Source organism: Ochotona princeps, chromosome 6, assembly GCF_030435755.1.
Source record: "Ochotona princeps isolate mOchPri1 chromosome 6, mOchPri1.hap1, whole genome shotgun sequence".
Lineage (NCBI taxonomy): Eukaryota > Metazoa > Chordata > Mammalia > Lagomorpha > Ochotonidae > Ochotona > Ochotona princeps.
The window spans coordinates 57384130-57456218 of record NC_080837.1 but is presented as its reverse complement, the minus strand read 5'-3'; positions in this window follow the sequence as shown (position 1 = coordinate 57456218).

The window sequence follows — 72089 nt, the reverse complement described above, 5'->3', positions numbered from 1 at the left end:
GAATGTTATTCTCTCTACTGTGGTCCATGAGATGCTGCGTGTAAGAGGATGGAGCATTGAGAGTGAAGATTGTGGATGTTAGGTGGGTGCGTGGAGAGGTATTTGACTAGGATTGAGATTTCTGAACTTCTAACGCCGCACTCCTGGGTTTAAACTAAGTAACCAGAGAAGCCTTTACAGAGTGAACTTAAGAGTCTGTAGAACTTTCTCATTACCATCATTCTCCTTGGCCACCGGTCCACAATCCACAACAATTTCATTTATTGCTGGTGAGCTTAAGAACATAGCACTAAACACAGAATGCACTGCACTTACAACTTGTACAAAACAACTCCTCATTGGTAGATTTTTCTCATGTTTATTGAGATCAAATTGCAATAACACTCATGGTTTCATGTAAGATATAAAAACTCTGAAGATTAAAGCCTTCCATATTTGTATTATCAGATAATTATCAACAAATACATTTAGAATGGTATAAGATGATATCATTTAAATGAATTATAGCTGCATTGAAATTCTTTTTATAGGAGAAAAATCTGAAGATTATGCTAGAAAATATGAAGGCATGCACTAGATGCAACAATAAATGAACACTGTGAAACTTCTGAAGGAGGATTCATAAGAATAACACAACAATGCGTATTTAAAAACATTACTGAAAACCCCTTATACAAAACTATATGCTCAAGAATTCAGTACTAGCAAAACTATTGTGGATCATGCATCCAATAAATAATGCCAGATGTTCCCCTGGTGTTCAGAGTACCACTCTGGCAGGTGCCTGTTTGACCAGTGTCCAGGCCAGACTAACTGTTAACTATTTGAACATTATTCCTTCACAATTCTCCCAAGTAACCTCCACACCGGCTAGGCTGTAATGATGTTCAAGAAGAATTGAGTCAACCGCCCCCCCCCCGATATAAGAAATAATGCTCTTTTATATCAAATCTAAATCACTCCAGTATTAAGCGACCCTTTTAATTAAAAGTACAGAAGTTATTCAGCTTCCACGAGAGGGGCTTCTACCAGCTTATGCCACAGCTATTCCACAAGCGGGCTGGCCTCTATATCCCAGCACACAGCAGACTGCCAACAAGTTCATGGAAAATATGTACCATGAAAAACTAATGCATGATTTCAAACGTTTTTGTGCCCAAATGAATTTATCTTTTGATTTCATTTTCCCACAAATCTTTTGAAACATCCTGGTACATCACTAGGAGTCTCTCTCCTATCTCTCTGTCTCTCTCTCTCTCTTCTTCTTTCCTTTTCCCTTTGTGTCTCTCACTGAATTGACTTCCTAAAACAAGATTTCTCTAACAGATATAAGTTAGAGACAACAAAAACAGATTTCAGCTCAAGAACTTTATCTGGCAAACCACGCAAGAAAGAGAAACCACTCCTGTGCAGAGGCTGGAGGGCCTGTGATATGCAAGGTGCTCCAGGTGGCCACGCCGCCTCCAGACACTTATCAGAGCATCAGCAGTTGCTTAGAAAAGCAAAATCTCCAGCCCCACCTCTTCCTACTCAATTCAGAATCTGGCTGCAACAGGATCCTCAGGGAAAGGGTGAATGTGGAAGAGCAGTAGGTTAAGCCTCTGCTGCTTAGGATGCCTGTATCTCATACCTGAGTACCAGTTTGAGTCCCGACTACCTACTTCTGCTCCAACTCCCTGCCAGTGGGCCTGGGAAGCAGCAGGTAATGAGTTAACTACATGAGTCCTACTCAGGTGAGACAGATTGACTTCTGGCTTCAATCTGGCCCAGCCCTAGCTATAGCAACCATTTAGGAAGTTAATCAGGAAATCAATCTCTTTCTCTCTCTCTCTCTCAACCTACCTTTCAAACAAATATTTGAAAGAACAAAAAGAAACCCAGGTAAAATTTGCCTACACATTACAAGTGGAGAAGTAGGAGCCAGCACACAGGAGAGCCCTGGTTCGATTCCCAGCCCTGGTTCCTGACTCCAGGTGCGAGGCAAGGGCGATGGCTCCACTCCCTGGGTCTCTGCTACCCACACGAGAAACCTGCTCTGAGCTCCCAGCGTGCTGCTCCAGCCTCCACAGTGGACCAGCCAATGGAAACTCAATCTCCCTCTCCTCTCTGTTACCCTTCCTTTTTTTAACCCTTGTTAAAAATTTAAGAGATGTTTTCTCCTAGGAAAGGTGCAACCGAAGATGACATCATGACAGAAGGAGAAAGACAACGGATATTTGCCCAGCCACTTCTGTGTCCTATCACAACTTCCTTTTGCTTAGTGTTCACATAAATGAAGAGATAATCATTCTAAATGTCATCTTTGGAATATTCATTTCAAAAACATTTGTTGTTGTCCCTGTCGTTTCCTGTTCACAGTTCCTGTTCTTCTTTGCCAAGGCTGACAGCTAACTGAGCTGTAATTACTCTCACTTTTTTACTTTCAGTTTTTTTCTTTAGCAATGATTTGTTCTGCAATGGTTTCTGTGAAGTTTGAGGACTTTGACTTTCCTTATGTTGCGTGGCTCTCCGCCGTGTGTGCATGAGCGCCTCCTGCTGATGGAGTGGTCACAGGTATGGGTCCACGCCAGACACAGGTTTCCTAGGAAACCTGCCAAATCCCAGCCGTGTCACTTCACCTTCTCCTTGGTTCTCTCTTCCATAAAACAGGGATCAGCATGGTTGTGACAGCGGCAAAGCTTGTGTTTGGCATGCAGTAACCACTCCATGCCATGAACTAAATGAACATTAGTAAACACCAACACGTCTCTAATGCTGCTTCCTGGTGGATGGACAAAGCGAGCATTTGTAAGATTTTTATTGCTCAAGTGATAATAGTGCCACCCATTACTCCATTCACATCCTCTTCGCATTTCTGGAAAAATGATTCCTTCTAAGCATGAAGTTATAGAAGCAACACTTTTAAGCCAACAACGTCATCTTAAGCTATTATAACCAGGATGGAAGTGATCAAGGTAAAGCACCCCAAAGTTTCCCATCATCAAAAAATGATAATAACGACATTAGTCCATGTTGTACTGACTGGGATCAAAAAGCAGGTAGATCCAAAAAATGTGAGAAATGCTAAGAATGGTGAATGACTCCACGTTAAGCAGTGAGAGACAGCTGTAAACACGTGGTTGAAGCAATCAAGATCACCACGACTGCAGCAGGAGACAATGCTCCTACGAGCTGAAGAAGTCAATTCCTCCTTCTACAACCCTGTTTGATACACACACACACACCCCTTCTCCTCCAGGATCAAGAGAAGCAAGCACCAGAGAAAGGAGGGGCACAAAGAACAATTTAGGGAGATCACTACGGTGCACAGTGTGAATAATCTGAATTATTATTCACACAGTGTGAATAATTCCGCTGTGATCTTAGCCAACTGACCTCTACCCCAAATTTTCCACGTTAAAAAAAAAGTAATACGCTTTTTGATGCCTAGGCAAAGGGTCTGTTAGCACAGCTAAGCATTATAGATGAACAGTCTTTCAGGCCATTTAAATATTAGCAAATATCCCAGATCTCAAAGTAGCTTAGAAAAATGTTACAACCTGTTCTTCTGTGCCTAGCTGTTGTTTCTGGGTGTTAATCAGTTCCATGTACCTTGGGAACTTGGAAAATGTGTGGACTGTGCAAGTGCGCCATCTGCTGGCGCTGGAGACTTCGACTGCAGGGCTGGGTAGGATGCAGGTCCAGAGGACAGCATGAATTCTATTCATGTGTTTCACCATCTCCTGAGGACCTCTAACACATCACAGTGAAAACAGTGCTTTCCCAAAGGAAAATGAATTGTGTGTGTATGTGTGTCCCTATGTGCTTGTGGATGGTTGTGGCCTCCCAAGAATTTTGCTATTTGAGAATACACTGTCATCTGATGAGAAAAGATCATTTATAGTATCTCAGAAACAAAGTGACCCCTGAGTGACTCAGCCAGGTATGGTGGAGCACATCCCGATGACTCCAGCCTGCACACTTAGTCCTGCTACACAAAGCAGACTTCCCAGCCAGATTCCTGGGCCACCTGTACATGAATGCATCTTACTAAGATGGGCAATGTTAGGCAGTTTGTCAAGAACTTCAACTTCTCTCATACCTGTGTAAAACTTTCACCTCTGGGTACAGCCAAAACGCAACAGCACTCTGAAAGGCAGGGACTGGGAGGAGGGGAGCCATGCGGGACCCTTCACCCCATGATTATTTTCACTTCCAGTAGGGACAAGGATTTCACACACTAATCACATTTGCCATGAGTTGAACAGCAGAGGCCAGCCTCTCACCCACCAGCGTCCAGCATGGGTAAGTTTACTGCTCAGACATCCTCCACCCTGAGTGCTCTGGGTCAGCGAGCGGTTTCCTTTCACTTACACAGAAGGGTCATTTATTTAACTGGTTTAAGTCCAATACTGACCGACCTGCCTGGCTCTCCAGGAACACTCCGTTAATTTGGGTACAGGGGGGCATGGGGAAATGCTGATGCTGTCCAATAGAGGGCAGTAGTGCACAGACCCTTAGCCACCCGACCCTTCCTCCTAGCAGGATGAAAGAAAAGGGGGTGGGGATGGGCGGGGAGGGAAAGGGACGCAGAATATATTCTTGGGTCTTTGAGACTGCGCTTTGGACCCAATCACTGTTCCAGCATGACGATTCGTCTCCAAAGTTGTTGCTCTAACAAAAGCCAACATTAATCACTAACTTGGCTTCCCACAACTCATGACTTCCCGCTGCAATTCCTGGCCCCCCAGCTTCCCAAATCCAAGTTCTTCTGCAACGCGACAAGGACAAGCTTTGGCTCCCTCTGCAAACAAGGCTGACAATTTCCTCACGCCCCAGCCAAACAAGAAAGAACCCTAAGCACAGGCCAAAGAATCCCCGAGGGAAGGAGCTTTCAGAATCTTGAAAATCACACCTATTTTTGTTTGTAACGTGTGAAATTATTACAAGTATGTTCACCAAGAGGACTATTGCTGGATGACTCACAATTTAGCTAAATTCAATGAACCACACACTGTGCCTAGCCCAGTAGGTGACTCATGCATTTTTTATTTCAAGTATCAAGTGTTTGCCAAAAACAGTATTTAAAAAAAGTAATGAAAATTGTTCTGAAAGAGCTCATGAATAGGGTAGGACTACCCACCGGCAGGCTCATTTATGTTCTGACCACTTACGCGGGATTTGGTGGGTCTGCTGCTGTAGCGCTCCACAGAGCAAGTACTCCCCACAGCAAAGCTGGTGGGCCCCGGGCAGGTGCTGGCCTCCCTGGCATGGTTCCCCCAACTCCCACACCTCAGGAAAGACTGGAGACCTTAGGGGGTGTTCTCGAAAAGTGTGCATTTGGGGTATCTAGACAGGTTTGGCTAAAAGATGCCAACCATGAATCTACAAGCTCAACTCGTGTTTGTCTTCTGTTGTGCTTAACTCTTTCCCCTTATCTTTTTAACTAAAAAATAAAAAACCTAAGTAGAAGAGAAAAATGGAGGGATGAAAGGTCACCCACAATGAAAATGATTGTTGGTGAGAAACAGTGACGCAGCATCCATTCTGTTCTGACCGTGAACTGCTTCATACGCACCTGCTACTGGGCTTTTCACAACACCCACAGCCAAGTCCGCCTTGATGAGCCTGCTTCTCTGTCTCACCGAGGAAACATGTGTAGGCCTCACTGACCAACTTGAACTTAGTTTTCTCTTGAACTCACTCACCACCTACTAACACTCTTGCAAATCGCAGAGAGAGAGCAAATATAAATTTGGATTTCATGGAAACGTACAGCTTTATGGTATTTCAAGGGGAAAGTATTTTCATGTTTGTAAATTCTTTCTCAAAAGGTGAGAGGAGAAGAAAGAGGGAGTTTTCAGTATTTACCCTTAACCATTACCCGTCCTTTCAGTGGCAGACAAGGACTGTGTTTCAGGATATCTGTAGGCTTTGTTCATTGGCTCTTGTCACCTGTAAATACTGATAAATCATGCCCCGTCCTCAAGTGCCTAGAGACTTGCCATCTGCCACTCCTTGTGGACCTTGCTTCACCCTCTAGCTAGTTTTTAAAGAGCAGTACCGCAGGAAGTGGTCGGCTGGCCAGTGCTTTGTACTCTCTGGTCACTCCTCATAGGTTCCTGACTTGTTGCTTAGCAACATCCACGCTGATAGAATTACCATCTAGCGGGGAAATCAAGTCTTTTCAGCCTCAGTTAGCATTAAGATAAACTGATCTCTACTCACTGGACACAGTACAGGGTACTTGGGTACCACTTTATCTTTCAAAGGCAGGGTGAGGATGAGGGAGGGTCCTTTTCCTTCTCATGAGCCTCTTTCTTCCTCGCTGCTTAACAAACTACTCCAAACTCAGCAACGGAAAACAGCTCCTTCTCTTCTCTTACAGTTCCGTGGTTAGACAGGGCTCAATGGGATGAAGATGCCTTTTGGTATCTCACATGACTGCAGTCAGGTGGCAGCTGGGACTGGAGTTCTTTAAACACCAGACGGAGCTGGGCACCCCCTGTGGCTCTCGTTTCTGCATCTGATGGGATGGCGGGACAGCTGGGGAGTGGCCAGGTGTCTCTTCACAGCAGGTGTGGGCTTCAGAGCACTGGCTTCGAGAAAGCTTGGCACATGGAGAAGCGGGGCAAGTCTCTACCACGAAGCCATGTTTAAAATTTCTTTGGGGCCCGGCGGCGTGGCCTAGTGGCTAAAGTCTTCACCTTGAACACACCGGGATCCCATATGGATGCCAGTTCTAATCCCGGCAGCTCCACTTCCCATCCAGCTCCCTGCTTGTGGCCTGGGAAAGCAGTCAAAGATGGCCCAATGCATTGGGACCCTGAACCCGCGTGGGAGACCTGGAAGAGGTTCCTGGTTCCCGGCTTCGGATCAGCGTGCACCGGCCCGTTGCAGCTCACTTGGGGAGTGAAACATCGGATGGAAGATCTTCCTCTCTGTCTCTCCTCCTCTCTGTATATCTGACTTTGTAGTAAAAATAAATCTTTAGAAAAAAATTTCTTTGACACCATGACACTAAAAGGGAGATTTTTCATTGTTTTTTAATTAAAGATGTATTCATCTTTATGGGAAACGAATTTCAGATTGAAGGAGAGAAGGAGAGACAAAGAGAAACATCTTCTGTTTGTTGGTTCACTCCCTAAATGGCCATAATGACGAGCTGAGCTGATCGGAAGCCAGGAGCCAAGAGCTTCTTCCAGGTCTTCCACATGAGTGTAAGTCCAAAGGCTTTGGGCCGTCCTCTACTGCTTTCCCGGGGAACTGGATGGGAAGTGCAGCACCCAGGACATGAACTGGAACCCATATGGGATCCCAGCCCTTGTGAGGTGAGGATTTAGCCATTGAGCCATCATGCCAGGCAAAAGCTCAGTTTAATATTGTTTCAAAATTCTCTATTAGACAAGGTACCCCCTTGTTTTCATTTTCTTTTTTTTTTTTTTAATGTTTGTTTAAATTCCAAGTTGTAAGGCATGTGTGCAGAGAAAAGGAGAAACAGAGAGGGAGAGAGAGGTCTTCCAACTGCTGGTTTACTCCCCACATGGCCAGATCTGAGCTGATCCCAAACACAGGAGCCAGGAGCATCTTCCAATTCTCCCACATGGGTGCAGGGACCAAGGGGTTGGGTCATCCTCCACTGTTTTCCCAGATGCATTAGCAGGAAACTAGGGCCCGGCGGCGTGGCCTAACAGCGTGGCCTAACAGCTAAAGTCCTCACCTTGAACACCCTGGGATCCCATATGGACGCCAGTTCTAATCCCGGCAGCTCCACTTCCCATCCAGCTCCCTGCTTGTGGCCTGGGAAAGCAGTCAAGGACGGCCCAATGCATTGGGACCCTGCACCCGCGTGGGAGACCTGGAAGAGGTTCCTGGTTCCCAGCTTCGGATCAGCGCGTACCAGCCCGTTGCAGCTCACTTGGGGAGTGAATCATCGGATGGAAAATCTTCCTCTCTGTCTCTCTCCTCTCTGTATATCTGACTTTGTAATAAAAATAAAATCTTAAAAAAAAAAAAAAAAAAAAAAAAACCCTGCCTGTGGCCTGGGAAAGCATTAGCAGGAAACTGGATCAAAAGTGGAGCGGGGGGCCCAGTGCAGGGGGCTAGTGGCTAAGGTCCTCGCCTTGACCGCACCAGAATCCCATATGGGTGCCAGTTCTAATCCCAGCTGCTCCACTTCCCATCCAGCTCCCTGCTTGTGGCCTGGGAAAGCAGTTGAGGACGGCCCAAAGCCTTGGGACCCTGCACCTGCGTGGGAGACCTGGAGGAAGTTCCTGGCTTTCGATCAGCATAACACTCTTGCGGCTCACTTGGGGAGTGAATCATCAGACGGAAGATCTTCCTCTCTGTCTCTCCTCCCCTCTGTATATCTAACTTTTCAATAAAAATAAATAAATCTTTTGTAAAAAGTGGAGTAGCTGGGACACAAACTGGTGTCCATGTGGTTTGCTGGCACTGCAGGCAGAGGCTTAGCCTATCATACCATAACGCCATCCCCTACCTATCCTCTTTTGTTAGATTTCCAGGTGAATAATTCATATATCCCCGGCTGCACTCTGCTTCACCACCTCTCTTGAGAGCCATGGGTTTCTGGCCTCTTGACCAGCCTGTCCTGGAGCAAGACTTCCAGAAGGGCAGGTAAAAACCTGTGCGTTTACTCCTCACCTAGTCCTAGAAGTTGTGCTGTACTATGTCAACTTCACTATGTAAGTTAAAAGTATGTCAGACTGAGCTGGGATTAATTTATGGGGGAAAAATGAAACAGCTGTGAGCACCGGAGGGCAGACTTCACTGGGGTTACCTTTGGAATTGCAGCTACATTCTGCAGTGCCATTTTTCCTTTTCCATTTGGTTCACAACCACGTGATCGTTTAACCAAATCTGAAGTGGACCACATTTCACTGTCTGATACCCAGGACTACTCCGAAGGGTTTTTCTTAGGAAGCTGTTAGAGTCAGGACATCAGCGAGTCTTGGGATCCTCTAATACACTTTCTTCAATTATGTCTTGCTGAAATAACAGAATTTCTAGAACACAGTGCTCGCCTGTTGCCATGACTTCTGATTCGATCATTTGACCCTGATTTTTAACCCTGATCCAAACTTCTTGAGAATGGCCATTTCTGTCTTTCAGCTGCACTTCTTCTGTGTCTTCTAAGAATGGGAACTTTCCAAAGCCATCTCTCTGGAATTATTAAACTTTTCTCACAGACGTCTGAGGTCAGATCTGTATAGAATCTTCATGTTTCAGCAGCAAGCCCTTCTCACATGCTAGATGCAGTTGTCCATGCTTTACAAGTAGTAATTAACCAAAAGCTTATAACAAGCTAATGAGATAGTAATGATGTATCAGTCCTAATTAGACAAGGAAACTGAGACCCAAAATGGTTAAGCAGTTGGTCTCAGAGTCCAAGGCTGGCAAGTAGTGCAGTCTAATCCCCTTCCAAGCTTGTAATCCATGCCCTGATCTTTCTGAATTCATGCAATAGATTGCTACCAAGAAAAGACCTTCACTGGCTATAAGCAGATGTTTAAGAAAAGTTGTTCTGGTCCACAATGAAACCAAGCAAATGTCTTAGTCCATCTAGGACTAGAACAGAATACAATGGACTCGTTGACTTGCAGACAACAGAAATTTCTCTGTCACCATTCTAGAGCCTAAGAAACCCAAGGTCAAGGTCCTAGCAGAGTCTGCGAGGGCCACTCCCTGGTTCACAGACAGCATCTTTCCAGTACCCTCCCACAGTGGGAGGAAGAAACAGATTCCTGTGGAGCTATTCTGGAAGGACACGGATCCTATCCATGTTCTAACCTTGTGACCCAATCACCTCCCAAAGTCCTCACTTTGTCCTGTCATCTCCTTGGAGTGTGGGGTTTCAACACTTGAATTTGAGGGGAAGCTTGAACCTTCATACCACAGCGGATGCACTGAAAGATACTAACATTATGACTGCTCCCCTACATATAAACAGCTCGCTATGTACTGAGGGAGTCAAGACTAAGATCCAAGTAGGAAGAGAATAGTACCAGATGGTAACTAAACTGGTCTAGAGCTGTGTGTACTCGGACATAAGACTCAGGGGGTAGAGGTTGTTGTGATACTAAGCAGAGGACTTGTCTTTCAGCCAAACCATGAGACTTAGGTTAGCATGTCGTATCACAATGCTCCATGTGTCTTACAGCTGCTAGAGAACTCCATGGTTAACAGGGAGTGGGCCTCTGAGAGGCAGAGCTGTGGCACTGGCCAGCAGCCTACCGTCTGTAGACCTCTCTGGCACAGAGGCCCTCATTCTCCACTGCTGAACTGTCAGGAAATGATAACAGTGTGAACACTCCTTCCTAATGTTTTAACCGGGGAGTGTGACCCTTGGCTGTTTGGGCATTTGGGGAGTGCAATCACAGGTGGCACATTGACTTGCATTCATTCTCATTTTCTCTCTCTCTCCCATTCACTCATTTTCTCTCTCTCCCCACCCCCTTCCTTTCTCCTTCCCTTTCTTCCTTCTCCCATTTTCTACAGTTCTGCCTTCCTATAAATGAAAAGAAAGAAACAAACAACATGGACAAGTTTCAAAAATCTTAGGCTGAATGAAAGAAACAAGATTCAAAAAGAGGGCCCATTCTATATGATGCCATTTTTGTAAGAGCCAAACATGGGAAAACTAATCTGTGGTGCTAGAATGAGGTCATGGTTACAGAAAGGGGTAAGGCCACCACCGAGGAAACTGCACAAGGAGATCAGAAGTGGGGGCAGAAATGGCCTATATCTGGTTTAAGGTAATGGTTACACAAGTACATGCAATTATCAAAATTCATCATTGTGGGCACTTATACTCTGTGCATGTTCTTGTGTGTTACTTATATGTCAATATAATAATCTTGCCCACATAACCCCGTGCAGGAGTTACAATTTGTGAGGACTCTCCCCCAGGCTGCAAGAATTGATTTAGAACTAATTACAGCATTTACCTCTAAGGAAAAGAAATGGGGGCCAGGATTAGAGTGACTGGTGAAAGGGGACCCTAGCTTTGTCTGTAACATTTTTCATCAGTTTAGTACCTTGTTTTTGTCACTTAGGTCAGGGGGATCAATTTATATTGATATATGGGGCTGACTCATGTTTCTTTTTCCAGCCTTATATCATTGGATGAGGCAGGACTGAATGAGAAAAGCACAATTATTGGAGTTACAGGAGAGAAGATACATTATAGGAATTCGACCTATACAAGTACACGAGCTGAGGACGTAAATTCTGAAAGAGGAGTACATGTTTCAGAGGAATCACCAGCTAGTTCATGTGAGAAGCCAAGTGCATCCAGCCACAAAGTGAGACCACAGGAGAGAGGCTGGGGCCAGCTCGACAGCAAGACAAGTGAAGCGCATGTCAGAGGAAATGTTGACAGGCCACCAAGAGTGGAGGCTCACTGGCAACCTCAGGCTCCTGCGTCTCACGCAGCTATGTTCCCTGGATGCTTTTCAGTTTCACCTTCCAAATCACCCACTGATTCCTTGTTTGGCCAATTCTAACTCAGAATCACATTGGGATGGGAGAACAGGGAACAGGGAAAGGATTCCAGGTGCAAACTCCCATGACAGTATTTCTTTACTGTAATTCCATCAGTGGCTGACCAATGACCATTAGAAATGCTGTGGAGCTTTTGCCATCATGAACATGAAACAAATATCCTTGTCAGGTTCCAAACACGCACACAAAAGTATCTCTGCAAAATAGATCCTCACGTGAGGGTTGTCCACGTGGACCCAAAGGGGCACCAAATAGGGTGGTGTCCAGAGACAAAGAGGAAGGATAGTAAATGCAGAGATAACACTAGGAGGTAGCAGGGTTCAGAAGAATGTCCTATAACCCAAGTGTCTCCAGAAAAGTCACAGAAGTACGGGGAGTAACCACACTGACCTGTCCCACAGCACTTGGGCTGCAAGTCAATTTGAAGCCATTTAAGTGGCTGCTAACAACAAGGCTGACCACAAGAGGCAGGTGAACTTAGAAACATGCAATGAATCTTTTTATTTACATGCATATAAAGAGAGCTGGCAGGTGGTGTAGAGGCCTGGTGTAATTCAGGAAACTGATTCTGGAATCGCATGTTGGGGTCCCAGCTCTACCATTCGGATGGATGTATCTTTATGCAAATTCTCAAAGTCTGAAATCCCATTTCACCCTTTGTAAATAGGAAAATGAAAAGTAAAAATGCCACATATGACTATCATGAGTATTAATTGTCACGCAATTGTAAAGAGGTTTAACAAGTAGTTAGCAGATAAACGTTTTATAAGTATGTGCTAAATAAATATACATCAAATTGTTCAGTGATTGTTTCTGAGGAAATGGATTATGTGATTCTTAATTTTTCAATTTAATATTTATCCCTGAATTTTTTTCTAAAACGAAGACATTACTTGTAAAATTAGGAAAAATAATAAGATGATTTCCATTTAGGAAAAACATAAAGTACCAGTGAGAATCTTCACAGTAAGCATGAGGAGCAGCTTATTTTCTGTAACAAACGACAACATACTCTACTGTGAAGTTTTGGTTAAAATATAACCTCCATGTTTTAAAGAAGTTCAAAGCTGGACATGTGTCCAGCTGAAGAAGCAACTTGCCTACCCTCAGAAGACAAGTAAAACTAATGAACACATTTGTTCCAAGGCTGCTTCTATTTCTAGTCTATTACCTTCGTAGGACTCATTATGTCTGCTTGTAAAAGATAATGTGCTTGAATCATGTAAACCCTGCCGTTCTTCAACAGGCACCCACATCCATTCATCATGGATGGATAATTAAAACTGTAATAGATGTTTAATGCTCTTTTTACAGATGTATTATGCGGTGACAAATAAAATTACCAGTAGGAATATGCTGCGCTATTCATTCTTGGAGACAATAGCATCCTGTGTATTAGATACAAGCTTTTCACGTTTGCAGACGTTCACTCATCAGGATCTAGCTACAGCTAGTCTGTGACATTTTTTATGCAGGCTAAACTTGGCCTAAACTAATGTCAAACCGGCAGATTTTTCTCACACTTTCACTCTGTCTGAGAACCAATGATTCCCAGGACTTGAGTGCTGCTGTTCCCGCCTCCTGGCTGGCTGGCTGGCAGTCTACTGGAGAGGACCACACGTGTTCCTGGGCACAAGGTGGGAAAGCAGGAAGGGTGCTCACATTGGGACATGCTCAGACCCTCCGCACCTGCTGCACACACTAGCCATCAGTCTGTCTTCTCCCTTTCCTTCTGTGACTCAGGCTAATCGATTACAGAAGCAGGTTAGACGCACCACATCAGCAAGTTGCAGGGACTAGGAAACACTGCTAGCTTTGTTTTCTAAGGAAAAGAGGGTACGGTAAAGCCTGACAGATTAATAAACACAACCACAGGACACCCCGCCAGAATTCTTTACCTTATTAACCCCATGTGCAGAATGAGCAGTATTAAAATTAAAATTAAAAAAAAAAAAACCTGGGTCAGATACTAACCCAAACTGGATTGTTAACCAACACAACAGGAGTCCTTGCCCAGTTATTCACTTCCATCTTGCAATATCCTCCCTTCCTTGGGAATTTGCCCTCTCCTCCTATTCTAACCATATGACCTCACCCCTTCCAATCATAGCCAGGAGGCCCAAAGATAAGCAGCCACCTGAATTCTTCTGCTTTTTTAAAAATAATTTTGAGGGTTTTTGAAATTTTTATTTATGTATTTATTTGAAAGGCAGACAGAAGATAAGGGAATCTTTCATCCACTATTTCACTTGTAAATGCCCTACAATCGCTAGGGCTGGGCCAGGTCAGAGCCAGGAGTCCAATCTGAGTCTTCTGGGAAGGTGGCAGAGACCAGGTACGTGAGCATCGCCTGCTGCCTGCCAGAGTGGCCACTAGCAGGGAGTTAGAACTGGAAGGAGAATCTGGACTGCTATGCCCAATGTTTTCAGATATAGAACAGGAAGAGAGTCAAGTGCAAATTTTAGGGGACAAACTTGTACGATGGGAAATTCCTGGGCAGGCTGTTGACAGCCCCATGGGCTGCCCAAAGGAGAAGGCCGGAGTATAGCGACTGCACTGATAGTAGAGGCAGCACCATCTGAAGTAGAACTAGAACGAGAAGCTGTGCTGCCAGCTGAAGTGCCTGTTCCAGGGCTTCAGAGGGGTCCCTGCAGTCCTCTCTGTCCATCCGCAGGTCTGGACACCTGATTCTTCCTTCACTACCTTGAAAGCTTTCTATTGAATACTCCTTTTGCCTACACTAATTAACATGGGCTTCAGACACATATCTAAAGTCTTGTCACTCAATGTTTTCCAACACAACTTCAAATAAACTGTGGAGTAATTCTTCAACATGGGCTGGATACAGCCAGCCTTTGACGCTTTACAGATCACACTCAGCATTTGACTGATACTCCGTTAGCCCAATTGTTGTAATGTATTTTTCTCATTAGCAGAAGTGTCATGTCAAATTTGTGTGTGACAAATTTTTATTACTAGGCTATTTATGGCAAGACCCTTATTACATCTGGTATTTGGTCTTCTTCCCACTGTCATGTATTCAGTGGCAAGCTGCAAATCTTTGGAATCCTTTGGTCAAGCTCATTTTCACAGTGTAAATTATCCTGTATGTACATTACTCTTGGTCAGATTTCATGGATTTATAGTATTTTAGAACTGTAAGGAGGACCTTATTGCTTTTGCAAACCTTGTATTGAGTGCCATCTTAAAATGGCTACTAAAAATCTTAAGAAATAAAAAATGTATAAATGCAATCATAACCTCTTTAAAACACTCCTTAATTACTGCTCTCCAAGAAGACAGCAATTCTATCTTCAGTTTTGATGTGCTGGCATTCAGTTTGGGAGTTGTAATGTCTTCTTTTAATCCTTTAGGACAGAGACACATCTGCCTCATTAAAGAGACAATTTTAAAGCAAACTGCTAGCATAAATAATAAAGCATACAACCTTCTTTTCTTTCTGAAATAATAAATTAGAATGCTGCTGGTCACCTGCGGAGATAAAATGCTATCAGTGGCAATTTGGGTGAATGAACTGGGGTTCATTGGCCTATTGTCAAAAATTTGGAGTGAATCATGGAGTGAGTATTAATAGAATGGAAACCTCATTCCATCACTCAAGACTTGGTAAAGAAATCTAACTATGTTCCCCTCTAGCAATACAACATTCAGATATTTAAATAGTACAGCATTTCTTACTGAAATATATAGAAGACTTGAGAAGAGAGAAGAAAGCCCTCTCAACCCCCCCAGATTTATTATATTTGCTGAACCTGTTTTAGATGTTTGAGGTGCAGGATAAACAATCAAAATAAATGCACTTCTCGTTTTAAAGAGGTATTTATTCACTTGAAAAGTAGAGAGAAAGGGAGACACAGAGAGCTCTTCTACCTGCTAGCTCACTCCCCCAAATGGCCACAATGGCCAGGGCTGGGTACAGTCGAAGCCAGAAGCCTGGAGCTTCCTCCAGATCTCCCATGTGGGTACAAGAGTCCAAACATTTATTCTACCCTCCACTGCTTTCCCAGGCACATTAGCAGGGAGCTGGAAATTGCACAGGCACCCATATGGGATGCTTGTGTCACAGGTGAGAGCTTAACGTACTATGCCACAATGTTGGCCCCAAAATGGCTGCATTTCTAAGGAAAGCACAACACTCAGGAGAAACTGAATGTTAATAAATATTTGCTGGGCACCCACTAGAAACTGAGCTCTGTGCTGCACACGTCATCTTCTCTTCTGGACAGAAAACCACTACCAGCAGAAGTATGAGAACATCAACTACATGCATGTGGATGCTCTTACTATAAAGAGTGGTCACTGTGGAGGGGTGGCTAAGTTTAAGGCAGCAGGTGTGGTCTGCTGACCGAGAGCATCAGCGTCACCTGGGAGCCAGTCAAACTGCAGAATCTCAAGCCCTGAAATCAGAGCTGCATTTTTTAACAATATCACCATTTGCACATGGAAGTTGGAAAAGCCCTGATTTAACCAACTCCCTTAGTGTATAATTGAGGAAAATAAGGCTCAGGGAGGTTAAGTGATGTGTCATGACCAAACAGCCAGTTAGAGACCCAGCTGGGACTCCCGGGTCTCTTAGCTCACAGGCCAATGGAACTCAGGATACTGTAGGGTTTCAGACAAGAGGGACTTAAGTGTGTGTCATTCCCTCAAATGACCATTGATTGTTCCCATCATCTCTGTGCAAAGCGCACACAGAGAGCCTGAGTGAGCCTAATCTTCCTGCCCCCTCCTGCCACCCCCTGCAGAACCGGTGCACAGCAGCCTTCTTGGCTGACACTCCCACATCAGCTGGCTGTTGGAGGGACTTTGTCTTTCACCTGTCCTCATTCTCAACTTTTCCCAAGGCCCTTTAAAGAACCAGCTGCTCCAGGAAACTTCCCCTAATGACTCCTCTTCAATTGCTGCTTTCTTAATTCAGGAGCTCCTGCACGTTTTGTAGTATACTGTAAATAACTGCTTACCACAGCCTAATGCATTTTCTGTTATTCTATGCTAAACACAGTGATGTACAATTATGTAATGACAGCATAACTATAATCTTTTTCTCTATTGCCCTTTCTGATATTTGTCTCTGTGTCTCCTTTCCTTAATAGATGGTCTGCCTTTTATGTTAAACTCACTTAACACAATACCAAAAAAGATACTTCACACCAAATAGCCGTGAGCTCTTTCCCCACATGAGAGCTCTCTAAAGTGCCTGTGGGCATAATTATTCCATGTTTATTTGCATGCTCTCAGTTAAGAAGCTCACTGCTTTTTAAAGTTATGAGCAACTGTAGTTACTTGAACATTCTAAGCAGAAGTCACCTGGCCTCTAACTTCTATTGTATGCACTCCATTTTGCTCTGGGATGGGGCATGGGATTGTGTTTATTCAGAGCAGGCTGATTCCAGGCATTTCTGCCTGCACTCTGCAAGAATTTGAAATAATTTGACAAAAGCTGCTTGACAACACAGGGCAGACCTGGCAGTTAGAAGCAATGAAAATCTAAGCCAGTAAATGACCTGTGTCTGCTGCCCCATCCTTCGACAAGAATTTCTGTTATCAAACAGATGTGTGCTGCACACGTACAGTGTGCCAACTTCTACAGAGGAAGGGTCTTTCTATCCCACCTTGCATTTCATCCAGCTCCTGTTAAGCTCTGTAAAGTAGCACCGGCCTTTCCCATACTCTCAGTCCTACATTTCTTCCAGGGATGGTCATCTTCCCACATCTGTTCTCCCAGTCAAGCCTCCCGCAATGCCGTCTACAATTCCAGTTCCAAAGCCACTAAATTCTCCTAAACTGTCTACCTTTTATCAGGAAGCCCCCTCCATCTGCATGCCAGCACTCCCATGAAGGAAACGGCTTTCTCTTCCTGCCACAGTGAAGCATGCTCATCTTCCGATGCTAACAGAGAAGATGGGGTTCCCATTCTTTAAGACTCCTAATGGCTTTCCAGATGTCTCCCCCATGCATCCATTCACTCATGCACACATGAGAAATTGAGTGTCCCCCATGTTTCAGGCACATTCAGGCCCTTCTTACGGTACACAAACACCTCTTCTAAGGCTAACACCGTCACTAGAGGAACTACTGAAAAGTTCTTGGGACAGTCCCTCTGAGCTCTCTCCTTTCTGGATGACTGGAACACTGAGCCAGGAACCACCAACCTAAGGACAGCATGTAAGTTGTTTCTGAGTTTCACTTGCCTTCCAAGGGGAGTAAATGAGACGCTTTCTACAACATCATTTTACAATTGGCCGGAGAGGGCAGGGCTTCTAACAAGAACAGAATGAGAAATGAAGGCGCTTTGGACCATCTAAGGCTTCTAGAACTCTATTGTGATTTTTACAGAGATATCTAAGAGCAAACACCATTTTAAAATCTATACATCTCTGCTTTTCCCTTAATGATATAATTCCAAAAGAAGTTGCTGCTGGCATATTTCCCCCACTGCTTTGGACTACATGAACAAAACCAAGGCACAGTGTGAAGAAAGAGAATTATTATAAATGACTTTTTTGTGGATTTATTATATTGCAATAGCCAATTAACTACAGAAAACCCAATTGGCTGGCACCCAGGCCATACAAACCAGCTTTACCACTTCAAAGGGCTGCTGCCCTGACCTCTGGTCATCCTGGATTGAGAATCTTCAGTCCAGCAATGCAATGCATTTAGTGCACTCTGTTTCCTGTTCTATCTTTATTCCCAAGTAAAGCTACTTGGGGGCAAGGAGCTTCCCATTTCTTTTGTCTCTGAAAAAAGGCATAACATCAGTATTATTGAATCGATTTCCTCGTGTGCTTTTCTGGTCAGGATACGTAGTGTTTTGGTTTTTTTTTTAGAATAGACTGCAAAGTTTACTATCGGAGTGCTAGATATCAAGGAGGTCCTTTTGGCTCCCAGAAGAGCTAGGGAAAAGCAGCAACTTGATAAATGTCCTTTAATGACAGTATACTACAAATAAGGTTAATATTTAATATGTTTAACAAATATGTAGCTTTAAAATAGGAAGTACTAAATAAAATGGTTCTGATATTTTACTGGGTTTATAGGTAGCACTTTAATACTGTGGCATGCTGGTTGGCATCACATAAATGCATCGACTTCTGAATAAACATGTTTCACATTTCTGCATATGGGAATAAATGAATTGGTCTCAGGTATTCACCACATGCATGTGCACACATACACGTACATACTTTGATCATTGGTGACTTTTTCCTGGATTAGCCAGGCATAACTATGTTCACCCATATTGTCTCTCACAGTGCCGTCTCTTTGTCTATCTGTAACTATCTGGCACAGGAGGCAATCATGGTGAAGCAAACGGGCAAGTAGGAGGCAAAAGAGAGTGCGACCTTCCCTGATTGCTATTTAAAGGAGACAATGAAAAGAATAAAACAAATTAAATCAGCCAAGAAGCAAGAGCATCCCAATGAACTGGCCAAGATAATCAACTTGAAAAATTAGCTATTACATCGCCACACATGCTCATTTTCATAATTTTGTGTGTATGCTTATAAAACTCAACCCCCGAGTGCAACTGCTGAGCTAAAGGTGCTCTTCATTTCCCCGAGGTAAGTCATTTGCAATCGACCTTGATGACGTTAGAAGTGAGGGTTATTTTCTTCTTCTTCCTTTCTTTCTTTTTTTAATGTTATAGTCCATCCTTCCCCTACCAGGGTTAGAGTGTTCTGCTTGGATGTGGGGGAATCCTTAAAAGAGGGGAGAGACTGGACCAGGCTAGCTGCCTTCTGAATTCTACCATTGCATTTATTCTCAATTGTCATGGCATATGGATTCAGTTTTTTTATATCATTTTTATATCATCATTATCATCATCATCCTAAATGCCTGACTTTTACTGATCTGCAGATTATGTTCCAACAATTTTTATAAAATTTCAGAATTTCTCATCTTTTCATCATCTCATTCTTTCATTAATGCCTCTTGCACAAAGGCCTTCATCTGTGTAAACAGATAATTCTTTGCAGCCTTGAAAAAAACCACAAACATTAGCAAAATCTGCAGAAAGAAATAGCTACACTTGCTTTTACCCAGTAATTGTAATTTTAGTCTCCATGAGCTGCTACTAATATGTAAAATAAGTGATTAAAAGAATTTATCTGAGATTCCCCTTTCACACCCACTGTCTACTCATTGCTTTGCTGGAACATAATTGCTATCCAGGGCAAGACGGGGATCAAAGAACATATTTAAACAAGATAAAATTTAATAGGGAGAGAAGCAATTAAGTTGGAGGGTTCACAATCAAGAAAAGTGAAAGCCAGTATCCTAAAGATTAGCTATTCAGGCAAGAATGTTTTAACTGAGAATTAAGCATATATATATTCATAGTAGCTTATTAGTAGGGACCACTCTTTAATTTGAATTAGCTTCATGGTATTTTTTAAAATTAGTTAAATCTACCCTTAAATAACCCATTTCTTCCATAAATAAGCAGCATTTCTGAACTTAAGAGTAATATTGAAATACTAGTCCTCGCAGACCAGAAGGCCCGAATGGGTAGGGGCAGTTGGATAGCAGGGTTTCACGGGCCTTGGATCAAAGCTAGAAGCCAAAACTGATGCCTGGTATCTACAAAGCCAATGATCAAGCTAAGCGGTATTCTGCGTGCTCTGTTGCATTTGTTCATTATTGTTTCTGAGAATGAAAGATAAAAACAAATGAAGAGAGAAATCCTAAGCCAAAACAAGGAGATGGTACTTTAAGCAAAGAGTCTTGTATTACTGTCAATTCCAGCTAAGTAGAAAATGCTTAATGATCTGCTATTATATTATAATACATTTTCACTTAACAGGCAAGGACTTACATGTTGAGGTAAACAGCCCATGATAGCCAGATGCACTTGTTCTTAATTGTGTAACAATAGCAACTTCTTTATCAGAACAGAACAGTATGTATCCCTATTTGACAGCCATACAAACACTTCAATGACATGACACATACTCAGCTATCCCATCACCAGATGCTGTTCTGCTTTTGCAGACAGCAACACGAGATTCTATGACAAGCATCTAGCAGTAAATGAGTGCTGTCACTATATCATTTTAAATACATTCAAGTTGCCTGCATACCTGCTAGATTCCATTTCTAAAATACTGACTGAGCACCCACTGCTTCCCAGGGTACTGTATCTGTTTGTTTTTAAGATTTATTTATTTTTATTGGAAAGGCAGATTTACACAGAGGAGAGACATAAAGATCTTCCATCTGCTGGTTCATTCCCCAAGTGGCTGTAATAGCACCACCTTAGCCAACCTGACACCAGAAGCCCCCATGCGTGTGCAGGGACCCAAGGCTTTGGGCCATCCTCCACTGCTTTCTTAGGCCACAAGCAGGGAGCTGGATGGGAAGTGGAGCAGCTGGGACATGAACTGGCACCCATATGGAATCCCAGCAAATGCAAGGTGAGCATTTAGCCACTGAGTCATCGCACCAGGCCCAGGGTACTGTGTTTATTAAGGGGATGTTGTCTAAAGGATTATTAGACACGGTTCCTTCTTCAAACAGCCCACAGCTATGTTTACGGACAGATAAGAAAACACTACTATACTATTTGGAAAATAAAGTGTTTATGTTCTAAAATTTAAAATAGAATAATTATACTTACAAATAACTTAATCCGTTTTGTTCCTCTGGATTATAATTAGTTCTTTATTGTTAGTTAAATGTTGTGGTTGTGTCAGAGCAAAAGTAGAAATTATGGATGATAAGTGCATATAATGAAATATGTTTTATCTGTACTTTTTTCTCCACAGACAAGTGCATTTAGAATACCAGCCCTATTCCAGTGGTTGGATATTTTGAAATAATGCACTCTTCTCCCAAAGAATAAAGGGCCTTAAGATTTGAACAAACATTTTGGGGATGATGCTGTGGCACACCAAGTTAAACCACTGCCTATGATGCTGGCATCCCATATGGGCACCAGTTCGAGTCCCAGCTGCTCCATTTCCAATTGGCCTCGCTGCTAATGCAGTTAGAAAAGCAGCAGAAAGTGACCCTGAGTACTTGGTCCCCTTCACCTACCTGGTAGATCTGGAAGAAGCTCTGGGGTCCTGGCTTTAGCTTGGTGCAGCCTGAGCCATTGTAGTCCATTTGGGAAATGAAGTGGCAGGTAGATCTGTGTGTGTGTGTGTGCGCGCACGCATAAGCGCGAGCGTGTGCATGTGTGTCCCTCGTTCTGTAACTCTGCCTTAATAAATCTTTTTTTTTAAAAAAAAATATATATATATAGTTTTGAAAGTGTTAAATGAAAATCACTATATACGGGCCCGGCGGCGCGGCCTAGCGGCTGAAATCCTCACCTTGAGCGCACCAGGATCCCATGTGGGCGCCGGTTCTGGTCCCGGCAGCTCCACTTCCCATCCAGCTCCCTGCTCCTTGGCCTGGGTGAGGGGGTGCAGTCGAGGACGGCCCATAGCTTTGGGACCCTGCACACACATGGGGACCCGGAGGGGGTTCCCGGTTCCCGGTTCCCGGCTTCAGATCGGCGCAGCACCGGCCGTTGCGCTCACTTGGGGAGTGAATCATTGGAGGGAAGATCTTCCTCTCTGTCTCTCCTCCTCTCTATATATCTGACTTTGTAATGAAGGTGAGTGAATCTTTAAAAAAAAAAGAAAGAAAGAAAAGAAAATCACTATGTAAGGATGAAAAACTACATACAAGGATGGCTAAAGATAATTTGGAGAAAAATTATCTCAGTCACATGGCAAATAGGGGTTCATAGCTTGTTTTAGGGGCTTGTTGTGGATTAAAGACAATGGCAAACTTTTTCCATCAAGCACCAGACAATGCTCTTGCTGTCCTTGAATCTGGGTAGCCTCTACTATAAGCTGGATAAGTGGGGTGCTGTAGAGAAGTGGGGGACTAGTTCTCAAGGTCCAGTTCTAAAGACATTGGCAGCTTCCATTCCTATTGCTTCAAAACTAGCCACAAATCAGCAAGGGAGCCCAGATAACCCCATGAAAATGCCCTTGTAGAGAAGACCCTAGAACCATGGCCCATAGCTCCAGCTGACAGCCAACACCACAGTGTGAGCTGTGTGGTCCCGCTGAGAGAGAATCCTCCAACCCCCAGGTTGTGGGCAGAATGTTATGCAGTGATGGGCTGTCGGAACAGAATCTAACTGTAATTACTGCCATCACCTCTCTCTGTCCAATGGCTAAGAGTACAGGGTCTACTCAAACTGCTGAGCTCCTGCTGTGTAAACATAGACGATTTAACTTCTCTGTGCCTCAGTCTTCTATAAAATTAGGTTAATTATAATGCAAGTTGTAGGATTTTTAAAAGAATTAAATGAGACAATGCACATAAGCGCTTGGAAAGTGCCTGGCATACAGCTATCATGACTGAGAATTTACTTTAGCATTGTAGAAAAAATGTGCTTGAAAATCACAAACTACTGATATTACCTGGACTTTGACAGCACATCTGTTCATAGCTTGAGAGCTTGTCTGTCTCTGTAACAGATTATTCAGCAGTTCCCGGCTCAGCTTCCCATAGAAAAATCATGATCATTTCGGTGACTGTCTTCCTCAGGGTTAACTTGGTGTTATCCCAAGCTCTTCTATTCCATGTGCTGTGAAAATCATCTCAAGAAATGGTCTGCTTATCAAAATTGCGTGTCTCAATTATGTTAAGCATAAAATGGCTTGCCATGTCACCAAGATAAACCAGGGTTAGTTTATTGTATTTAAGGTTTTTTTTTTCTGATTCTACATACTGAAACATTTCTTCCACTTGATTTTTCTTCTTCTGTTAATCAGAAGTACCATTCCCACAAGTAGCTTCACGGGCAAAATTTGCAAATACCAGCTTCTAAACTTTTCAATCATTCAAAAGGAGCAAAAGTTTCTGATACTGAGCAAGTCACCTGCTTCTGCTATGATATGTCAAGCAGATAATTTGGTGGTTTGTGTTAGGATATAACTAATTCTGAGCAGTTTTAGTAAGCCATATACTGTGAGAGAAACTGTGCAGAACAAAATCAAAGAAAAGCCTCACGTTGGAGTTTCAGCCCAAGCTCCTCCTGCCAGTCCAGCATCCTGCTAATACATACTCTGGAAGGCAACAGGTGTTGGCCCAACTACTTGAGTCCTTGTCAATATGTGCTAGAATCAGATTGAATTCTTGGCTCCCTGCTCCTGGCTCCTGGCTCTGACTTGGTCTAATTCCAGCTGTGACAGGCATCTGAGCAGTAAACAAGAAAATGAAAGATCTCTCTCTCATTCAAGTAAATAAAAAATGACTTTACGGAGTTCAACCTTGGGGTTTGGGTAGTGGGAGCTTCCAGCAACATGGCTGCTGCTGGGGATACCTAAGCCAGGTATCTACAGACTCAATGCTTGGGACCCTAGCCACAGTCACCACTACCACACGATGAGTAAGTCCTGGGCTTTTGGGCAGCCAGTGTGCCAACTGACACCAGGCTCCACCCACTGGCCACCAAACGATGAGCTCTGAGGTCTTGGGGGTGTGGAATTGCTGCCTTGGGAAATCCATGGATAAGCCTGTGTAGGGGAGGAATGAATCCTGAGGGACTTCCAATGACAGGATCACTGTACTTGCAGGAGAGCAATAGAACAGAGACCTAGTGGTTTGGAGGGGAGAGGCTAGACAATCTGTATTAGTCAGACTGATATACCAGCCCACATGAGAGTCCTGAGTAGGGCTTGTTATCATGGAACACTGCTGACCACCACACGCTAGTCCATGTGAAAGCCAGGGCTAGAGACCTGTCTACCAAGGCTAGATCCTAGTACCTGACTGAATGTTGGAACAGGGGAAGTATCACATTAGGCAGGGATATGACACTAACCAGCATGTGAGAGAACCAGGTCCGGGGGTGGATTCTGTGGGGGATATGTAGGCCCAACCCTGTGAAAATAGGAGTCCCTCTGGTTAGCTCAAGAGTTGGGGTGGGGAAGCAGTGAGAAAGGGATGACCATGGAACCTGCCATCATTCACAGGTACAGGGAATGAGAACAGTCTGGGAAGATCCAGGCTGCAGCACCCACATGTACATTCTACAACAGGGTGTGGGGACGGCCATCTGCAACATTCACCAACTCGTACAAGGCCAAGATGGAGGGGCAGGCTATGCCGGGCAAGGGCCTAACACCTGCGGGCATGCATGAGATCTGGGTTTGGGAGTGGACCCAGGAAACTTGGGAAACTCCCCTAGTGGGTCATAGCTCCCATTGGTGAGCACATGGTCCAGGCCTGAGGGTCAGGCAAGCTGGGCAAGGTAGCACCAAATGTTGGTTAATGTGTGGGTTGTTTTTGGAAGGGGGCAGGCCAGGCAGGACCAAACTCTAGCTCACCAGCAAGAGCATATGCCAGCATCATCATGATGCTTACTAAATGTACAAAATGGATTGATGAGATTAGCCAGTTAAATCTTTTCACCAGTAAGGCACTCAACAGCCCATGAGATATTTATTAAAAATGTCAAGTAAATCCTCTTATTTTTGTATCATAGTGTCAAATAGCAGTAAAATAAACATGTTAAGATCCTTAATCTACTGCTATGTTTCACTGTAAAATTTACCTTTGTTAAAATTTGCTTCTGTTCAAATTTGTTGAGATCGCACGTAAAAGTATCCTAATATTACTTTGGCTGGTATTTTCTAATTACTGTATAATATTTTGGGAATGCAAATTTTGTTGGAATGTCAACTACAGTTAAGCATGTGCCGTTTGTTTTTCTTGCTCAGGTTTTGTAATTTGATGGAATGTTTTTATTATAGTTTAATAAATGTTTGCTTTATTAAAAAAAAAAAAAAGAGCATATGCCAGGCTGGAGCACAGATCATACCAGGCTAGGCTGTTACACCTACTGGTTTACATGAGCCAGGGATAGGAGCAGAATGATAAAGCCAGGTTCTAGCACCCACCAGCAAGGGTTGGGACTAGGCACAGGCCGGGTCAGGCCAGGCCGCAGCATCCAAAGGCAAAGGTCATGACAGTTGAGGAAATATGCCAAGCTGGATCAGGGCAACAACTGGCATGCACAAGATCTATGGCTGGGAACAGGCCTGGTTAAGGAGCTAAGGGGACACCCTGGCTGGGTTGTGGCTCCCACTGGTGAGTGTGAGGGCTGGAGTGGGAACCACATGCTGGTCTGGACATGGCTGCAGTATCCCTCAGCACAAGTGTGGACTGGGATTGGACGCACTGGACTGGGCTGGACTCCAGCACCAACTGGTGCTCATGAGAACCAGGGCAGGTGTAGGACAGGCTAGGCTAGGTTTATGCTCCTGCTGAGCCAGATATGAGCTGTGTCTGGTGTGGACTGATTTGGCTGGGCTGTAACACCCAACAATAAAAACTGGAATGGGTTGAAGACCAGTCAGGAAAGGCCACTGTACCTGCTAGAATGGGAGATGGACTAAGTAGGACTGGCCCATGGACTGCCGGTGTGTGCGATATCTGGCATTGGGAGAGGTTCTGATAGAGAAACTTGGCAAACTCCTCTGTCAGGACACAGTTCCTGCAGGTAAACACAAGAACCATGATAGGGAGCAGCCCAGATCAGGCCAGGGAATGTTACCCACCAGCATAGATTTGACGCAGATTGGGGCGAACCTGGCCAGGCCAGTTCACATGACCCGTGGCAAATCTGAGCACCAGAACAGAGAAAGGGTCAGGTCAGGTTCAGTCACAACACATGCCAGTACACATTAGGGCTGGGATTGGGTACCTGCTGAGCTGGGCTAGGCTGTAACTCCCACCAGCATGAGCTGGAATTAGGGGTGGGCTGGGCGGGGCTGTGCTACAGAACCCATTGGCAAATGCCAGAGTGAGGCAGACCATGCCAGACTGGGCTACAGCACCCAATCAGCACATGTGAGAGCCACAGGGGGAGAGAGGAGAGCTGGTAGGTGGGCTATGTGTGGTTCCCCTGCTGGACCACCACTCCCACTGGAGAGCGTGATTTGGGATGGGGGCAGATCAGACTGAGTAGAGCCAAAACACCTGTTGGCCTTATGTGAGCTGGATCAGGGAAAAGCCAGGCTGGGTTGACTGTTCCTACTGGTACGAGCATAAGTCAGAGTGGGTGTAGGTTGGTTGGGCTTTGCCGCATCATCAGCTGACAGATGCTGGCACTGGGGGCTAATTCTGTCAAGTTAAACTGCAGAACCACCTGGAGAGCGCAAGATCCAAGAGTGGGAGTGGGCCTGCTAGGGAAATAGTGGGCACCTCCCTCTTGGGTTGCTACTCCAACTGGTGAGCATGAGAACCGGGACTGGGACAGGCATGGCTAGACAAAGAGTGGCACCCGCTGGCACCAATGTGAACTGGATAGTGGAGTTGGTTGGGTTGAATCAAGCTCAGTGCCCATTGGCATGTATGAGAGCTGAAAGGAATGTGGGATACTGGACCAGTATGCTCTACATACTGGCAAACACGGGAACAGGCAAGGAAGCAGGCCTGGTGGGGATTATTGCAGGTCACTCTGACTAGACTGCCCCTCCCACCGGTTTGCATGAGGGCCAAGTGTGTGGTAGCCAGGATCAGGCTGGGCTGCTACACCCATTGGTCTGTGTAGAAGACAGAACTGACCCAGCAATTGCAACCACCAACATATACATAAGCTGATTGGGGCAACAGACTGTTTCAGACCCTGTACTGGCAAGCACATATAAGAATCAGGCCTGGGATCACCTCAGACAATGTTTCTTTGGGAATCCCCCAAATGAACTGCTGGACTCAGAATCCCAACCATGAAGAGAAGTGCAGGCTCCATGGTCTGACCGTAGAGTGCATGTGTCAAAGCTGAGCCTCTTCAGTGGCCAGATGGAGCAGTGGACAGCATACCCAGGTGCACATGGAGAATAGGTCAGTATATTGGAGCCTGCAGAAGATACTTGGTACCATAACAGAAGACAGAACAAATCAATCAATGGCCCCAGCCAAGTGTTGGCAGTGAAAATTTGGGGAAGCAGACTCTGAGGTGGACTATGACAGCCAGTGGATTCTAGAGACATTTCATCGCGATTGGAATGGCGAGATTGGCAGCAATTCAGAACTGTCGAACTACCAAACCACTTCAGCAGTGCCCTCGGAGCATGCCCCACATTGAGGACCCTGGGATGGGTGGGAAGCTGGGTGTGGCTTTTCCCTTTGTCTCACCCCTTCCCTCAATACAAGATGGAAAAAAAAAAAAAGAATGTGGAAACAATGAAGGGTCTTACCCACTTTCCTGTAGTCCTTGACCCTTTGAGCCTTAGTCAGCTATGTAAAGATCATCCAAATAAAATAATAGTAGCAATAACAATAAAGTATATGTTGTGTAAAAATAAAAATAACACTTTTAGCCTGAAGGCAATTAGCCAAGCTATGAGACATATATGCAAGAACATATTCTAATTCCAGAAGACTGTTGTCAGGAACTCGGAGCAATATTATATATCCACCTCTAATCATCTCTTTTCAAATCGTGAATGCTATTACTTGAAATACAAAAATTTTCCCATCTTAATTTGTGCCTCAGGTTCTTCTAAATGGGAAAAATCACTTTAATATTTGTGCATAACAACAAAGGCAAAGAACACTAAAAAATTAAATGCAATAGAAGGAATCATCTCCAAGCCGTAGCTTGGAATCACGACTGTTTTGAATGTTGCTGGCAATAAATGTATTCTTGATCGGGCCAAATGCAATGCACATGCCAGTTCCATGAGTCCTGGGGACTCAGGAAATACAATTCTGAGCTATAGTAAATAGATACACACAATTTCTTCTCTCCTTGCCCAAAAGCAATACCCAGCCAGAATAGAACTAACAGTATACAAGAGAATTCACCATTTCTAGGGTGGACTCCCCAACACTTATACAGACTGTTTCAGGCCAACGAGGTAGCCTAGTGGCTAAAGTTCTAGCCTTGCATGAAAACTACACAAGTGAGAAAGAAACACCTGGATCAGTTCCTTATTCCTCCACTGGAATGCTTCAGAAATGTCATTTCCGTGAACTCAGAAACGTCTTTCAAGATTTTTTTGCATTTGTTTCCCCAGTTATATATAAGTGATTCTGTGTCCTACATGCCCAATTGAAATTCACAAACCAGAATTGTTTGAGTCCAAGCAGTTCGTAACTTACCTGATAATGTTCATTACAATGTTTGTCATCTCTAACCCACGAACCCACCCAAAGGTGAACCTTCACGATCACCGAGGCCAGGCCTTTTTGAAAACATGCTGTCCTCAGTATTTTCATAGTGCTGCTGCTTCCACTGCAGGCAGGCTCAAAATGTCATCAGTTTTCTTATTTTGGTTATTATTGTTAACCCTACCTACCAGGCTCCTCTTAGCAGGCCAGTCCTTTGCTGTGCCCCATCGCACGGTGCTACATTTCTGTCATCAGATTACCTCCAATACACAGTCCCCCGGCAAACATTAAGTCTAATGAAAACATTACCAAAAGGTATTAAAAGGGGAGCTTGCATGTTTTACATTTCCTCTAGAGTCTTATTGTTGGTAATTTACATAACCGCTTCAGAATATTCAACATGCATTTTTAAATGTCACCATTTGCAGGGATTATTTGTATATTGCTCTTAATTAACTTCAACTTCAAAATCTGGTTGGTCACAATCAATTTTTGTGTATCACATCTCCTGGTCGCACTGGCACTGGTTTAATTAGGTTCCCAGCTTGCTTTCACCTGGATCAAAAGCAGGAAGAGGGGACTTAGAGGGGATTACCATAATAAATAAAACACCCTTGCTTGGTTTTTTTTTTCAATTCATGCTGTAGAAATAATGAATACATGCCATGCTTATCCTACATATGATAGTGTAGCTAGGGTGCTGCGGACCCTTAAACCAAGAAGTGTGTCAATTAAAAACTGAACCTAATTTCAAGTTCAAATTTTTACCTCAACAGATGGCAAAACAAAAACTCATATGATGTCTTCAATGGTATATACTCTTTCAGAAATGCTCTCCAGAGAGGATTGTCATCTAAACCATTCATCACATTATAGTCTTACTAACTTTAAACTTGACAAATAAATCACAAACTAGAACCATTTGTCATCAGAATAGGCAAAGAAAAATGTGAAATATTTCAACTTCACAGAAAAATAAAACTAGGTGGAATACTACATACAGGAAACACCTGCACATCATTCCATCTTTTGATTTGCACTTCATCACTTTACAAGCAATACAGAAGTATGTTGCATGAAAATAAAGTTTCGTTCGGGCCTTGGGATTCGGGGGCAACTGCCGCTCCTCACAGTGTGGCGGCTGTGGGGGGTGCCCCTGCCGGGTCGGACCCAATGCTGGGGGCTCACGCCAAAGACACTGCCGCAAGGCAGTGAACGAGTCCTCGGCCTCATCCAGGACCCAAGAGAGCTCATTCCTCAGGGTAAGTGCACCATGTGAGAACTTGGGAACTGGCTTAAAATTCCTAGCTCCACCCAGCTGCTAATATCTGGCAGCTAGGTGAGTCTGGGAGGGGTTCGGGCCTTGGGATTCGGGGGCAACTGCCGCTCCTCACAGTGTGGCGGCTGTGGGGGGTGCCCCTGCCGGGTCGGACCCAATGCTGGGGGCTCACGCCAAAGACACTGCCGCAAGGCAGTGAACGAGTCCTCGGCCTCATCCAGGACCCAAGAGAGCTCATTCCTCAGGGTAAGTGCACCATGTGGGAACTTGGGAACTGGCTTAAAATTCCTAGCTCCACCCAGCTGCTAATATCTGGCAGCTAGGTGAGTCTGGGAGGGGTTCGGGCCTTGGGATTCGGGGGCAACTGCCGCTCCTCACAGTGTGGCGGCTGTGGGGGGTGCCCCTGCCGGGTCGGACCCAATGCTGGGGGCTCACGCCAAAGACACTGCCGCAAGGCAGTGAACGAGTCCTCGGCCTCATCCAGGACCCAAGAGAGCTCATTCCTCAGGGTAAGTGCACCATGTGGGAACTTGGGAACTGGCTTAAAATTCCTAGCTCCATCCAGCTGCTAATATCTGGCAGCTAGGTGAGTCTGGGAGGGGTTCGGGCCTTGGGATTCGGGGGCAACTGCCGCTCCTCACAGTGTGGCGGCTGTGGGGGGTGCCCCTGCCGGGTCGGACCCAATGCTGGGGGCTCACGCCAAAGACACTGCCGCAAGGCAGTGAACGAGTCCTCGGCCTCATCCAGGACCCAAGAGAGCTCATTCCTCAGGGTAAGTGCACCATGTGAGAACTTGGGAACTGGCTTAAAATTCCTAGCTCCACCCAGCTGCTAATATCTGGCAGCTAGGTGAGTCTGGGAGGGGTTCGGGCCTTGGGATTCGGGGGCAACTGCCGCTCCTCACAGTGTGGCGGCTGTGGGGGGTGCCCCTGCCGGGTCGGACCCAATGCTGGGGGCTCACGCCAAAGACACTGCCGCAAGGCAGTGAACGAGTCCTCGGCCTCATCCAGGACCCAAGAGAGCTCATTCCTCAGGGTAAGTGCACCATGTGGGAACTTGGGAACTGGCTTAAAATTCCTAGCTCCACCCAGCTGCTAATATCTGGCAGCTAGGTGAGTCTGGGAGGGGTTCGGGCCTTGGGATTCGGGGGCAACTGCTGCTCCTCACAGTGTGGCGGCTGTGGGGGGTGCCCCTGCCGGGTCGGACCCAATGCTGGGGGCTCACGCCAAAGACACTGCCGCAAGGCAGTGAACGAGTCCTCGGCCTCACCCAGTGCAGTCAGTGCACCATGTGATACCAGGCTCTGCCTGCTGGCCGCCCGGCCGGGGAGCTTTGGGGTAATGGATGTCCGAATCGCTGTTTAGATAGTGTTAGGTGACCCCACTGTTTCTGGGTTCTGAGTCAATCCTAAAGATTCCCAATGCCAGTAACTCTTCTTTTGGAGAACTTTAATCACTCAATACTGCTGAGCTTTGAACACCTATAAAGCAAAAGATAAGCCCCGGCTTGTCTAGCAGGATATTTTTTTACCTGACATGATGTTGGTTCAGGAGACTGGTCACATTAGGCAGGTCCATAATTTTAACTAGCACTCTAGAACCTTATACTGGGGTGGACTCTGTGCAGGATGTGTGGGCCACACCCTGTAGAAAGTTTGGCCCCACTGGTAAACCTAAATTTTAGGTGGTTATGGACTAAGCTAGGTGTGACCAAGGAGCCTGCCATCAATCACAGGTAAAGGGATCCACCATAGACTGGACTGGGCAAGGCAGCAGCACCCAAATGTGCATCCTGAATGGGCTGTGGGGTGGGCCGGGCTGCCACATTCACCAGCTCATACAAGGCCAAATGGGAGGCCAGAGTACACCGGGCACTGGCCTAAAAACCAATGGCATGTATGTAAACTGGGTCTGGGAGTGGATCAAGTGGAGGTACTTGGGAAGCTCCCCTGGCGAGTCATAGCTCTCGCTGGTGAACATGCCGTCCAAATCTGGGGGTCGGACTAGCAGGGCATAGTAGCTCCAAAATGTGTAACTTGGTAATGGACCGTAATGTACTGGGCAGGACTGAACAAACCTTTGTTTACAAGCAAAACTAGAAACCAGCATGGAACACAGGTCATACCGAGCTAGGCTCTTGCACCTACTGGTCCCCAGAGCAGCCACGGGCAGATGCATGATTTACAGCTAGGAACAAGCCCAATCGGGGAGGTAACGGGACACCCTAACTAGGTTGAGGTTCCCACCAAGGGGCGTATGTGCTGGAATTGGGGCTGCGTTCTATCTAGGAAACAGTTGCAGTCACCCGAGGCACTTGTGTGGGCTGGGATTGGATGCACCAGGCCAGTTCAGACCCCAACACCATCTGGTGGCATGGAGAACCAGGGGGTAGATGTGGGACTGACTAGGCTGGGTCTCAACCCCCTACTGAGCCATGCGTGAGCTGTATGTGGGTATGGACAAGCCATGGCTGGGCTGAAACATCCAACAACAAGAACCAGAATGGGGTGAAAGCCAGCCAGGAAAAGCCACTGTTCCTGCTAGGGCAGGAGGTGAACTGAGTTGGGTTGGCTCAAGGACCCCCTGGCATGCGCAAAACCTGCCTTTGGGAGGGGATCTGATGGAGGAGCCTGGGCAACTCCTCTGGCAGGACACAGTCCCTGCAGGTAAGCGCAAGAAGCATGATAGGAAAGAGTCCAGAATAGGCCATGGAAAGTTTCCCACTGGCACACATTCAGCATGGGTCAGGAGCAGACCAGGCTGAATCAGTCCGTATCACCCACTGGCAAATCCGATCACCAGATCAGAGTGTGGGATGAGCCGGGTTTGGTCGCGACAAAACCAGTACACATTATGGAATGCCAGGGTGTGGTTGCCTGTACTGGATATGAATGCAGCACCCAACCAGCACACATGAGATCCAGGAAGGAAGGGAGGGGCAGAACTGGCGGGGGGATTAAGGGGCTGGTTCCCTCGCCGGACAGCTACTCCCAATGGAGAGCGTGGGCTGGGATAGAGACAGACTAGACTATGCAAGGCTACAACACCTGTGCGCTGCATGTGGACTAGATCAGGGAAAAGCCAGGCTGGGCTGATTATTCCTGCTGGTGCAAGCATAAATTAGAGTGGGTGAGGGATGTTTGGGCATAGCCGCAGAAGCTGGCACTGGGGACTAATTCTGTCAAGTCAAATCACAGAACCACCTAAAGAGTGCATAAACCGGGACAGAGAGACCTGGGAGGGAAAAAGTGGGTTCCCCCTTCTTGGGTCACTATTCCCGTGGGAGGGCATGAAGACTGGGACGGGGGCTGGGATGGCTAGATAGAGAGGCACTCAACAACACCCGTGAGGGCTGGATGGTTGAGTTGGTTAGATAGAACTAAGCTTTAATACCCATTGACACGTACAAGAGCCAAATGGGATGGGGGACAGACTGGTCTTCTGCTACACATACTGGCAAACCAGGGTAGGGGGCGGGCCTGGTGGGGGTTATTGTGGGTCGCCCCGACTAGGCTGCAGCTCCCACTGGTTTGTGTGAGGGCCGAGTACGTGCTGGGCAGAACCAGACTGGACTGCAACACCCATTGGTTCCAGTGCAACTCGGGACTGAAAACAGAACCAACCCAGCAATTGCAACCACCAGCTGATCGTGGTGATGGACTGTGCCGGGCCCTGTGCTTGCTAGAGCATACAAGAAACTAGTCTGGGAATACCTCAAAGTTTCTTTGGAGATCTCCCTAATCGAACTGCTGGACTCAGAACTCTAATCAAGAAAAGACAGAAGACAGAGCAGATCAATCATTCATCTCAGCTATATGTTGGCAGCGATATATGGGGCAAACGGAGACTTTATGATGGACCATATCAATCAGTGGATGACCTCATCGAGCGAAACTGGCAGCGATTCATAACCGGAGAACTATTAACACCACTCGAGCACATATCTCAGAGCATGCCCCACATCCGGGACTCGGGGTGGGCGGGAAACCGGGTGGGGCTTCCCCCTCAATATCCCCCTTTACCTCAGATACAAGATGGAAACAATGTGGACATAATAGTATTACCCACTTCCCTATCCCCCTGAACCTTTTTTTTTTTTCTTTTCTTTTTCTTTCTTTAACTGTAATTAACTATGTAAAGATTGTCAACAACAACACAATAAAATAGATTATTAAAAAAAAAAAAAAAAAAAAAAAAAATAAAGTTTCCCTTATTCCCTCACAATCCTTGCAGCCAACTATGTACTTCAATTACGTCCCACTCCCATCTCGTGGATAGTCATTACTTAGCACATTAGCACAGAAATACTTCCAAAACACCTCAGTGCTGTACACACACACTGATAGGAGTATGTAATGTTTATAATCATAATCACACAAATAATAACTAAATAGCTACACATTCATGCATTCACTAAATGATTATTCCTTTTGATGAGCATTAAGGTTGCTGACTATCCTATCTTTGATTCTATGTTTAAACTTTTCTTGAGTTAGCTGCATATAAAAGTGAGAATTTCCCCAAATTCACCTACGTAGGACACTGTGTCACACTTTCCTATTTCCAGCACAATTATGAATTTATTCTTCATCCTATCATTTCAGTGGGACATTAGAAACAGTTAAGTATTTGCTTCGTTCTCTGCTTTTAATATAATCTCCATTAGGAGAAATATCTAAAGCCAGAACAAAGTATAGAAATCTTTCTTCTGAACAAAACTGTGTTCAATAAACATGCACAATTATCTTTCAAATACCCACAGAGAGAAGTCGAATGACCAAGCCAGAATCTTTAAAAATGCAAAAAGGACCATTAGTTGCAAAGCACCTGAAAGCCATAATCACTACTGCAAGTTTGTATAATCAAAAACACAAACCTTAGAGCAAGTGAAATGTTAAGACTAGGCGTAGACATGTAAGAGCACCCCAAAAATTCCTTCATGATATATTGCTTAAAACATACAGTAATAATTACTTATTGTGAGGGATAATTCCAAATAAAAATCCAACTTTATTACTGCAACAATCCAATGTAATAGTCAGTGGTGGCACTATAATTTGTCCAGCCAACACTTGAATGGAAATAACAGAGAGAGAAAGGCTCATAACCAAAGGCTACAGTGCCTATTCACGAGGCAAAAGCAATTTAAAGAAGCAGACATTTTTATAGTTTGATCCACAAAACATACTATCTCCATAGAGGTAGAAAAGGCATCAATAAAATCCAACATCCTTTCATGATAAAATGTCTTCAATAACTTGACTTTCTATGTTTATTTCTCTAACTTATATGGATTTTATTTGCTAAATGGTATGTTTTTATTGAATTTTGGTTATTTACCCATAAAATATTTGTTAGATAATCCCTCCCACTTCCTATGAAACAGTATGGTACAAGGTCCTAAAACAAAGAAACCTATTGATCAAAAGAAAGATTGGGGAGCATGCCACCCAGAAAATGGGTGCTCACTCATACATTTGAGCAAAGAAAAAGATGGCCTCACTTAAGGACTAGCTCAGTCCTACATGAGAATTTCCTTACTGTGGCCATACATTGGTCAGATTCTCATATACTGGCACCCTGATACCACAGAGTTTATGATTCATTAACTCTTTGTGACCTGATTCTAGCGGATCAAATATATCCAAACAATAAAATACTCCAAAGCAGCATTTTAACACATTTTAAGGGACTTATCTTTAAACTTTTTATTAGCAAACTCTTCAAACACATGTAAAAATACAGAAAACAGCAGGATGAGTTCATAAGCCTCCCCCAACTAAAAAACCTATGACCAACTTCATTTCCTTTTTATTATTATTCTTTTTTAATAATCTTACTTAGTTGATTAGGGTACAAAGGGTCAAGGGCTACAGGGTGAAAGTGGGTAAAACCATTATTTCCACACTAATATTATCATTTTTTCCCTGTATCTGGGGTCAGGGGAGAAACAAAGGGAAAAGCCCCACCCAGCCTCCCACCCATCCCAGGTCCCCGATGTGAGGCATGCTTTGAGGTCCTGCTCAAGCAGTTTTGATAGTTCAACAGTTCTGGAATGCTGCCAATCTCACCGTTTCAATCGCAATGAAACCTATTCAGAGTCCACTGGCTGACACAGTCTCTTCATGGTTGGGGTTCTGAGATCAGCAGTTCAGTTGAAGGGATTTCCAAAGAAACTTCATCTGAGATGTTCCCAGACCTGATTCTTGCGTGAGTTTGCCAGTACAGGTCCAACACCATCCGTCGCCCCTATCAGCTTATGCACATGCTGTTCGTTGCTATTGCTGGGTCATTTCTGTTTCCAGTCCTGTCTTCCTCGTGAGCCAATGGGTGTTGTAGTCAAGCTCGATCCTACCCACTTCATACTTGGTCCTCAGGCAAATCAGTGGGAGCTGCAGCTTAGTTGGGGCGATTCCCCATAACCCCCACCAGATCTGCCCCTACCCTGGTTCCCATGCTTGCCAGTATGTACCGCAGGCTTGTCCAGTCTGTCCCACATCCCATTTAGCTCTCGTACATTGTTGGGAGCCATATATTATAGCCATACTGAAGCCATTTTGAGTATAGATCTAAGTCAGTGGAAAGTACCAGCTAGCAAAGTGCAAAAGAAACTAAGTTTTAAGACACCCTGCGGTTTACAAGTCATCTAGCAACCTACCCTGTTCTGACCACCCTTGGTGCTCATGACAGGATGCTGGTTCATGCCCTACCTGCCAGCATCCTCTTGTGAGCATAAGGGGGTTTGGGAAATAGCTACCCAGAAAGAGTTGTGAAACCATGCCCATCTCCTGCGAGCATAAGGAGCCTTTAGAGATAGCTATCCAGAAAGAACTGTGAAACCATATCCCAAACCCTGCTTCCTCCTTCCCCTCACCCATAGATCCTGTTTTGCAGATTACAAAGCTTGTGTGAAAAAATAAAAATTTGGTCAGCTTGATCAGACAACATGTCTTACTGTCCGTTCTTCATGTCTCTTGTCCCCCCATTCTCTCCTAGGTTGGTTGCGACCCCCATTGACTGTCCTGCTGGATGGGACAGTACATGTCAATGGACATGAAGCCTAGTTCAACCCAACCTGTCCTGCTATCCAGCCCACACACATACTGGCAGGTGCCTTTCTGTCTAGCCATGCCTGCCCCTGTTCTGGTTTTCGTGCTGTCCAGTGAGAGTAGTAACTCCAAGGGAGGTGCCCACTGTCTCCTACTAGGTCACTCCCACTCCCAGATTATGCACTCTCCAGGTGGTTCTGGCATTTGACTTGACAGAATTAGTTCCCAGTGCCAGCCTCTGCCAGCTGGTGCTGTGGCTAAGCCCAAACAACCCTCACCCACTCTAATTTTTGCTTGCACCAGTCGGGACAGTCAGCCCACCCTGGCCCTTCCCTTATCTAGCTCACATGAGGCCCACAGGTGTAACAGCTCTGCCTATTCTGATCTGCCCCTATCCCAACTCACGCTTTCCAATGGAAGTAGTTGTCTAGCAGGGGAGCCCACATTCCCTGTCAGTTTTGCCTCCTCCCCCGGTTTTCACATGTGCTGTTTGGGCGCTGCAACCACATCTGGTACGGCTCATCTCACCTTGGCATTCCTTAATGTGTACTGGTATTTGTCACAACCGAACCTGGCCCGACCCAGGTGCTCAGATTCGCCAGTGGGTTATGTGAACAGGTTCAGCCTGGTCTGCCCCAAACCCATGCCAAGTGTATGCCAGTGGGATAATTTCCAATAGCCTGTTCTGGGCTGTTACCTATCATGCTTCTTGCGCTTACCTGCAGGGACTGTGTCCTGCCAGAGGAGTTGCCTAGCCTCCTCCATCAGAACCTCTCCCAGTGCCAAATTTTGCGCATACCAGTGGATCCATGAGCCAGCCCTACTCAGTTGACCTTCTGTCCTAGCAGGAACAGTGGTTTTTTCCTGACTGGTCTTCAACACAATCTGGTTCTTACTGTTGGATGTTTCAATCCAGCCACGGCTCGTCCATACCCACACACAGCTCACACATGGTAAAGTAAGGGCTAACACCTAGCCTAGTCTGTCACACATCTACCCTGGTCCACCAGAGCACAAGATGGTGCTGGAGTCTAGGCTGGTTTGGTCCTTCCATTCCCAGTCCACACTTGTGCCAGGGGAGACTACACCATATCCTGATCAGAACACAGCCCCCATTCCAATACATGTGCTCCTTTGTGGGAAACTCAACCCAGCTAGGGTGTCCCCTTAGCTCCCCAACCAGGCCTACTCCCAGCCTTAGATCACGTGCAGGCCAGCAGTTGCTCTGACTCAGCTTGGCAGAGCCCCTCACCTGTCCTGGCCCCTGCCTTAGATGCTGTGGCTTAGTGTCCATGGCTCACACAGATCAGTAGGTGCAAGGGCCTACTTGGCATGACCTGTGCTCCAACCTGATTTCTGTTGTTTCTTGTGAGTTAAGGTTTGCTCGGCCCTGCCCATTCTGCCCCCTTCCAGTTGCAGCCTGGCCCACCTCACATCCTGTTAAAGGATGCACATTCGGGCGCTGCTGCCTTGACCTGCCCAGACTGTTGTGGGTTCCTTTACCCGTGAGTGATGGCAGGTGCCATGGTCACACCTAGCTTAGTCCATCGCAACCCCAGCTTGCGAGCTAACCAGGAGGACTTGTATTACCACAGGGTTGGGCCCACACAACCCCACAGAGTCTAACCCAGACCAAGTTCTCTCGTGTGCTGGATAGTGTCTTGACCCTGCCAAATGTGACCACTCCACCACCCAGTTGGGCAATGGTACCTAACCCTGCCAAACAGGCCCCCATCCATAGCTTTGGTGTGAATTGGTGTGTGGCTGTCAGTGATGTTCTATGCTACCAGCCCATCTCTGAATTCCTAATTGGGCTGGTGATTCAGTCTGGCCCAAATTATCTTATGGATACCTCCCTCCAAACCATCTGGTCTTAGTCCCCATGCATGCCTGAAACTTTCATGACCCTGTCACTGTGAATCATCCAAAATTCACCTCTCCATTGACATTTCAATTTTAGTTTATACACAGACCCGGCTGCTCACACATACCTTACTAGGTAAGACACAAAGATTAATTACTCCTCACTAAGGTATTGAAGATTTCTCTGCACACCCCTCCTAAAACTGTTCTGCACCTCAATTGTTGACATATGCCTTGTTAGAGTTATAACCCAGTTTAGACTATCCTAAAATCTGCCAAGTTCAGCAAAATTATGCTTCAACACTATAAACTGCTAAATACTAAAATGAAAATAGACACAAGACAGCTGAATAGTACCCTATAGCCATTTTAAGGTGTATAGCAGCTGGTTCTGTGTATAAACTAAAATTGAAATGTCAATGAAGTAGTCACAGGATATGGTTAAGAACTTGTATTTTTTTTAACATATTGGTTACTCAATACCATGTAAATTAATTCCATAATGTAGTAAATTGTTGTTGATGTTATGTTGTGGATTTTAATTGATCGGGATGATATTCTGCCAGCTCTGCCTTCAGACCAGAAATGGTCTCCCCAAGAAACTGTTGAATTTACCTGGACAAGATGCTGGACTCTATGCTTGGTATATGCTTGCAATGAAAAAATCTTGACTGAATTTGAAATGTAATACAGCAACAAGGTGGAGGAATCCACCATGGGGGGAGAGTACGGGGAGCGGTTGGGGGATTCCCAGAGCCTATGAAACTGTGTCACATAATGCAATGTAATTAATAATATATATATATATATTAAAAAAAATTCACCTCTCACCTACCCTAAAACTGGCCTTACTCATGGGTGTCCCCAGGTAGCAACTACATATCTTAAAAACCCCAGAGTTCGCCACTGGGCAGCCAGCAGGCAAAGCCTACATCACTTGGTGCACTGGCTGCCCAAGGCCGAGGACTCGTTCTCTGCCTTCCAGCAGTGTCTTTGGCCTGAGTCCCCAGCATTGGGTCTGACCCAACAGGGGCACCCCCCACAGCTGCCACACTGCAGGGAGCAGCAGCTGCCCCCAACCCCAAGACCCAAACCAACCAACTTCATTTCAACTTCTCTCTACCATCACGCTCCCCTAGCTTCTCCAGTTCCAGGAGCACTTTGGAAGTTCTCTGTCAATTTCCCCCTTTCCCTGGTAGCAGCAATACTCATTCAATGAAATTTATGCCTAATTCCTTATAAGCTTTTCTTCTATTAAAACACTCCCATTTTAGTTCTCAACTCCTGTTCATAATAAAATTTCAATCTTGCTTTCATTCTAAGACTTTCATCCTATTCCACATGTTCCTCTCCTCTCTGCCCCTTCTTCCCTGGTGCAAGCTTAAGATACAGCTCCCAAGACTTGGAGGGAGGAATCATGGTCCACCCTTTCCTAGCCAATTCTTCCAGAAAGAGATCACCTGTCTTTTCATTGTGCTGGCCATCTAACTCTCATTGCATCCCAGTTCTGTCTCTGTGACTGGATATGAATGTCAGCTCTTTGGTGCCATGTCCCAGTGGGTTTGTGGAGGACTCTCCATAATGCTGTGATGTGGGAGGTCTGTCTTGGATCTGCCTTTGTCATTGTGCTTTTACCTCCAGAATCCTCCCATGTTGGACTCTGTATCATTGTCTATACCTACAGTGTCATGATACACTTTAACAGCAGAATGATGGACTTGTGGCTGTTGTGGAGGGACTGTACTATTGTAATAACATGGCAGAAAAACGGTGGGAGTGAGGAGGGGAAGGTGAGGGTGGAAGAGGAAATCCCTGAGCCTATGGAATTCCTAGCCTCCCTGGGAAGGGGTTAATGTGCTGCTTTTTGGGAAGTAGCTACTCTTAAGCAGCCCTGAAGGGAAAGTCGCCTTATTTCTCACTTAGAAGATGGGTAACTAGACACTTCATGTACTAACTGTAAGTAGAATTTGCCACATAGTTTATAAAGACAAGCAAAGAATAAATACAAGGGTCCCATTTTCAAAAATAATTCTGAATGTTAAGGTGCAGGATGCTAGTGAGAGAGCAGAACAGCAGAGTCCCAGTTTCAAGCTTTCCATAGAAACACCAGGTAACAACTAACTAACAAAGAAAGCTTTTGTGAAAATTCCAGAACCCTGGAAGAACACTGAGGTACTCCCTTGGAGTTCAAAAACTAAGAAAAGTTCAGATTAGAGGCTATAACAAGAGCAATTCCACTTGGGCCAACACCAACACTGCTCCTAAGCTTTCTCCATTGTGTTATTTGAGAAAAGAGTGTAAGGCAGACCCATTTCTCTAGCCTTCTGGGTGCTTCTCAGAGACCCACGTCTATCTTACCTCACAGGGGATTCTGGGAGAACTGGAGTAGCTTGACTACAAGCAACCAGCAACCAGAGTCCAGCAAACATGGCCATTCAGCAGGGTCCAGGCAAGTGACACCACCCAGCCAGGGAGCTCAGCCAGTGATCCTGCCACGCTCCAGGGTCCAACTGACAGCCCCACCCAAACAAGAAGCCAAGCCAGGGTCGCACTAAATGGCAAAGCACAGCCTGTAACAGGCATGCCCAGGGAGCCCCACACAACAACCTATGCGCTGCCCGAGCTAGGTGTCTGGTAGTAACCCTGATGGACCACAGAACACAGCCAGCTACCCTACATGACCAGGAAGCCCAGAAAGCAACCCTATGCAATAGCAGAGCCCATCAGCAGCCCTGCCTTATTTCAGGCCTGAATGGCATCAACACCTGCACAGATGCCAGCACTCCAGATTCATGAGACCTACAAGTCCCCATATAGATCAAACTTGAAAAAAATTCGAACTGCTAGACCTAGAAATTAAGTTGTCAAAAATCAAAAATAAACAGAATATTCTGAAAGCACAAAGTAACTCAAAGTCTATGGGAGAGCTGCAGCCAGATTTCTGCAGGATTTTCTTCTCAGAAACCTTACATGCCAGGAAAGAACAGAATAATTTATTCACAATACTGAAAACAAGCTGCCAGTCAAAAGTACTTTACCCGGGAAAGCTGACCTTGAGAAATATAGACAAATTAAAGTTTCCTATCAAACAGAAGATAGACTTCATTGCTCTAGACTTAGAAAAATTACCAAGGAATGTTCTTCAAACTGAAATAAAAAGATGCTAATTGACAATATAAAAATCATTGGTAAAGTTATATACATAATATATCCATATATATACTTATATCCAAATTTTAAAATATCTAATATTTTAAAGGCAGTATAAAAAAACCACCTTCAATTTTACTATAAAAGTTAAAATAGAATAAAGTGGTACCGTAAAAGATATCCTGCATCAACCACAAAAGAAGCAGAAAATAGTACAACACAGTAGTGCAGAAATAACAGAACAACCACGTCGAGCAACTTGCTGGGACTTTGGCTTGGCTGATTCATCTGTAAATCTAGGCACAAAGAATCCAGATGGGGTCTGTTGTGATTAGTTCCCCATGATGTATGTCAGCATGACCCGCAGGGACCTTCTCCCTGGAAGGTGTTGGCACCGTTCACCACTGAGGGAACCCCGATTCTCTCACAGTGGACTCCCTGCAAAGGAAGATGCAGCTCTGGCCTACCCCCAAAAAGGGGCTGCTACTGTGTCCCTGCACAGCCAGGCCCACCATAACTGCCCACCTTACAGGCATTCCAAATTCCATAGTCATGGGCACTCTGTGCATGCCCATGTTCTGGATCTTGGCTCTGTGGTGGCACCATGTAGTCACATTCCCCAACCCCTGGATTTCCAGTGCACCAGCCCCAATCCTAGGCCTTGAACCTTAGTAGCCCTGCTGCATATGCCTGAAAAACAGACCACAGCTCCAACACCATCCCAATGACACCTCTGTATCAATAACCTGAATTACCATCACAACAGCCAGCCTACTGTCGATGTCTGGGACCACTACCCAGCATGTACCTATCTGCCAGACCCTGGTTCTGTAATTACACTAAACACAGGCACACCTCAGATCCCAGCATGACCATTGCTACACCCTGGATATGGAGTTCTAACTTCTGTGCAGGTATGAGAACAGACAAATGTTGTGGGCTGTGGAGCTGATTTACATTGCTTTAGCTGAGCACTCAGGAATCAGGCCTAAGGCAGTAGCACCTGGCCTTTGCAGACTCATTGGCGTCCTATTGTCCTGTTGATGGACTTGGGGGGAAGAGGAGATAATATGTAACAAGGAGGCTTAGGAGCAGGCCGCGCCCAGCAATTCTACCACCACCATGGTCTCTGTGTGTCAGTGCTTTTCACTTGGACATTCGCCGTGCCTACTATGCCGGCTCAGCGGAAGAATTCTAATCTGTCCAGGCATTTTCGCTATTGTGAGACTGGCTTTTTACACAATGTGAACTTGGAGGTTAATGTCAATGATAATGTCTTACAAAAGGGCCTTCTATTATTCCTACTGTCTTGGCTGACCCCATTGACCTTATGCTAATCAAGGGACCTGTGTTTAGGGTTTCATCCTCTCCTTAACCTTTAGGTTCTCCTTTTCTTTGTGATACAAGATTAGGTTGTAGGATAAGAATTGTAGCAGGAATTTCTATTGTTTTTGGATAAAGCAGATGGCATGGTTGTCCTTAGAAACACCCACTTGACCATGACGTGGAAAGTCTGAGCCAGAGTTTAACTGATTCTGTATAAATAAAGCGACGGCTTTATTGCCGTGTCCACTATCATCATGGAATCCTAGTGGTCCGTCTCTTTCTTTCTGCGCCTCATCCACGCACCCTTCCCGAGTTCCGAAACCCAGGCTGGAGCTGGACTCCGGCAGACAAAGGTGTTGCCACTGTCGAAAGCTAGCCTGCAGTCTACACCGCAGAGCTCCCACTGCTGTACGTACAACCACGCTCCAGTTTCTAGTTGAGACTACTCCACAGGCCCTCCACTGTGTGCATCATTACCAATGTGGTAGCAGGGCACCTGTGCTGGTGCCCCTGTAACACTGGATTCTGGAACTATGACCTCTTTGTAGGCACCTGTGCTCTAGACATTAGCTCCATAACCCCTCCATGAATGCCATGCATCCCACACTGGCACCTGTACCACCTTGAATGCATCCATAGAAAGGACCTGATTACCAAAGAGTGCCTTTATCCATGACTTTCCCAGAATACCCCAGAAAACATTGCCATCAAAGACCCCAATAACCCTCACTGCTGTTGTAGACACCTGCAGTCTTTGCCCAACAGGACTCCTGGAATCCTCAACAATGCCAATCTCGGGGACAGACCTGCCCGGGACTACACTGCTGCACCCTCACCAAAGCCACACTTGCACACGGCACCCAACCATTGCCCTTGTACCCACCAATGGGGAAGTATCTCACCCCACATATCAACAATTCTTAAAAGTTGGTAGTTCAATTAAACACATAACTTCAAAACAAGACAAGGACAAGGACAAAACTAAAGAAACTTAGCATCAGCAAAAGGAACACAATAATTTTCTAGTGACTAGCTGGGGTTCTAGGAATTACCTGACAAGAATTTAAAAAATTTAAAACAATTATTCCAAGGAAGCTCAAAAAGGTACAAGAGAAAAACACATAGTAACTCAATGAAATCAGGAAAAACAAGACCCATTCAAAATACATTTTAGGGCCAACACCATGGCATAATATGCTAAGCCTCCGCCTATGGTGCTGGCATCCCACATGACTGCTGGGTTCAGATCCCCACTGCTCTACTTCCAATCCAGCAGCCAAGTGGATGGAAGATGTCTCTCTCTAATTCTTTTTTTTTTTTAAAAAAAAACAGATTTATTTATTTTCATTGGAAAGTCAGATATACAGAGAGGAGGAGAGACACAGAGAAAGATCCACATCCCTTGATTCACTCCCTAAGTGGCCACAACAGCCGGAGCTGAGCCCATCCAAAGCCAGGAACCAGGGGCTTCTTTCTGGTCTCCCACATGGGTGCAGGGTCCCAAGGCCTTGGGTCATCCTCAACTGCTTTCCCAGGCCACAAGGAGGGAGCTGGATGGGAAACAGGGCTGCTGGAATTAGAACCAGTGCACATATGAGATCCCTGTGCATGCAAGGCAAAGACTATAGCTATCACATCAGGCCCATCTGTAATTCTTTCAAATAAAATAAATTATTGAAAGAACTTTTAAAAGAAAAATTTTAACAGATATTGAAAGCATAAAAAAAGAAATTCCAAAAAAAGAAAATTATGAATCTTCCAAAGTTCATGAAATACGTGTATTATTTTAAATGTACATAGATTTCAAAACAGATTATACCAAAATAAACTTCTTTTTTACTGCATTTCATTTTATGACATTGTTTCATAGGCTCTGAGGTTCCCCCAACCCCTCCCCGTGCCCTCCCCCCATGGTGGATTACTTCACCTTATTGCAGTATTACAGTTCAAATCCAGTCTTGTTTCTTTCATTGCAAGCATGAACCATGCACAGAGTCCAGCATCTTATTGTCCAGTTAAATTCAACAGTTTCTTGGGTACTTCCTTTTTTTAAATATATATATTTATTTATTTGAAAGGCAGAGTTAGAGAGAGGGGAATGTGGGGAAGAGAGGGAGAGAGAAGCAGGGAGGGAAGGGGAGATAAAGGAAGAAAGAGAGCAAGAGAGAGCAAGAGAGAGAGAGATTTATTCCTTTGATTCACTCCCCACCTAACTACCAGGAGTCAGGAATTTCCAGAACTCCTGCATGGATATCAGGGCCAAAGCACATGGGCCACTCTCTGCTGCTTTCCCAGGGACACTAGCAGCAAGCCGGATCCAAACTGGAGCAGCTGCAACTCAAACCAGCACCTGTATGAGATGCTGGTGTTACAGATGGCAGCTTTCCTCACTATGCTACAGTACCAGCCCCAAACTTATCTCTTAATACCATTTGTCCATATACATTTTAGAAGTCCGCTCATACAGTGAATGAAATTAGAGATGTAGCAGAGGATGTCAGCAGTAGAATAGATCAAAGAAGAAAAAAAAATCTCTGAACTTGAAGACAGACTGTTTGAACATGCCTACTTAACAGAAAAACTGGGAAGGAATACAAAAATCTTATATGATTTGTGGGACACTATCACAAGGGAGCTAAATCTAACATTAAACTTTCAAAAATGAGGAAAAGGACGTTTACTCAAAGAAATGATGACCAAAAGCCTCCTAAATCTGTGGGAAGACATTAACATCCAGATACAGAAAGCATAAAAATCTTCAACAATATTCAACTTTCAAAGTGCTATACCAAAGCACGCTAGTATTAAATTCACTGGTGGGCATCAGGATCAGGTCTTGGTGGGCTGGCTGGGCTGGGTCTCATTACCCGTCAGCTCATATCAGAGATGGAGCTGGGGTGGAATTGACCAAGCATCTGTGTCCACCAGTATGTGCATTGGCTGATGCAGGTTATGGACGTTACCTGCCCCTGCACTGGCTGGGTACACACAAGAGTCAAGTCTGACGTCATCCCAATCAAGACTCCTGAGGGACTCCCCCCTCCCAAACTACATGACTGGACTCAAACCCCTGCCACAGGGAAAATCACAATGTACGTGATACAACCTTAGAGTGCATGTATCAGGCCTGGGCCTCCTCAGCTGCTGATGCCTGTGCAGTGGACAGATGCACCTGAGGGACATGACAGCCAACTCATCTAGGCCAGCAGGGAACATCGACTGCCTGTCAGAAGATGGAAGGCAGAACAGGTTGGACAACTCTCCTGGTCAAGCTAGCAGCATGTTCCTAGGTCTGTGGGTGCACTAAGGCTGACATTGTCAACCAGTAGATCTTGGAAAGATTTTCTAACCCTGGTGCAACAAAGCCACCAACATCCCAGAATTATCAAAACCACTCAAGTAACAACACCCTCAGAACACTCTTCCCTATGTCTGGATCTTTCGATATTATCAAAGAACCATCCCCTATCCCCAGGCACTGCAGTAGCTTTGAGTGCAAGCTCCCCATCTCTCCTTCCCACGCGTGCATACAGAAGGGAACAAAAGGAAAACTGAAACATGTGTTCACCCACCTTCCTCCACACCTGACCCTCCCATCCCAAAGAAGGCTCACATGAGAGCGCATCCATCTCACTTATGTAAGCGATATTAAAAATAAAAAATTCAACAAATTAATAATATGAAAATATAATGCTCACTGCTTAAAGTAAGTATATGGTAAAATTCAGAATACCCTAAGAGTGGTGGGCACTTGGTGAGGGGGTTAAGATGCTTCTTAGAGTGGCCACATTCCATACTGGCGTACCCACGTGCGAGACCTGATTCTGTTGCCAATCACAGCTTCCTGCAAATACAGCCTGGAGACAGCAGGTGAAGATCCAGGTAGTTGAGTCTCCATCACCCGTGCAGGAGACCTGTGATTTCCCAACTCTGACTTGAGCCTGGTGCAACTTCCACTGCTGCAGGCATTTGGAGAGTAAGTGAATGGCAGTGCTGGCTGGATGTTTCTATCTCTGTCTTTCAAATGAACAAAATAAAACTTTTAGAAAGCAAAAAATCATGAATCACAAAGGAGGAAAGAAACAAAGGAGCTACAAACCAACGAAAAGGAAAATAATTAACAAAGTAGTCCTTATCCATCAGCAGTTGCCTCGGATGTAAATGAATTAATATTTCCAAAACAGAAGACATGGAGTAACTAAATTAATCAGTCAATAACGAACTAGGAAAACAGCATTTAACCTGGCAGTTAGGGTGCTATTCCTCTTCTCTGCCAAGAGAACATCTTTAAGTATCCTTTGTAGGGCAGGTTTGGAGGAGGCAAATTCTTTCAACTTTTCTTTACTGTGGAAGAGTTTTATTTCATTTTCAAAGACAAAGGAAAGATTTGTTGGGTGTGTTACTCTGGGCCTACTATTGTTTTACTTTTAGAATCTGGAATATGGTGCTACATTCTCTTCTGGCCTGTAGAGTTTCCTGTGAGAGACTTCCTGTGAGTTTAATTGGCATTCCTTTATATGTCCATTGACTTTTTTCACATGCACATATAAGGATCTTTTCTTTTTCTTATGTTTGATTGAAGAGAGCTTGTGTCTTAGTGAAGATTGCTTTTGATCAACCCTGTTAGAAGTTCTGTGCCCCTCCTGGATGCTGCTTCCCAATTCTTTCTCCAGATTAGGGAAATTTTTCCTTATTATTTCATTAAATACATTTGTAAACTCAGCTTCTCTTTCTGCACCTTCTGGGACTCCCATAACTCTTAGATTTGGCCTCTTAATAGTGTCTTTCAATTCTTGAATACTTTTTTTGGCCTGATCCAGCTCTGCTTCCAGCTTTTTGTTTGTTTCCCCCTGGTGACAGGAAATGTCTTCCAACTCTGAGATTCTTTCTTCTGCTTGCATTCTATTTTCAAGACTCTCCACTGTACTTTTATTTTGCTCCACTATATTCTTCATTTCTAATGAAGAATCAGCTTTCATTTGACACACTTCCAGTGACATATTCCTTAAATCCCTTGAATACCAGCTTTACATGCTTATCGTTGTTGATAAGAAGCTTTATAACAAGTGTTTTGAATTCTGTATCCCCCATTTTTTCGATGTGTTCCTCAGTTAACTCTGAGGTTGGCATAGGGTTTTGCTTCTTTGTAGGGGAGTCTTCAGTAATATTCATTGTGCCTTTGTCTCTTCTTTTGCTCTTGGTCATTGTACTTCTGGTTAGCAGAATCTTCTTGAGGCAGGTTTCTAAACTCTGTCACCCACAAGTCTACAGTTCGATTTTACTTATTGCAGTTGGTACATGGCTGTTTACAATCAGTTGTGCCACTCCCTCCAGCGAGTTCCAGGTCTGGGTTCTTATGTTAGATTTCCACATGGTCTTCATAGCCCCAGCTCTTGGCTCACCACTCTGCACCTCCTGTGACACTATACTGAGGCTGTATTGTTGTCTGTACAACCCTTCTCCCACTTTCAGTTGGAGCAGGCTCCAGGATTAGGGAAACACCAGGTGTCCTATTTAGCTACATTGTTGGCAGTGCTGATCTTGCTGGAACCTGTTGGTCGTTAGGTCTGAGGGCCACACAGACCTATTTTGACCCGTGCGATGCCATAGTCAGTATTATTTTCCTGTGGGACCAGTGCAATCCACAGAACTCAGTGAGTTCTCAGGAGCTCAGCACATGTACAGTTCACTGTTGTCCCCTGCCATCCTAAAACTTTCGCCACACTGTACAAAATGGCGCCTGACGTGCCACTACTAGAGTTCTTGATGTGCTGGCCGTCAGGTCTGAGGGCTTCCTGGACCTGTCTTGGATGGAACCTGTAGAATGCCACACTGTTGCAGCTTGTTGAATCAGAAATGAGTTCACTCCCAGCTCAGCATATGCTCAGTCCTTTCCTTTGCCTTTTCCTCCTTAAACAAAATGGCACCTGATTCGGTTCTGGGGGGAGGACTGGGCTATGAAATCCACCCTGTTCTCGTACTGGTGGATCTGCCACTCTGTCTCTGCTCCTGGTCAAATCAAACAGACCAGCAGGATGGGCAGTTCTTTATCTGGGTTCACCTCCCAAGCTCCCAGTGAAAGTCCCTTCTCATCTGGTTGCTGGTGGAGTTTTGGCTGCTGGTGGAGTTCAGATCTCCGTTAGCTGAATGCTGCTGGAGTATCAGGCACTGCACCACCACACCGTTGTTTTAGCTGCTTTCCTGTGTCTGTCAGTCTCCAGGTACCCCTCTGCTGTTGTTCTGTCCTCTCCTATTTCCTGGAATGTACCCTCTCTGATTCATACTGGTTAATGTTTCTGCATCCTTTTAAATGTGTCCTTACCCTATTCTGCCATCTTGATTCCCAAAAATAAACTTTTTAAAAAAGGAAATAGATATCCATGAAGCAATGGACAATCCAAGGACAATGAAAAATCACAAAATGAGTAAGAGTTCTAAAAAAAATTTTAAATAGAATAACTGAATTTTTTTAAACTTACCAAGTTAAAAAAATCTGGAAGAACTAGATGACAGTAGGTACCCAAACAACATTTATGCTTGAATGAAAGGTTGAATAAATGAATGGCTAAAAAATCTATATTCCAATTTCCATTCCTCTCAAAAATGTCGATCCTTTACTTTGGCAGCCAAATATTCCTCCCTATTTAGCAACTCTAATTCCAGAGGCATACAACAAAATTCTGGCAAATTGTATTTCCCTACTCTCCAAGGTCTGCAGGATTTTTGTGTGTGTGAGTACCCCGACCCTTTCATTTATTTACTTATTTTTCAGATGTGACTTTTTAAATTATTATTATCACATTATTGTCATTTTATGACATGGTTCTATAGGCCCTGGGATTTCCCCTACCTCCTCCGTTAGCCCCTCCCTTCCCCAGCCCAAGTTCTCCCATATCATTACAACAGCACAGTTCCTAATCAACAGTCATAAGTCCATCATTAAGGGCATGGACAATGGCAGAACCAGCATCTCCTTGTCAAGACACGTCCAACAATTTCACTGGGAGTCTATCCTCAATCCAGAAGTAGAGATGCACATTGCACCGTATCCTTGCATCTGGATATATCAGTCTCCACTATACACTCACTCTACATCCCCCCAAGTGAAAACTCACAACACAAAACCAACAACAGGAAGAAAAACAGAAATTTACAATGCCATGAAGTTAAACAACATACCACTGGATAAGATGGCCTCCATTACACAGTTACTATACATCCCTTTAAATGAAAAGCCACAAAACAAAATCAATAGGAAGATAAAATAGAAACTTACAATGCCATGGAGTTAAATAACATACTACTGAATGACTAATGTGTTGCTGAGGAAATGAAAAAGGAAATCAAGAATCTTCTTGAATAAAATGTTAATGAAGCTATACCTTTCCCAATCTCCTACACTAGAAACCTTGAGATTTTCTTGGACTGTTCTTACTTTTTCCTCTGTTTTATAAAAAATTTTGAAAGTTTATTTAAAAGATGAGATCACAGATACATGAAGAGCATTGTTGGGGTGGAGTGACGTTGCACAGGAAGGTAGGAGAGAGGGGATGCTTCTGCCTTCCATCCTGGGTCCATGGGAAGAGAGACTCATCGTTCCTCCAGGCTGCCTGGTTTCCTCTGGAATGGGAGCAGGTTTGTGATGCTGGCCCAGGTCCCTAATGAGGGAAAGTATGCCCTGGGGGACCCCACTACCTTAAAAAGTCATTGGAGGGGTAGGTAGTTGGTGTGGTGCCAGGGTTTCATCCCAGCTCTCATTCTAATTCCAGCTTCCTTAATTCCAGCTTCCTTTCAATGCAGATCCTCACAGCTAACAGGTGATGATTCAAAGGGAGATGTGGTTTGACATCAGCACAGTCCTGGTTACTTCAGGCATCTGTACCTCAGATGGGAACATTCTATTCATTCTGCTCATTCATTCATTCATTCATTCTCTAAAATTGATCATTTTTAAATGATCTTTGAAAGTCCCTTGGGTCCTATCAGTTCTTTTGCATCACACCTCCTCTACTTTCCCCTCTTTATCACATTTTATTCTTTTTTTAAGATTTATTTATTTTTCTTGGAAAGGTAATTTACAGAAAGGAGAGAGAGAGAGAGAGAGAGATCTACCATCCACTGGTTCACTCTCCAGATAGGCCAGAAGTGAGCCTATCAGAAGCCAGGAGCTTCTTCTGAGTCTCCCACATGGGTACAGGGTCCCAAGGCTTTGGGCCATCCTCCACTGCTTTCCCAGACCATAAAACAGAGAGCAAGATTGGAAGTGGAGTAGTTGGGACACCTATATGGGATGCTGGAGCTTACAGGTAAAAGATTAGCCAGTGAGCCATCACATCAGCCCCTACACCCTCCATTCTACTGCCCTCATTTAGAATCACATGAGCTGACACTGGAACAAGTGTAACTGCCTCCTGACATCATCTTCTGGCCTCCAGCTCAGCCACTGTGTTGCATTCTACTGTGGTTATTGGAGTCCTCACTTCACATCTTGACTCTAACTCTGTTACTCAAAATCCTTTCACCAAACTCCTTAACAGCATTCCTTTAGACTACATGACATCTTTACCAACCAGGAATCTCCTCACCAGTACCCCAATAGGATGAAGTTCTGCATAAATTCATTTCTAGAAGTATTCAATAATAAGAAAATGACCAAAACAGAGTGGAAAAAAAGTCACAAAACTACATGAACAATATATTTTATATGTAAGTCTGTGCACATAAAAAGTGTTTTAAACTATACCTGAGAGCAATGCCTGTGCTTGAGTTGTGCCATATGGACAATTTCTGCTTTCCTCTGCATGACTTTGCATATGTTCAAAGTTTCTAAATGAGCTGTTGGATTGGAATTTTTCAAATTAAATCTACCCATTTGTCGAAGATGATCCAAACATGACTCCTTTCATGAAGCCTCCTTCAGCATGAATGGAAACAGATGGCAAGCTCTACTTCCACTCTCCTACTGTCGTTTTCTTCAAAAACCTTGTCACAGGCTACTTCCTATTATAACTCTTTGACATGTCTTACGTTATTTATGATATATAAAGTACTCAGCAATCACATTACACATGTGCTACAAGGCCTAAGCACGGCAGCATGCACAAACAAATCCCTCAATAAATATTTGTTTCGGGGATGGGCCGCAATAGCCTAGTGGCTAAATCCTCACATTGCATGCACTGGGATTCCATATGGGAGCCAGTTCATATACCAGCTGCTCCACTCTCCATCCAGCTCCCTGCTTGTGACCTGGGAAAGCAGCTGAGGACAGCCCAAAGCCTTGGGCCCCTGCACCCACATGGGAGACTCAGAAGAAGCTCCTGGCTCCCTGCTTCAGATCAGTTCAGCTCCAGCCATTGTGGCTACTTAGGGAGTGAACCAGTGGGCAGACAGGTCTTTCCCTCTGTCTCTTTGTCTCTCTGTATATCTGCCTTTCCAATTAAAATAAATAAATGTTTATTAACAGGTGTTTTGGGTTTAAAGAAAAGAGGACTAACTCTCCAGGTTTAGAATGTCACTGAATCCCTGTATGTCACCAACAGCGTGCAAGTACATAGTTGTATCTAGTTTTATGTCATCAAAAACAAAATATGAGTGCTCCGAAAAACACAGGATTTTAAATCATGAAAATCTACTGTGCAGAACATGACTAATGATAACATGTCAGAGGTTTCAAAAAATCTAGAGGAAATGAGTCTGAATGTTTTTACCACGGAGAAATGGAAGTGTTTGTTGGGCTAGATTTGATTACCCTTATTTTAACATCACAGCAGTTACTAGGGAAGTGAACCAGTGAGCAGATCTTCCCCTCTGTCTCTCCTTATCCCTGTAGATCTTCCAGAAAAACAAATAAATCTTACACACACACACACACAAAAAAAAAACAGGAAAGCCTAAACCAACATATGAAGAGTTACTTATGATAGGAATCAAGTAATTATTTAGGTAATTTCTTGTTTTAGATTTTCCTATTGGATTGGGAGATCCATAGAGCAGACATTTTTAGCTGTGGAACCAATAACTAATCCAGTTGGTAATAATCTACAGGCTGTTCAGTAAAACTCGTGAATAAGGAAGGAAAATAACATTAAACATGAAATTTCTATTGGTGACAAAGTTATGGAGAGATTTTAAAGTGGCATAGTTTGCAGATCACTGACTTTTTGTAGAAAAATAACAAAAGGTCAATATTCTGGTGATAAGAAGTCAAACTTATTGCTTCTGATGCCAATACTCTTTATATAATGCCAATTTTCATTTCCAATGACTGGAGTTCAAAAATTGAATCCAAATCTTTTTGAACCCTAGTTTTCAGAATTACATAAAGCTTAGCAGGCAAACAGAGGTTATTCCAACATTTCTCTCACTAGTTTGTTCTTCCAAAGTAGGTTTGCAATTCTAGATGTCTGGATTCCACTGTCACTGTGTAATGTAGGACATGCACACAGAACCTGGAATAACACTAATGACAGATCCAGCAGTCCTCAGCTGCAGATAGACCATAAGAGGAGCGTGCCATTCTCCTTTCAAGTTCATTTTCCAACAGTCGGTCAGCAAGGGAAAAACTGTCAGCTTTAAATTGACTTTTCCCAGGTACACACATCAGGGCTCACTGCTTTCAAAACAATTACAGAGCTTCCTTGGTCAGTTTTGCATTTTAGCCGTGCCTCTCCTCTTTAAGCAACATCAGTGAAGGGCGTATCTTAGCATATCCAAACTAAAAAATCAGGAGTCACAGTTAACATAACGAATGCGCAGAAAATTAGATTTAGTCTAGACTGTATTACCCAGACAACAAAAACAGAAGAGGTATAAAAACCCATGCTTATCACAAAATCGCTAACAAAAGTACCATACTGTTCCAGTTTTGTCTATGTTAAGTGATACAGTAGCACACCCATAAAGCTAACCTACACACTGTGTGCTGTATTCAAATTCCTTGCTGAAATGTTTGTCCCTTTTCCCAAAATATTAAGAATAATACAAGCTGTTTAACAGAGGTCAGACATGGTCTCACAAGGTTAAATATCTAAGTGGTGATGTGGGGAGAATTCAGGAAAGCTAGATCATAAACTGCTTGTCCAGGCTAAGAAACTAGACCATGTCATTTTTGCAGTGGCATATATTTAGTCTCCCTCACCATCAACAAAATAACTTCTTTTTGTCTAAGACCTAGAGGAACTGTAAAGAGTCAAGACAAATCCATGTAATTATTAGCACTATTTAGATGTGTTGTAGGTTTCAGAAGTGCAAGAGGCAGCTTCCCCCACAAAGGCTGTCATCCTGTACTCTCATATCCCCAAGATGCATTCTGAAGCTTCAAGAGCTGGAAAAGCAACAACTGGGTCGGAGCTGTTGGTGCTTTAGGAAATCCAGTTCACATCCTGGATATTTACATTTTGTGTAGCTTCTCAACAGAACATGACCTAGGCAAAAATCAAGAGGCACAACCTCATCAAAGAGCTGCAGTATGAGTCCAAGTTGAAGACAATGCCAATACATTGATGCTGGAGCAGCTCTGGCAGGTATCAGGAAAAGTTTAGAGCCTTTCTACTCTAAAGGAGATTTCCTATGACCAAGTCACTAACTTTGGCACATTCCTGTGAGAAGCAGTTGACAGTAACACAATCCCCCACCCATACTATTAAGGTTCCATGCATAGCTGGGGTTAGCTAATTGATTGTGCCTGGATGGTCTGATGAGCTATTTTCTTTACCTGTATGATGGAGGTCCGGTGACATGGGAATTTCAAACCAACTGGAGTCAGACACCAGAAAGCTTGCTGCAGAAAGCAGCCTTAAATGACAGCCTGGGGGTGTTGATTTTCAGTGGCCGCAGTAGAGATGTTGCAGCCCCACAGCTCAGCGCTCCGTGGTTGATGGGGAAGAGCAAGGCCCCCCAGAGCTAAGGAAGATGGAGGAGCACAGCCAGCCAGCCTCTTGCTCAGCAGGTTCACCTGCAAAAGAAGAGCAGCAAAAACCATGACACAAGCTTCAAAACAAAAGGCTTCACCAACATATTGAGGAGTCAAAAGGGCCTGCTCAGATGGGGCGTAAAAGGCCTAAAAAGCATGAATGGCCAAACAAAGACAGATAAATGCATTAATCTACTCCCAAAATCAAACAAACAAAAACAAAATCTCCTAGCTTCCAGATGAAGGAATGAAGTTGCAAACTCCCCCTTTGGATCATCACCTATGTCACAAATGGGTGAGCGCTCACTAGACACCAGGAACAGTCCTAGATACTGAGGCCGCAGTCCTGAGAAAAACAGAAGCACACACCCAAAACCCTTAAGGAACTTACACTATGGTTGGAGGAGAAAACTTTGTGGTTGTTGGAAGGAAAGATGAATGTGCAAAGGTACTTGAAAAAATTTTGTGGAAAAGGAGAATTAAAATAAGGGCTCTTTTTTTGGTGCAAAAACATCCTTTAAATTTGTGCTCAGCTTTTCCATATTAGGCCTTTTTCCAGACTTTCTGAGGACCACCCTGGAATGCAGCATTTCAAATCACTTTTACACCAATCTAAGCTTTTAATTCCATTTTCAACAAACCTTTTAAAGAACCTTGTATATGTGATTTACAGGTTACCAAATTTCTGAGGATCCCTTCAATGGGGTGCTGGACCAGCTAAACTGGCCATGATCACTCCTGCTTTGTAACCAGCCTCTCCAGAAGGGGAAAAGAGAAAAAACCAACCCTGCTCTGTTGAGACCCCTCGGAGATGTGCTGAATTGAGCACAAGTAAATATTGAATTCGTAACCAAGCTTTAGCATAAAATATTGCAAACATTACTATTACGCACCACTTCATGAACACATTTTGAAAATTAAAGTGTGTCAGTAGCACACAGTAGTACTCTTCATCTGTGTCCTGTCATTCCTGGGCTCTCCACCTCACAAATGCCAGATTCGCTTGCCCCTTTGTAAAGCAAGCCCTGTCATTCCCCCAACTACTCCAGAACAAAAGCTATGTCATCAACATGGGTTCTAACATCAGGACAATGACAACAAGAATATCAAAGAGATTCCAACTGACTGTTGATGAGCACAAAGCTTAAATGGGAATTAAATCTTTCTTATGCTCAACTTCCGAGGTGCAGGCATTGTTTGTTACTAAAGCATGATAACCCAGCCTGTTCTGACTGATACAGGAGCAAAGAAAATAATCCAACATAAAGGAAATATGAGTCAACAGAATGTAGGTGGGGCCTGCACAGTGGCTAACTAGGAGAATCCTCTGCCTGCAATAGTGACCTCCCATATAGGTGCCAGTTTGTGTCCTGGCTGCTCCACTTCCTATCTAGCTCCCTGCTTATGGCCTGAGAAAGCAGTGAAGGATGGCCCAAAGCATTGGACCCTGCACCCACATGACAGACAGAAGGAATTCCTGGCTCCCCGTTTGAATCAGCTCAGCTCTAGCCATTGTGGCTACTTGGGAAGTGAAGCAGTGGATGGAAGAACTCTGTGTCTCTCCTTCTCTCTGTAAAATCCACTTTCCAAATAAACATTAATAAATCTAAAAAGAGAGAATATAAGTTTCAAGGTTATAGAAATCATCAGTAGCAACAAAATGAAGATTGGATCCAGATTCCTGATTCACAGTTCTTTCAGTTTTTTGGGGTTTTGTTGTTGTTGTTGTTGTCATTGTTTTTTAGTAATTTGCTTTCCTCAAAAATCTACACATTTTTCCAAAGAGGAAACACTATTTTCAATTTTTAAAAATCCACTTCACTTTTATGAAATAGTAACATATTACTTGCATAGAGTAAGCTTTTAAATTAAAGCTATAATAAAAACTGTCATTTTAAGCAAAATAAGTGTCCCAAGTCATAATAACATTTTTCTTAATCAAGTGAACTTCCTAATCTTACGCTGTAAAATGTCAGATATAATGCTTAAGCTTTGGGCATCAGTTTTTGCTTTAGCATATTTTATTTATTAGCTATCCTTTTTCTAAGGTTATTTTAAAATAAAGCAGAAGTGATTCATAGTTTTAATTTTAAAATCTGACTAAAAGATTACTTCAATCTTCTTTGAATGAAATGGAAAACAAATTTTGTGTTAGAAGAATAATGTTTAATTAGACAAAGTAAGAATATCAAGGTATAGGTTTGTGTTGCCAAATACTTAAAAGTCCACTGAAGAACATCATTAAATCCACTTACAGGTCAAAATTACACCATGAAATATCAGTTTTAAAATAGTGTTTGAACCAAGAAGGGGTCGTTGGAACTCATTTTAATTCAGAAGCAAGTAAATGCATTTATAAGTCTAAAATTCTTCATCCACTGTGTTCTGAAAGTTCAAGTACAGAAATATGCTTCGAGACTTTCTTAGCACTCTCCATATGGTAATATCTCAAAGTACATATAAAGTCAGTGAAAAAGTACAGCACGATTTATTACAAGGGGTGCCAGTTCAAAGGGAAGAGAAATCAAAACAGAAACAAACAGACTTATACATTTCACATATTACCAGGTTACCCATGTATAGGTCAAGAAGAGTCAGGCCAAATCACTGGAATGAAACAAAGGAATCTTAGCAGAAGTTTTTTTTTTTTTTTTTAAGATTTATTTTATTTTTATTACCAAGTCAGATATACAGAGAGGAGGAGAGATAGAGAGGAAGTGGAGCTGCCGGGATTAGAACCAGCGACCACATGGGATCCTGGCACATTCAAGGCGAGGACCTTAGCCACTAGGCCACGCCACCAGGCCCTTAGCAGAAGTTTTAAGGCTGAATACATTTTGGTGTGTTTATTTCCTGCATCACAGTTTAACCTCTGCAGACTCTGGAGGTCATACAAGCAGATGGTATAAGCTCGTTTTTACTTTCTCTAATAGGATCCTGGAATGCAGACTCTGAAGATACCCGTTTACCACCCATAAAAGAACACTGGCAGAGCCAAACCCCCAGCGCCCTCCACAATAAGACAGTAGATCTCGAACATTCCTCTACCACACACGTGTATAGGCACATAGCTTTCTTACGGTGGCTCTGAAAGGATTTTCCAGCTCAAAGCAGGTGATCACTGAGAATGGATTACTGGTTTCCTCACACATGAACAGCTGTAAACACACCCTTTCAGTGAGTATAATGTGGAAGAGAAAGCATCCTGGACAGGTGTCTGCTGCACAGTTTTTAGGAGTGTGTGATACCATCCACACTTTTCACAGCTAACCCCTTAAACACTGGGAGGCAGACAATGGAGCCCAAACGTGAAGAGCATTCATTAAAAGATGTAAATAGCCGAGATTTGTGCTGTTTTGTTTCAATCTTCTTTATACTGTGAAAAACAGGAAAAGCCTCCTGTCACGCAGCCTCTGGGATTCTCAGGGCCTAATAAAGGTTAGTGACATTTTCAATTCATGTTTGTTTTCATTCTTCCAATCATGAACCCTGTGTCAGCCTGAGAAACCAGCTGAGTGTAATCCATAACCTTTTACAAGTGCAACATTAACTCACAGCTCATTCAGATGTCTTTTTAGTATAATACAAAAGCAAAAGCAAAAAAAAATAAAAAATATATAATATGCATGATACAAACACACTGGCCAAATGAGAAAATTTGTTGAAAATTCCATACACTTCATTGGTCAGATATCAATCATGAACACTAACTAACCACAACCACAGGTTGACAACAAAGACATAAGCCAACCAGAGTAGAATCCAAACAGATAATCCCATGAGCTGTCATTTCAATGTTCAGACTAGAACAGGCATGAACTACAGAAAATACTTCTTGACTTCTTGTGCTGAATCCATAATTTACACAAATGCATCACTCCTTAGAAGTCTGAGCTAAGTTGGAGAGTTGCTAAGAAATGCACTACCCTATCATCTCCCCTGGTCCCCACACCCTCTGTCCTATAAGATGCTCAGTGACATGAACAGAAGGCTACAATCTAGATTGACACAATAAGGTTCCTAGCTTTATGTCACTAACGTCAATCATTTGCCAGCTTAAAGTTTGGTCTCCAAAATCATCGCCTGAGAGAACGTGGGTTGAGGTTCTGGCACATGCATGCCTAAGCAGACATCAAAGAAATGCCCTTTGCCATCCCAGCTGTGACTTTGAATCAGAATATCAGGGGGCATAAATTTCAAAGACTTAAGGAAACCAAGAAAATAAGTACTAAGCAGAATTCAGCAGATCATGTAACAAAGTAGTCCTAGGTCTGAGAAGTCAAACTCTCCAAGGAAATGAAAGATCAGCATTTACACCACATGCCGAATGCTCCATCCCAGAACAAGACAAGACAGTAAGGTAAGGTAAGGGCAGGAGATTGTCACAGAAGTTAAGATGCTGCTTGGGGGTGGGGCTTAGGGGTGGGCAGCACATTGGCTCAACCAGCTTATCCTTTACCTCCAAGCACTACATCCCATAGGGGTACCAGTTGGTGTCCCAGTGGTTCCACCTTGCAACGAGCTCCCTGTATATGGCCTGGGAAAGCCACAGAGAATGGCCCCATGCCTTGGGAACCTGTACCTATGTGGGAGACCTGGAAGAAGTTCCTGGCTCCTGGTTTTGAATTGGCTCAGTTCTGGCCATTGCAGGAACTTGGAGAGTGAACCAGCGGATGAAAAAAATCTCTCCTGTTTCCTTCTCTCTGTAAGTCTGCCTTTCTAATTAGAATAAACAAATCCTTAGGGGAAAAAAGAGGCTGCTTGGGGTGCCTGTATCCCGAATAAGTGCCTGGGTTCAAGTCCCAGCTCTGCTCCCAATTCTAGCTTCCTGTTAATGCACATCTGAGGAGACAGCAGGCAAAGACTCTTGGACTTAGGTCCTGCTCACTCTCATGAAAGACCCAGTTTCAATCTCTGGCTCCTGGCTTTGATTGGTCAGTCCTGGCTGTTGTGGGCATTTGATTTGGGGAGTGAACTAGAGGATGAAAGACACCTCTTTTTCTCTCTAACACACATACACACACACACATACACACGCACACAGAGATACACAATCTTTGCCATGCAAATAAATAAAGCAATTAATAAGAAAAAACAGTATGTTACAGCAAAACCAGCAGGTGGACTAAAGCTTAATATAGTTACCAGAGAAGAACTCAAGCAATACCCCAGACCACAAGGATTCAGAAGGCAGGAGTTCCAGCAATGTGCAGGCCAGGAAGGTCTCTATTCCTCATCCTACATCTCTTGACACAGAAGCAACAATGACTGACAATCTCGCAGTGAATGCAGCACAACTCAAAGTTTGGAAGAACCAGGAGCAGGGCAGAAATGGATAGGGATGCTGGTCTTTATTAGCATTTATTTCATTAGGTCTAATTGCCTCATTATTATAAACATTATTATATTCATATTTGTTTCATCTCCAACTAATTTAATTGATAGAATTTTGTGTCCTTGCTATTATATGATACAATTAGCTCTCATTAGTTCACGTTTCACTCATTTTCTCCTGACTGATTGCACTCCATACTGATGCTCACTAATATCAATATGCAATGTAATCAGTTGGGAGTAGAATGTTGTTACAGTGTCTCTAAAACCATCATACTTATCATTCTGATTGTCTTCAATGTACCAATATTCCTTCTATAATTTCTGTCTTAAAAATGTAAGAATCGGTGTTAATAAAATTTTTGCTACACTTATTAACACATTGATTAGTCATCATTTATATAATTACAGAGGGCAAATGATTAATACATTTTACAAGACAAACTGTCATTTGCTTATGTAGCCTTTAAATCCCGGAAAACCAAAGGGATTATTTCCTTGGTCTACTGAATTGTCCGATTTTTTCCTTTCCTGTCCCTAATCTTCCTTTCTTTTCATTGTTGTGATCCTCCAGCCACAGTGCCGAGAGCTTCAGGAAGGCAGAACCTGCAGCTGATGCTTTCCAGGGCAAGTGAAGAGGTTTCTGGAATTGTGTTACTGCTAATTTGCCCTTTGAGTATCTACAGCAGGGAGTCCCTAATGACCAAAGCAAAGCTCGGAGATTTGTCTATCTGATTATGACGTCAGAAATGCTAACGGCTAAACGGGAAGAAAAGGGCAAAAGGCTTTTTGTAATCAATTTTATAAACTCCATTGGCCTTTTCAATGGGGCCCACAATGAGAATGACCTACTAGTTTACTCGGATAAAATGCAACATAGAGACCCTATGTGCTCCTCTTGCACTGTTTTCTCACTGTTACTTAAAGTGTAAATTTGCACATACGTTTACAAATAAAATGCCTGCTGCCCTTTTGGCTATCATAGAGAATTATATCCTGTGGTTCCCACTAAACTACAGTTCATTCTGAGAGAAATAATGGACCAACAAATTTAACCATGTTATTCCTCCGTGCGGAGCTCCTCAACAATACATGTATTTAACAGTCTTTTCAACTGGTCTGAGCAAGATCATAAAGTAGACACACACACACATACACAAGCTCACGCATGTGCGTGCGCACACACACACAATGAATGCCAAGATACTTAAAGCAAGGAAATGAGTCAATGGTCTTGATTTTTGAAAAGTTCAAAACAAAAATCATTTTCAGTAAATAAAGAAGAAGAGAGAGAAACGAATCTACATTACTTTTGCCAAGCTAAATCCTACCTCAAATAATGGCAGAAGACATTTCAATACCCAAGTTGCTATAATAATCCTGGCTTGAATCATGGTTTTTCTGAACTGGGTTAAGCCTTTAGACAGAAGCTAATTGCTACAAACCCTAATTTTCCAGGCCCTTTTGTTTCCCTTTGCAGGCACCTCTGGACGCAGAAGGTACCCAATTAGCAGAATTCATGGTCCTGATTGTGTATTGTGGGGCTAGTGTGTGAGCTGTATAAACACTGTTGATTACCATTCCTCTGTAATGGCTGATTTTTTGATTGCTTAATAAGGCCATCTATTCTGCATCAGGGCCTGGCAAAGCAGTTGGTGAAATCAGTTAGGTCACTTTTTTTCTGGTCCGAGTAGCAGGAGGAGTCTGTGATGGTAGCAGTTGACTAAAAACATAATTACAGGCTATTTAATAGCATCTGTTTCCCCACTTAACATTGTTTGCTCAAGTTAGACATAGTTAAGTAAATCAAAAGGACAATAACAGCAAAAACACTAAAAAATTACTATTACATGGTTAAAACTCTAGGGCTTGATATAATTATAGAAAACATAGCTTGCGGTTTTTTAAAGGTACTTGTTTTTATTAGCTTCCATACATACATTTTGTCTATCTTGTTGGTTTTAGATGTTTCGAATTCTTTTAAAGGGGTCCATGCTATGTAAATCACTATTTATCTGACATGGCTGACTTCATGCAGAGGGTCCTACATGGATGACACTGTTTGTTATGATGACTTTCATGTGCTTATCTAGTGTTATCGTTAGCAGACAAGTAACACCCACCCTGTTGGGCGATTAATCCTGTAAACACACCTTTCACAACATAGGATGGTGTAGCTAGAGTCCAAGTGAGCATTATACCCAAGGGCATTGCCATTCATGCCCAGCTGCCCTATCCTCCCTCCAAGTACCATACCTGTAATTTATCAATAAGGCAAAGCTGCCTGACACTCAGAGAAATAAAACTGAAAGGCACCCAGACAGCCAGAGCTGCCAACAGGCATTGAGCCCATGTGCTGACAGCGCCACGCGGGCCATTAAAGCTAGCAAGGCTGATGAATCCACACTGGGTGAGATGAAAAGAAAGACAGCTGCTCTCTCAGAAACCTGCACTGTGCTCAGCACACAGACCACACATTCACAAAATGACTTGAACCATGCCAGACAGGTATCTTGTTCAGCAGTCCGCAAGTGCGTGTGTTAGAATAAATGGCTTTTGTTAGCAGATGCAACAGAGATCTGCCTTTTGGAAACCCCCCGAAGAGACAGCTCCCATCCAGGGTAGTACGGGAAAGGAGCTAGAACTGAAAGCCACCCTCCTCCCGTCTAGATGGTGAGGAAGGGATGTGAGCGAGTGAGTGGGTGCAAAGTGCAGGGATGTGAGTGAGCGAGTGCAGAGCCCTCGGCCATTCTCTCAGAGTGCAACTGTGTGGCCCTGTGGAACTTTCTCCAGACCAGGAGACTGGAAACACAACACTGGTCTCAAAGCAAGAGGGAATGAACTGGAATGTGAAAAAGATATCATCTCCCTGACAAGTCCAAATACAGTCTACAGTTTTTAAAAAGTTAGCTGGGTGATTTTAGGATTTCACATGGCTTTAACATATCAAATAGTGTTTCAATGTTTTTAATTGTGCAAAAGTACCCTCAGCTCAACCGGCACAGAGCACGGGTACTGTGAACATTCACTGACTCACCAGCTAATACAATGTTACGGTGCCATCCTACGGCACATCCTGCTCAGCCACCTGCCATTACTCATTTCATGTTAAAATATTCATTGAACGGCTGGGATTGTGGTGAAGCAGGCTAAACCACCATTATATAGGTGCCAGATTCCTATCCTGGAGGCTCCACTTCCAGTACACACACACACACACACACACACACCACCATGAAATTTAATGAAGGATGTGGTTCAATGGTTTTAATTTTTGCAAAGTTCTAAAAAAAAGTCATCTTCAGTAAATAAACCAAAATAAACAGTATAAATCTGCATTACTTTTCCCAAGTTCAATCCTACCCCCAAATAATGCCATCAGACATTTCAGTATCAAGTTGCTATAATAATCCCTGTTCAAATGCCTGGGAAAGGGAATATGATGGAATTAACTGAGCCCCTATCACCCACAGGGGAGACCCGATGAAGCTCCAAATTCTCATTTGGAGAATGAACTATTGGCTCTTGACCTCTTTCTTTCTCTCCCTCTATCTCTCTCCCTCTGTAACTCTGGCTTTCAAATGAGTAAAACTTTTTAAAAAGTTATTGAGGGCTGACTACATACCAGGCACTGTGCTAGGCAATACTAAGGTTACAAGAGCAGAACAATAAAAGTCGTGTCATTGCTGACCTCAGGAAACATACAATCTAATGGTGGAGACAGAAAAGCAAATAAACAGGTAAGCCACTACAATCTTCCATAAAGCCCACGAAGGAAATACCCAGGAGTATGTCACAAAGTTCATGGAAAACAGAACCAAAAATTAAGTTGATTTAGGTGCAACAAATTCTTGAAGGGCATTGGTGCGGCAGTTAAGAGGTCTCGGAGAACCTGCATTTGAGTCCAGATCTACTTCTATGTTTTCTTTTGTTCCAGCTTCATTTATTTATTTTAAAAGCAGAATTATAAAAAGAGAAGACAACACAAAAATTTCTTCCATCCACTGGTTCACTCCTCCAATGACTGCATTGACCTGCCTGGGCCAAGCCAAGAGCCAGAAAGTCCATTCAAGTCTCCCACATGATGGAAGTGTCCAAGCACCTCGGCCACCTTCAGATGCTTTCCCAGGTACATTAGCAGGGAGCTGGACTAGAAGTGGAGCATCCAGAACTTGAACCTACACTTACATGGGATGGCAGGTCTCACATGCTGCCGTTCAACCCACGATGTTGCAATGTCAATATTCATTGGTTCCACTTCTTTCTTTTAAAGATTTATTTATTTGAATAAGAGACTGAAATTGAGATTTCATTCTCTGATTCACTCCCCCAAAATGCTATAATGGCCAGCACTGGGCCAGAAAAAAGGCAGTAGCCAGGACCTTCTTTTAAGTCTCCCATGTGAGTACAGGAACCCAAGCACTTGGGCCATCCCCCATTGCTTTCCCAGGAGCATTAGCAGAGAGTTGGATCAAATATGGACCAGCTGGAACTTGAACCAGAGCCCATACAACAAGTGTGATGGGACAAGGCAGGCCCCGGTGAGCCAACATAAGGGGTTCAATGGAATGCAATGTCCAGCAAGAAGGCTCAAGTGGGAGAGCAGCACCATCCCACTTAAATTTTTACAAGGTAATTCTGTGAGAGAACAGATCAGAAGGGGCAAGACTGCAAACCATGGGGTGAGGGAGGAAAGCCCCATGATCCAGGCCGGTGGACATGATTCCTAGTGCTAGATGCAGTGTGCAGGTACATAGAAAATGAGGGTATGGGCTAAGGAAGGGGAAGGGAGAAGTCAGCACAGCTGAGAAATATAATTCGTGTATGGGTGCCGTGTCTTCATGTCTAGAGCTCCATCTCTTAAAGCAGATTCATGCATGGCAGCTCTATTCCTTCTAACTGATTCTGTTGTGAATATAGCTGCTCTAAATGAATTAAAAATAAAGGTTTTGAAGTGATTGCTGTGTCTGAAGGCAAGCGCCAGGATCCTGGTCTCCTGTGTCCTACCTCCCTGGCCTTTCCTCCTGGGGCCAACTGATGTAACCTGCAGAGAACTTAGTGACAGTGAGAAGATGCTGGCACCTAAGGCATCAGAACAACAATATGACAGTAAGAAAAGAGAGCGGTGCCTTGGTGGGACACAAGTGCCAATAAGGTAGTCAGCCACCAAGCAAATACTCTCTGTGGGTGCACACACCTGGGCAATGAGCTACAGCACAGGGGCCTTCTCTGCTTGGCAGTCCACTACCCAGGAGGGCAATGCCGTCAGGCAAGAGTCTAAGTCATGAGCATCAAAACCTGGTTCTAAGGATCATATATATCATTGATCACATTTCCAATGCACTTCCTGGTCAATCAGAAATTGGGATGACCCAAGAGGCATACATGCGGGGAAGCCCAAAAGAAGGCATGAAATTCCTCCCTTCAACAAACAGTTGCTGTACCATGTCAACATCCAGGCAGTATTCTAGATACAACAATAAGTAAAAGCATCTGCTTTCAAGTAGCCTAGGTCCTAGGAAGAGAGACAGAAAACAAAATGAGTAATTAGCACATTCGAGTGGAAGGAACCGCATGCTGTGAAGGAAACCAAGCCAGGATGATTCTGCTTGGCTGTAACATAATATTTACAACAGAAAAAAAACAAAGGAGCTAAGACTTGAGCAAAAGGTCAACAGAAGACAAATTTTCTAAGGAGAAAACTAATGAGGTGGAGGTCATTGTGATGGCAATGAAGAAACTCGGTTGGGGTTGAAGAGAACAAAATAATAGAATATTAGCTAATAGAATACTAGATATTGATTGGAGTATGAAAGCACTTCAAAGATTATCTAAATAAATTCCCTAGTATTGGAATGGGATAAGACATAGAGACCAGCTATCCAGTGGCTTAGAGTCTGTCACTCTCCCATCTTCTTCTCCTGCGGCTGTGATCCAGCATTCCCATGCCATCCCACTTTCAATGGGAGCTGGTAACTCTGGATAGGCCTTCAGATTTAAAGTCTCCTGCCAGAGCAAGCTGTAGTGCTTGGAGAGGGAAGGCCTATCCTGAGGGTGGCTATTGTGCCAGAAGGATCCTAAAAACAGCCAGCTGCTTATCTTCTATGTGCTAAGTGCTTTGTATACATTTGATATAATAGCCATCTCAACAACACTGTGATGGAGGCTCTTACACATACAACATATGTTGAGCCTGAGTTATACACAGCTAGAAAGGATGTCAACAGGTGTACTTCCAGTTCCAAAACCATTTTCTTTAGTATACCATGCAACCTCCTAGCCCATGAGCTTAGTCCAAGTTTAAGTAGTAAGAGAAGGTGAGAGAGAAGGTTGGGAGTGGAAAGGTCAAAAAATAAGTGCCATCATTCACAGTCATGAACTTTTGCTGCAGGCAGGGTAGGACAGAGGTGAGGCAGGGAGCAAACTCCCATGTGATGAATTGACATCAGCAGCAGGGCAGAGTAAAAGAGGAGGAGGCTGAATCCTTGAGGATGACATCATTAGGCATGACCAACTCTTACGTGAAATGTATGCATATGCACTTGACACTCGTGTCCACATTTACACATACATGCAACTGAGAAACCAGCAGACCACGTCCAACCCAGCTGCAAAGTGAGAGTTGTGTGTCAACTACTCGAGTTCCCTGTGACAGAGAATAGAAAGGAGAGTGTCATGTTTGATCATGCTTTGATTTTTGAAAGCAATCCAAGAAGTCCAGAAGCATATATGAAAAAAATCCAATTAAATAATAAATGTTCCCAAATAGGAAAGCAAAAAAACAAAGAGTTAGTAAATACACAGGCAAGCATGTGGGCCTTTAAGAAACCCACATCTGGAGTAGGAGTCTGTTCTAGTGTTTAAGACATCATTTGGAAAAAAAAAAAAATTTAAAAAGCGACATGACTAGTGTCAGAAATAAAACATGAATTCTAAAAAAAAAAAAACAAAAGACATCATTTGGGCTACCTGTATCCCTTATTAAAATGGCCTGGATGTGTAGTGGCTCTGCTTCCAATCCCACCTTCTTGTTAAGGTACACTCTGGAAGGCAGCAGGTTCAAGGACTCCTGCATAGGAGACCAGATTGAGTTCCTATCTCTTGGCTTCACCTTGGCCCACCCAGCCATAGCTGTTGTAGGCATCTGGAGAGTACACCAGTGGATGCAAGATCTCTCTCTCTTCCTCTCCACCCTCATGTGTGTGGGGGCAGGGCACAAGGGGACAGAAACCCACCTACCAGAACCATCATGGTCGTCTCCCGGGGCTTCCTGGAAGAGAGGAGCTACAGTTAGGTACAAAACCCAGGCTCTCTAAGGTACAACAAGGGCATCTTCTGTACTAGGCTTAATGAGTGCCGTAGTGGGGACCAGCACCTCCCATTGCAGCCCCTATAAATACACAGGCAGCTTGAACAGGTAGCCTCTGGCAGCAGCTGTCTGCAGGCCCAGAGCCTCTTGCTTCACCTTCATCTGGGAGAAAAAAGGAGAGCAATGACTTCCTCCATAGCTCTCAAAAGTGTGATCACCAACTCAGAAACATCTTGTTCAAAATGTAAATCCCTAGTAACATGTGATTTGAAAAGATGGCAGAAGAATCTGATGCCTGCTGACTTAGGCACCACTGGGTAGCCCTCAGACCTCTCAGAAGAAACAAGGCACAAGAGAGCTACTGAGCCTGTAGTCAGGAGTCACTTGGGAAAATCAGAGACCCCTGAGCAACCTCCAGTTTACAGCAAATCCTTCTAAGATGACCCATGGTGAAAATGTCACATTAATTTTCTTAAGTCACCAAATCACATCTCTAAAGAACACACCAGGAGATAATGAGCACACATTTAGATAATGAATAGTATTTAGTTTTATAAGACTCGATTTTCAAGCAAAATGAAAGCTAGTATCTACAACTGCATCGCAATCACACAATTGATGCTGCAGGGGAGGTTTCCGGCCATGCGCAGCAAGAGGGAGCATCCACAGCATGTCAGCACATGGTGAGGATGGTGGGGAAGCAGGGAGGGGTCCTAGATGTGAAAAGGTGGCAGGTGCCATCCAAATGAAGGACAACAGAAGCCTATGCATCGCCGCGGGACCACCAGGGTGTTTTCATTCAATGATTTCGCATGGAAACTGGGGATGTTACACAGTCATTGTAAAATAATTCATGCTCATCTTGCTACAGACTCAAGGAAAAGCTAAGTGAGGCTAAGGATATCCTCTGAGATGACTAGTTCCATCAGAAAGTTTTAAGTAATATTTACAAGGCTAAACTTAACTTGTCTAGAAAGCTAAGATACACAATGTGTTGAACACTTCTTGACTATACCTGATAAATGGATTTCTCCGGAGATTGCTATACTTTGAATAGAGTGTGCCTTCGGTGCACCGAATGTGGAAATCTGATCAATGCTGTGGTGACATTGGTAGGTAGCACGCATAAGACGTAACAGGATTGTTAAGCGTGGCTAATGTCTTCTGAGGAACAATGAAACTCTCCAGGGCTACCTTGGTCACCTGGAGAGAGCGGGCTTTCTTCAAAGTGAGCTGCGCCTGGGGCTTTGCCTCCCCTCCACACGCTGCCGCCACACACTGCCATCCACCACATCACACAGCTGTAAGAGGCCCTCAGCAAACTGCTGCTCATCTTGGACTGCCCAGTCCCCAGAAATATGGACCCAAAATCCATCTCTTTTCCTTATAAACTTCCCAGGCTTGGCTATTTTGTGATAGTTGGAGAAAATGAGCAAGTATCATAGTTTTTTTCCCAACTCCTGGAGAAGGAAATGACAATGGAGGCATCCTGGGAAGAAACTGCAAGCCTGGCCGCTGACTGTGACTCTGGTTAACATCAACAAACTGTGATGTGATGCTAAGCATTGGGACTGTAACCTACCTGGGTAGGTTGTTTATTACTTAGAGGAGGGGGTCTGGGCAACCCCATTACCCCTTTTAGCTCTAAAACCCTCCATTATATGAGTCGATACTTTGTATAAATCTCAGCCCCAAACCCCAAAATGTCTTAAAAAAAATCACCTGAAAATCTTTAAATTCCCTCAAGCATCCATCCCACCCACACGATGTGCCCCAGGCAGTTAGAGAATTTAACAATTCACCTTGAGTGGTTACAATTCTGAACTTCAATATTCTTGGAAAAGGAATGTCATACAGCGCTATATTTTTTCCAAGAAATTGTTTAATCTATATAAGTTATTTGACTCGGTCATTAGCGATCTTTGTGCCAAGATAGCTCCTAATCAAATTCTGGCAGAATACAAGTGCCATTGAAAAGAAAGCATACAGATCTTTCTTTTGAGAAGTACGTATTTTTCTTTCTGGTGGAGCAATGTTATGCAACAAATGCTTCCAACTGGCTTTCTATCAAGGAAAATCATTAAAGATGAAATGCTCTAAGGGATATGATCATAGGAGCCTGAGATGCTTGTAAGTAATTACATTCATGCTGATAATTAGAAGAAATAGTCCGTGTAGTGGCTATAGCACAGTCACCTTTCACCACTGGTCTTGAATTTGATTTCTCCAAGGAATGCCAAGAAAAGCCTTTATTTAGCTGCAGTGTATGCTTCTCTCAATCCACTTACTTTGTAATGTAAAAAGGAGAGTCTGGGAAAAAAAAAGAGAGAATGGGCACCTTGACATTTTAACTGCTTTGTTTTTAATGAAAATTTTCTTCTTTGAAATGAATATAAAGTAGGTATGGGCTACAAGCCAGTAAGCAATTTTTTTTATCACCTCCTAGCATTCCCTGTCCTAAAATGCCTGAAGCTAGCCTTTAAAATGTCCTCATCAGATTTCTGCACTAGCTTGGAAACCATGCTTATACAAATTAAAGCAATCCTTAACAGCCACAACCACAGCCTAAACAAAGTACCCCAGGGAAGTATTCATCTACTACCTGTGCACCACGACATACTGCTCAAGATGGAAAAACAAAAAATTTGTCCCCAAAGGCATCACCTATTATGCCGGTGTACATCTAGGGACAGAGCAATTTACCGGAATTGGTGTTTCTACCCAACAGCACATTGACTGTGGTGAACTTGGAATAAAATTGGCAGTAATTCTTTTTTTTATTTTACAGTGAATCTGTTGCCTGTAATCACTGTGGACGAAAATGTGTTATAATTTCGCTTCTTAATCAAATGGACGTCCAGAGAGCAGAGAGGGTACTAAACCAAAGAGACACTTGTAGGTCCTTAGCCCGGCTGAAAGAGTTCACACTGTTGCTCTCCCCTGCTCCTTGAAACTCTATTTTGGATTTCCAGTGGCTGGCTTCCCTCATTCTCATTTCTGCTTCACTGGCTCCCATGGCCTCCCCTGCCCCCAGGCCCCCACCCCTTAACCATGTAAGTTCCTCTGAGGTTTTCCATTTCTGATCCATCACCCTCTCCCCAGGAGAAGTCAGACTGATGGAGCAGGGACATAGTTTTTTTTAACCATTTTGGTTCTGTAGCCATTAACACTCTCAGCCGCCTCAGTACACTTGCATTGCATTTCAAAAGACCAGTCCAGTCCAGATTTTGTACTATTTCCCGCCCCACCCCACTGCATTTCCATCCAACCATTTAACCCCCAGGGAGCAAGACCCACTAACTTTGAAATTGCCCTAAAAGCTACCTCAGTTCCACACTTCCCACAACCCCACCCTTCCCCACCCCCTCGCCTCCAAATACCACTGTTCAAAAGACCCTAACCTATAAAAGGGCCTGCTGCTGAAGTCCTGAGCTGCTGCCACGTGTTACCTCTGTCTAGATGCTGGCAGTTGGTCCCTCTCTGTGAATTTTCTCTTTTGAAATAAATTTGACTTGGCTGTGGGTTTGCACCCCATTTCCTGTCTGGGAACTCTGTTCTCAAATGGCCAGGTATCATATTTTGCAAGAGTGTGTCCTGAACTCCACCAAAGTATTTGATTTATTTCTGCTCCTCTTCTTTTTCTTCTTTCCCAGGCACATGGTTTTACTCCCCCATGTACAAAATCACCCACAGGAAACTCTTGCTCTACATGCGTAATGATTAGATCGATGCACGCAGGCCCTATCTTCATTTCTAGCAGTCTGCTGACAATAGACCCGTAAGAACTGAAGCCACAGCACATCCAAAGTCAGTTATAACCATTTCACATAACCCCCCATATCAGGGCCTGAAATGTCTAGCCCCAAAATTCATGTTTAAGCTCTATATCAGAAATGAATTTGCTTGGAAGCACAGCCACTGCAGATGTAATTAGTTGCGATTGCACAGGAGTAGAGTGGAGTCTCTGATTCAGTATGCCCAGTATTCTAATGAGAAGGGTCAATGAATAGAAAGGGAAATTTCTATGTAAAGATTAGAGTTAACCTGCCACAGGCCCGGGAACTTTTCAGAAGCTCCAAGTCCGGCCTGGAACAAAACTTCTCTAGCACCTCAGAGGGAACTAGCCATGTTGATTATTTGACCATGAACTTACAGTTCCCAAAATTGTGTGACAGACTTTGAGCCCTCCAATGGTGGTGCTTCCTTACAGCCATCT